The sequence below is a fragment of the Chiloscyllium plagiosum genome, unplaced genomic scaffold (genome assembly GCF_037043375.1).
Source record: "Chiloscyllium plagiosum isolate Xiang-an unplaced genomic scaffold, Cpla_swu_hap1 HiC_scaffold_35, whole genome shotgun sequence".
Taxonomy (NCBI): domain Eukaryota; kingdom Metazoa; phylum Chordata; class Chondrichthyes; order Orectolobiformes; family Hemiscylliidae; genus Chiloscyllium; species Chiloscyllium plagiosum.
Genome location: NW_028270173.1, coordinates 5888916 through 5960643, shown reverse-complemented (window position 1 = coordinate 5960643; position 71728 = coordinate 5888916). Strand labels below are relative to the sequence as shown.

The 71728-nt window shown below is 44.2% G+C and overlaps 5 protein-coding genes and 1 pseudogene across 5 annotated transcripts; 3 read left to right on the top strand and 3 right to left on the bottom strand.

Annotated features, from left to right (window-relative positions):
- Positions 1 to 4129: 4129 nt before the first annotated feature.
- LOC122541185 (histone H4-like) lies at positions 4130 to 4441 on the bottom strand. The gene has a single exon (XM_043677811.2). It carries the CDS (start codon positions 4439 to 4441, stop codon positions 4130 to 4132), a length of 312 nt encoding a protein of 103 aa, XP_043533746.1.
- Positions 4442 to 17674: 13233 nt separating this feature from the next.
- Positions 17675 to 18055, top strand: LOC122541512 (histone H2B 1/2/3/4/6-like). Its single transcript, XM_043678332.2, has one exon. The coding sequence runs from the start codon at positions 17675 to 17677 to the stop codon at positions 18053 to 18055; it is 381 nt and encodes a 126-aa protein (XP_043534267.1).
- Positions 18056 to 19527: 1472 nt separating this feature from the next.
- On the top strand, positions 19528 to 19938 carry LOC122541509 (histone H3-like). Its single transcript, XM_087978823.1, has one exon. It carries the CDS (start codon positions 19528 to 19530, stop codon positions 19936 to 19938), a length of 411 nt encoding a protein of 136 aa, XP_087834949.1.
- Positions 19939 to 21502: 1564 nt separating this feature from the next.
- On the bottom strand, positions 21503 to 21892 carry LOC122541511 (histone H2A-like). The gene has a single exon (XM_043678331.2). The coding sequence runs from the start codon at positions 21890 to 21892 to the stop codon at positions 21503 to 21505; it is 390 nt and encodes a 129-aa protein (XP_043534266.1).
- Positions 21893 to 27167: 5275 nt separating this feature from the next.
- On the bottom strand, positions 27168 to 27554 carry LOC122541186 (histone H2B pseudogene; annotated as a pseudogene).
- Positions 27555 to 51221: 23667 nt separating this feature from the next.
- Positions 51222 to 52861, top strand: LOC122541187 (uncharacterized). Its single transcript, XM_043677813.2, has one exon. The coding sequence runs from the start codon at positions 51271 to 51273 to the stop codon at positions 52105 to 52107; it is 837 nt and encodes a 278-aa protein (XP_043533748.1). The 5' UTR covers positions 51222 to 51270; the 3' UTR covers positions 52108 to 52861.
- Positions 52862 to 71728: the final 18867 nt, after the last annotated feature.

Sequence of the window (71728 nt, the reverse complement as noted above, 5' to 3'; positions counted from 1 at the left end):
GGCCAATTCACCTAACAATGGGGGAGGAAACCCACGCAGACATGGGGTGAATGTGCAAACTCCACACAGACAGTTGCCTGAGGCGGGAATTGAACCCGGGGCTCTGGTGCTGTGAGGCAACAGTGCTAACCACTGTGCCACCATGCCACCCCTATTCTTTGGGCCTACACACCAGTGGACTGACCCATTGCAGGGAAAGCAGTAACGTTAACTGTCTCAAAGTGCACCATTTCCTACCTAAGGACAAAAAAAACCAGAAATTGCTGGAGAAACTCATCAGGTCTGAAGGCATCTGTGCTGAGAGAAACTGAGTCAACATTTGAATCTAGTGATTCTTTATCAAAAATCTGGCTAGGTGCCATAATTTTCAATATTTTTACAGGCAAAGAGAATCTGTCGGATTTGGAAGGCTGAGTTGGCAAATGTAATTGAAATATGACAAAGGGAAAACGGGATCTCTAAGGTGGAGTTTTACATTGAGTTACATGTGCCCTGCCTTCATCTTTACGTTTAGAGAAATTCCTGCAATATGGCAATGGAACAAAATCACAGTGCCATAGGAATAATGTGTAAATGAAAGGGTAGCTAAATTTTAACCTCTTTCGTCGCACATGTCTATGAAATTTGACCATATTTGGGATGTTAAATGTAACTAAGGCTTGGTTTCAATACTCAATTACCTAACAGGAGGCATTTTAAAGATCTGAAAAAGTATAAATAAAACATTTTATTGATAACAATCTGAAATGCTAATTTTCACACAAAATATCTTTAAAACGCTTTATTTTACGATGTGTCTTAATACATTTAGTATTTGTATAATGTCCTGTTCAGGGCCCCTTTTTGTGAAGTCAAAGGCTCTGAGAAGAGCCGTTTTTATCACACGTCGACTCTCCGCTATTGGCTAAGGGACGGGGATTAGGTTCAAGCTGTGGGTGGGTACCGGACTCTTCACCATAACGTTGGGAGCTCGAGTGGATATCAAGTGATTTCTTCATTCGCGCACCCCTTTTCAAAGCACTCAGTCGTTTCCTACTCTGTGCGGTCCACTTTCTAACTTTTCGGGGCCTGGACGGTCGCTTCACCGTTGCCACCCTCCGCCGGGCCACTACCCGTCTCCTCCGCCTACGGTTCTGAGGAAATGTTTTCTTAGAGTCTCTCTGAGAACAGGTTTCTAGCTTGCTACTAACTCCTCCACCCATACGGGCCAACCTCGATGCACCAATACTGCCCGATGTCTTAACCAGGGGACTTCGTTTAACCGTGTTCCGCATGGCCCGGTTATGCGGCGAGCTGTTGTGCCCAATGTTACTACCACTGGCCGACAACAGCTTCTTCATAGCAGCCACCGACAAACCCCGGCGCTCTTTATTGGCCGCCACTACTTTCATGATCTGTTCAGCTACCGTGCAGCCAAACTTCTTGTGACGATACGGTCGGCGCTTCTTCTTCACCGCAACAGCAATATCAAGTACTTCGCCCTCGTCTGGAGGAGGCGGTGGCGGAGGGGGTGGAGAAGGAGGAGCTGGTGGCGGGGAATCCACTAAAGCGGAAAAATCCAACCCATCCGACTCGGTATTTGCCATATAATTAATCGATTATAGCTCTTTACGTATAACAACTCCCACACACCCTCCAGTCACAACCGCGGCGGGTATGTGGAGCCGGCAGCCCCACCTCCGCGCTTTTTAAAGCCGCGGTGCGGACCTGGGAGACGCACGCCCTGCTTACGGACAGTGGTGCGATGCCACCCGCCACACCCCCAACAGTCCCGCGCTTGCCCAGTTTGTGCTTGCCCTCCGCCGCTCTGGTGGGATATGGTCATTCACGTCACCCGCGGCGCCGAACGCTGCTCGGGGAGGCTCCTTCCAGGAGGGGATATCAATCCGTCTTAGCGACCACTTTCTGTTCGGTACACTCCCGTTTGCAACTGTGCCCAGACCCAAGGCCAGGACCGATGCTAAGGCCGGAGATCGCAGGGGAGGTCTCGGTCTCGCTGATCCGTGGGGAGGCCCGGTCGCAGTGGATCGTGGAACTTGAAAGACTCTTTACAGCAGGAATGATTTTATCGTAGGCATTTGGCACGTCGGGGGTCAACTTTTCGGTTGAATGCACAAGCTTCCTCAAGAAACACATCAATGACTTAAATCATTGTAGAACACAATTTAACAACTGAAAGACAATGAGGATGATGCCAATCCATGGTCCGATGCAACGAGCAGATCACCGGGAGGCTGATAATTAAACAAGGATAAGCTTTATAAAATCACACAACACCAGGTTATAGTCCAACAGGTTTAATTGGAAGCACATTAGCTTTCGGAGCGCCGCTCCTTCATCAGGTGGACCACAACCACCCGAAAGCTAGTGCTTCCAATTAAACCTGTTGGACTATAACCTGGTGTTGTGTGATTTTTAACTTTGTACACCCCAGTCCAACACCGGCATCTCCAAATAAAGAAAATGCACATACTTTTTTGGCAGAAGAAATAGGAGTTGCAATTTATACATAATGGCACCCATTAATCACTTAAAGAATTCTAAATAGGTTTAATGGGACTCTAGGCTTCATGCATTGACGTATTGAGCACAAAAACGAGGAGAAAGCTGAACCTTTATAGAACTCTGGTGAAGCCCTGACCAGAGTTGTGTTGTCCATTTCTTGTCACCACTCTTCAGAAAGGATGTGAGAAGAGTCCAGAGGATATTTCCCAAAATGATTACCGGAGTGAATGATTTTAGCGGCAGGGTTAGACTGGAGAAGCCGGGGCTCCATTCCAGGGAGAACAGGAAATGAAGAGGTAATTTGAAAGAGTTGTACAAGACAATGGCAGATCTGGATCGGGTAAACAAAGCTTTTCCTTTTAGCTAACGTTGCAAGGCCACGGATTGAAGTTTTTGTTTGGCTAATGATATGGGCAGCGATATAAGAAGAACTTTTTTTGACACGATTAGTGGTGGTGACCACTCACGGCCTTGTTGGGCTTAAGGGTATAGTGAAAAAGTGGGGCTGACTGCAGAGCTGTCATGGATTGATTTGTCCAAATTGTGTCTTTTTTTGCAAAGGAAATGGAGTACAAACTTAGGGCCACTTTCCTGCAGTTGTATGGAGTGTTGGTGTGGCCACATTTGGCTGACCGTGTACAGCTGGAAAAAAGCATAGCACGTCAGGCAGCTTCTGATGAGTAAGACAGTCGATGTTTCGGACTTAATCACTCATCTAGAGTTGAGTCTGTGGAGCCGTTCCCTAGAAAGTAGGAGAGGCTGCATCTTTAACTTACTTAAAGTCTGTGTTAGACAGATCAATATTCAAGGGAATCAATGGCTATGGAGAGGCAGCCAATTCAGTCTAAATGAATGGTTATTAAGTGTCCTGGACTCGAAACGTTTAGTGTTTTTCTCTCCACTGATGCTTTTAGACCTGGAGTTTCTCCAGCACTATTTGTTATTGAATGTCGGAGCAGACTCCAAATATTTAACACAATGTTCAGCACTGTCTCTTGTTCTCTTGGATACGACAGAAGCTGCTTGTGTCTGACCATTTCACTTGTGGTCTCATAGTGTGCTTTACAAGTACACGTTTCTCTCAATTATTTTTGGTAGTAGGACATACACTAACCTGAGGATGAATCTTGGTTCCTCACCTCCTCGCAAATGCATGTCGTAAGGATTTATGTAGCTTTGGTAACCTGAGACTTATAGCAAGGATAAATCTCAACCTTTTGGCTGCACCTCAATGGTTTCGGGAGAAATATGGGTAAGCATTCATTAGTATTGCTGCAATATTTGAATAACCTATATCTCTTGCAGTATCCAGTGCTTTCAGCTGCTTGTTATTAACGGAGATCTGTGGAGACACAGATGGACCATCCGCTCCTGACAATTGTTGCGAATGCACGGAGCTGGGTTTTCATTTGTAAAGCTTCCTTGACGTTTAATACTGCCACATATTAACGTTCTAAACATCAATCGACCAGAGTTGAATAACCAGGTTTTTCAGGTGGCAAGCGCAAGTTAAAATTGTGACTACCATGTTGATAATAGCCGTTTTGGAAAGGGTCCGCAGCTTTCTTGAGAACAACTTGTGGCTCTTAAAAGAGCCTTTCCACCGATGTTTTACTAACAGCTTTCAACCGCCAAATCCGTAGAGAGTTCGTCCTTGGCGTTTGAGAGCGTAAACCACATCCATGGCGGTAACAGTCTTACGCTTAGCATGTTCGGTGTAAGTCACGGAATCCCTTATAATATTTTCCAAAAAAACCTTCAGGACACCACGAGTCTCCTCATAAATAAGGCCAGAGATGCGCTTAACACCCCCACGGCGAGCTAGGCGACGAATAGCTGGTTTTGTAATACCCTGAATATTATCTCGTAGGACCTTGCGGTGCCGCTTGGCACCACCTTTACCAAGGCCTTTGCCACCTTTGCCTCTGCCAGACATCACCAGCGAAAGAATAAGACACGCTCGCAAGAACAGGTGAACGCACAATCCAACATCTTTTTATACCGTGAGCGCGGACCTGGGTGAGGAGGGAAAAGGGGCGGAGTCAAAGAACACCGCGATGCTCTCGCTGCCCGTCCTTGTTCAACGTAATGTATCAAAGTGCTGAATGAGCAAAATAATCATTCATTGTTAACCAACCCATAAACTGCTGAAGTGCAGTGAGATGCAATACAGCCAGATTAAAACTGATTATTCTTGTGAAATGATTTTATTCCGATGTATTAACAAAGAGACTGTACATTTTACGGTTAAGCTCAGGTCCACATCCTGGAAGGAGGGGTAGTTGAGATCGAGGGGCACCAAAAATGTGTTTCTATTTTCTATTCGTCTTTTACACGTTTTCTTCAAGCCTCACAATTTCACCGCCCATCCCCACCCCCGCAAACACCTTATTGCCATTTTTGTATTGTATTTTCGAAAATAAAATAATTAACTCAAATTGCCGGCTAAAGTGAAAGGAATTGGGCAAATGTTACTTTTAAAACTTAGTACTATTACATATCATTTGCTGTGATCGGTGTGCATGTTTCGGCGAACAGCTCTGAATATTTTAACGACTCGACGTTCTTTATCGGCCGTATCATATTCCTTCTTCATGTCATAATCTCACAATTTCGAAAACGAAAAAGCTGCCCTCCAGAAGATTGGTCTCCTCTTGTGAATCTTTGCGTATTTTCAATAATCGTTTTCTCAACTCCATCCAAACTGATTCCATCCAAATTCTGATTATTTCTCCAACTCTCGAGAGATCTCCAGTCACGACCATTATATAGAGTCAGTGATGAATGTAAGGGAAGCAACTGTTTCGCATCATGTAGAAACTCCGTCTTCTCAGAGCTCCGTGAATCTATGGATTTCTTTACCACAGAGGGCTGCCTACGTCGGGCCGTTAAGTATATTCAAAGCTGAAATAGACAGATTTTTAAACAAAAAAAATTAGAATCAAGGATTATAGGGGGGAAAGGCAGGAAAATTGAGTTAAAGATGATCAGATCATCCATAAGCACATTGAATCGCGATGCAGGCTCGATGGACTGAATGACCTCTTGCTGCTCTACACCTGATTATCGATGTTGTCTCCATCCTTCGTTAAATACTTTCTGATCATTCCTGCCTTGTTCCGATTGAGAGTGAAGTAGACCATTGTCATAATTTTCTCTTCTATGTCTTCAGTAATCCACTCACACTTAATCACACTGTCTCCTTTTTTCTCTAACTCTTAACAACGATCTGGATTTTTTTTTTGGTCTTCATGTCCTACAGCTTATTCCACCCACTACATGTTTTAAGTGCTGAAGTCTTAAACTTGCTTGCTTCTTGATTCATAGTGGGAGTCCAGTCCGGGCCTTGATACTTTATTTAGTTGACGCGAGGATTGAACACCCAGGAACATGTCGATGTTGCTATATGAGACTGTTGCACCAATAAAGTACCACTCGAACAAAGTATTAACTGTACAACCGAAATTCTGTGAACAGCTTTGGACAGCTTGTCTAAGGAAACTGGGATTTGATGCAGTTCAGAGCAGGTTCATTAGGGAATATAGAAGAATGAAAGGTGATCTTATTGAAGCGTACAAGATTTTAAGAGGGCTTGACGGATTAGACATGGAGAAATTGTTTCCCCTTGTGGGAGAGTCTAGGAGCAGAGGGCATAATTTCAGAGTAAGGGGTCGCACATTTGTGATAGCGGTGAGGAGGAATTTCTTCTTACAAAGAGTGGGTCATTAAGGCTGAAATACTCAGATTTTTAATCATTAAGGGAATGAAGTGTTATGGGAAAAGTCAGAAAATGGAACTGAAGTTTATCAGATCAGCCATGATCTCATTGAATGGTGGAACAGACTCGATGGGCTGAAAGGCCTGCTCCTGCTACTATGTGTTATGTTCAATGTTTGACTGTTGCATCATGGAATGTTTTGATATTTAATTTCCTCTGGCCTCCATGCTAACTCTGGTCTTCTCTTTGGTTCTTCCTGTCTCCCTCGCACTCTTAAAATGCTTTAATTTTCCATTTGTCTTCAATTCTGATAAAAGATCTTTCAATAGGAACCACCTTGTTATCTCTCCTTTGTTGCTGAGTTTTTCCCTTTTTTCCCAGGTTTTTACTTCATGTTTCCAACATTCACAACATTTGGCTTTTGTACACATGGGCAGCAGGCCGGATAGAAGCATCAAAGAATTGGGAGAAAAGCTCTGAATATGTGCAACCCTTGCCTTAAAAGGATGGATATTCCTGATTTGACAACCTAAGTTTTAATTATTTAATATCAGTGTTAAGGATAGCTGTTGGAAACTTGTATAGATGAAGTGCATCTAGTTAAGACTATTGAGTAAGATTCAGGTTCGATTACTGAGTATGATTAGAAACGGCGTAAATCAGAACGCGGAAACAGAAACCAGGTCGCTGAGAATGAAGGCTTTTTTTATGAACAAGGGTCAGACTGCACTCGAAACATTAGCTCTGCTTCTGGGTCCACAGATGAGACAGACCTGCTCCATTTCTCCAACACTTTCTATGTTAGCTTCAGATTTCCAATATCTGTATCATATTTGTTTTGAGTGCTAAACATTTGATCTTAATACTGCTCCTCAGTTTCGCTTCGTTAAATTTAATTAAATTTGTCACGAAATAAAGATGCACTGCTGCATAAAATACCAACCGTGGTGCAAATCGTCACGACCTTTTACAATGTTCACTGAATTCCCGGGGAGTTAAGAACAACTTATTCATGTTCCGGCGAAATTGGATGAACGTGTCCGTGAACCCGCACATTTGATGTAGTCAAACAAGAATTATTCGCATTTGGTAACATGCCGATGTTTAGAAAAGTTCAACACATCAATTTTAAGCCTTGTAGTGAAAATCTTTTCTAGACCGACTCTGTGAATCCGTTAAGTTTTGTAATGTCGTATAACCTTTGCCCTGAGATCTAAATTTAGACGTGAATATATTCGTGATCAGAAAATAAAACAGACGGGTATTTTTCAAGCCGTGAAGATGTCACAACTCAGTTGGGACTGCGAGCACTGTCACTCCTGCTAATTTCATTTTTACATGAACTCTGTGCAAGAGACACAATGCACCGTTTGCCGGCGGGAAGACTTAGACTGGGATGTTGACATTGAATTATTCTCGATATTACTTTTAAACATTTAAGAAAATCCTTTTTAACAGTTAGGAATTCCGCTTATCAATTGATTAAAATGCAATAAGAATAATTTGTAAGAAACAAAGTCGTTGTTTTTGATGTGGTGTCCTGTGTGTGGGGGCTGATCAATTAAAACGAGCAGTTTATTTTTATCTTTGGGTCATCCTGAACGAGAAAAAAAGGACACACCGTGGTGACGTAGTTTAACGCCATTGGTTAAAATAACGCAGACCTCTGATTGGCTGTAGCGGTGTACTATGTTTTCAATCCGATTATGCAAATGAGAATACGTGACCGTCACAAACCGTCCTCCGTTGGCGTTATTAAAATTTTCAAACCCGTGCACCCGCACCAAGTTAAATTACCAAATAGGGGAAAAACAACATCAAAACAGCCTGAGCTCATAATGGAATTGAAAATGTTTCCCCAAATCTCCTAATTAAGGGCAAACCGCCAGGAGGAAATTGCCAGCAACATACACCTTGACATTGTTCGACTTTAGGGGGAAACTGAAAACTATGACCTCTTTTAGCTTTTGCCCAAACCCGAGGTTGTTTGCACCAATGGACATTTTTAGAAAAAGCAGGGAGCTATCCTCTCCCATCTTAACATCCCCAGGAGACTACTGAGACTTTTCTTTACATTTTCCCAAGACTTCCAAGTATTTTTTCACTACCCAAAGCCCAGGCCCATTTGTTAATAGAACATTCAGCCCACCCATCCCCTTCCTCCCCAAACCCAGATTTGAGTTGTCCTTGGCTAAACTAATCAACAATATTTTCTATAATTTAAACTGTGGCGTATAATCTGTCCTTGACACATTTCAAAGCATTGCATGGTTATTTTCTCTGTCCTTGTCTGCTATCTTCCATCGTACACCATGACCTGGTTGGGATCTGCTCCCATCTGACCTGCCCCAGATGTGTTCAGGGCAGCCCAGCTAATTTAAGCTAGGTGACCACAAGTTTCTTGTCATTGGCATCATTCCTTGAAATATCAGCCATCTTCCATGTGGATGTTGGTGACAAAAGCTTGCACCTCTTTTTTTTAACCCCTAATCTCAATTACAGCCTTACACTTAAATCAGTTCTATTTGGATCTCAGATAAACTCCTGCTTTTCTCTAATCCCTTTCCTAGCCTGGCTGTTTATTCACCCTGAATCTTATATTTATTCCTGTTCTGGGCTCCATCATATATTTTGCCTTGAGGGTTTCACTTCCCTCCTTTATACTGCTGGCTGTTGAAAGGAATTTTTCCTCACATTGCACACATTTAAATTATTAGTCGCAGTGTGTGACTAACAAGGGAATCATTCACAAGGGAATCCAATGGTTACTGGGTACAGGAGGTAAGATGGAGTTGAGGCCACAATCGGATCATAATCAGACTAAATTACAGAGCAGGATGGAGGGGCTGAATGGCAGCATCTCTGAATCACAGTGTTAAAGATCTGTTCCTCAAATTTAAGCATATAAATAGTCTAAACTGAGACCTCTCTACAGTATTAAGGGAGTGCCACAGAGTTCCTTGTGCTGAGTCTATAGCAACACTCCTGACATGATTAAAAATCAGACAACACCAGGTTATAGTCCAACAGGTTTAATTGGAAGCACTGGCATTTGGAGCGCCGCTCCTTCATCAGGTAGTTGTCAAAAGCAGTGCTCCAAAAGCTAGTACTTCCAATTAAATCTGTTGGAATATAACCTAGTGTTGTGTGATTTTTAACTTTGTACACCCCAGTCCAACACAGGCATCTCCAACTCCTGACATGAACCTTGAATATTCATGACAAAGAGTCTTGAAGGAGTAATGTGGTAAGCTACTTGTCACAAAGTATGCAGTTTCTCTCCTCTTGCAAACATAACATTGATAAGACTATGTGAAGTTCACATTCTGCTCCACAGTAGCCCTCCAATCTCTGAAAACATTGATTGAATGGGAAAGGCAATAAATGGACCTTTGTAAGAAGAGAGAGAGATTATCTACACAGAGGTTTTATATTGTCAAGTATACAGAATGAAAGGTTTCATTTTTTGGTGGTGAGTTATTGTCAGTGAGGTACTAAACTAAGTTGTAGTTTGCTTGTCACGTGAATGGAGATAGTCTTACTTAAAAATAAAAGTGTGGACATTGTCCTAGTTCCCTAACATCAATACTTTATTTAAGCTCATGGGACCTTCTTAGTGCACCAATTGACTTACCTATTCCTCAATGAAAATTATAGTGGTTTCAACTTATTTCATTGGAGCACTATAATGACATGAGAGCAGCTGTACAAATGCAAGTATTTCATAGATTTCTTATTTTTTGATTGTTCATAGAGTGTAGACACTTCCCCACTGCTGTCCTATTTCATCATTTACCTCTCCTTTGAAAATGTTTCTTCTTCAAAACCAACAGCCCTTGTGATACTGGCATTCCCTCAGTACTGTTCAAGGGTTTTGAAACAGCTTAGATGAAGTATCCTTGGTATGAGGGACAGATTGGATAAGTTACCGGGATCACACGGTGGCTGAGTGGTTAGCACTGCTGCCTCACGGCGCCAGGGATCTGGGTTTGACTCCAGCTTTGGGTGACTATCTGTATGGAGTGTGCACATTCTCCCTTTGCCTGTGCAGGTTTCTTCTAGGTGCTCCAGTTTCCTTCACCTGTGCAGATCAGGTGAATTGGCTATGCTAAATTGTCCATTGTGTTTGGTACATTAGTCAGGGGTAAATATAGGAGAGGGGACTGTGTCTGAGTGAGTTACTCTTTGGAGGATCGGTGTGGACTTGTAGGGCCAAAGGGCCTGTTTCCATACTGTAGTGAATCTGATCTATTAAGACTGTCTGTCTTGGGGAAATGAATACTGTCAGGAGATTTGATGGAGGTTTTCAAAATCATAAGGGATCTGTACAGAATAGATGAGGGAGAAATTGTTCCCACTTGTGAAAGGATCATGAGTGAGAAGACACAGTCAATTAGTTAATGAAGTAAAAGTGAGAAAAAAAGGAAAGGCCTTTTCACACAGTGAGCTTTTATGGTCTGGAATGCAGTGCCAGAGAGTGTGGTGAAGGCAGGTTTGATTGAGGCATTCAAAAGGGAGTTAGCTGGTTATTTGACAGGAAAAACATTCAGAGTTACAAGGAGAATATAGAACATAGAAAAGTACAGCACAGAACAGGCCCTTTGGCCCATGATGTCGAGAAGGTCGTGGAATGGCTCAAACTGAATGACTCATTTGAAGAGTCAGAGCAGACATGAAGGGCCAAATGGCCTCTTTCTTTACTGCAAGAATTCTGTGGTCTCTATAAATCAAATCAGTATGGCGTGTAACTCTGACGGGAATAGAGAATCACTGATGTTCCCATGTTATTACGGCTTTATCCTCTGGGAGGTCACAGAAATGGAAAGGAGATGCTGTCAAAAGAAGCTTGATGGTTTGAGGCTGTAATTGTGTATATGGTATAGATTTCAGTCATAACATAGATATTGAATCAATATCTGGGATGGGTTCTGATCAATTTTTACTGACAACTACCACATTATTTGCAATTCCTTGTGCTAAATCCATCCTGCCTAATGGCAAACAGCCCCAACATGAACTTTGAAGATTCATAATGAAACGTTTTGGAGGAATAAAGTGACAAGCTACTTGCCACAAAGTATGCAGCATTTCCTCTGCTCTTGCAACCGCAAAACTGATAAGACTATACACAGTTCACTTTTGGCTCCAGAGCAGCTCTCCCATCCCAAAAATATTGAATGAATAGGAAATACAATAAATGCACATTTGATAGGAAAGAAGAATGACCTACTCAGAGGGGTTGTATTTTTAAGCAAACAGAATTAGCAGTTTCATTATTGAGACTCTCCACAGAACTCATTGCATGTAATTTCACCATTTGACCAAATAGTAAGCCATTAGATTAAAAGTGTAGTTAGGAATAATGTGGAGGAATGTCAGGAATAATAATGAAACAGGGCACTTTCATCCAAGTGTGAGGAAAATGTTAGTGTTGATCTAAACACTTGTAATGGTTGATAAGGACCTCTATTTATGTAGAAAGCAGGTAGACAGTTTCTATAGCACACTAACTTCTAAGAACTAAAACCTGCACCAATATTTTACCTTGCAATTTCTTTTGGTACAACTTATTAATTCACGAGTGTTGCTGGTTAGGCCAGTATTTATTGCACATCTCTAATTGGCCTTGCAAAGGCTTCTTGAGTTAGCTTCTTGACAATTGCAGTCTATGAGGTGAAGGATACCCAGAATGTTGTTAGGAAGGAAATTCCATGGTTTGATCCAGTAACAGTGAAAAAATAGAAATATATTTCAAAGTCAGGATGTTTACGATTTGGAGAGGTATTTGCAGATAGTGATATTCCCGAGTATTTGCTGCCCTTGTATTTCTAGGAGGTAGTGGCCACAGGTTTTGAAGGTTCTGTCAAAGGGTTTAAGTAACTTACTGCAGTGCATCTTGTAGGTAGTATATTCTGCTGCCACTGTCCATTATTGCTGAAGGGAGTAAATGTTAAAGGTGAAGGACGTAGTGCCAATATAGCAGAATATTTAACCTGGAAACTGTCAAGCTTCTTCAGTCTTGTTGGAGCTGCACTCATCTAGGCAAGTGGGGATGGTCAGAACCTGAGTTCATTTGTGCAGAATAGAGTCATAGACTCTGACCTGTTGCTGTATCCACAGTATTTGTATGACTGGTCCAGTTCAGTTTCTGGTCAATGTCAACCCCAAGACATTGTTAGTGGGTGATTCAGCCATTGACTCTTAACAGGTGATAAATATTTAGAAGGTCTTTTGTTAGAGATGTTTTTTTACTTGACATTTGTGAGGCATTGAATATTACTTGCCACTTCTCAGCCCAAGCCTGGATATTATCCAGATCTTGTTACATTTGAACATGGACTGCTTAAGTATCTGAGGAGACCAAAAAAACTGCAGATGCTGGAATCCAAAGTAGACAAGCTGGAAAAACACAGCAAGCCAGGCAGCATCAGGAGTTGGAGAAGTTGATGTTTCGAGTACACCCAAAACGGTGACTTTTCCACCGCCTGATGATGTCTGGCTTGCTGCATTGTTCCAGCCTCCTGCCTATCTACTCAGTATCTGAGGAGTCATGAAAGGTGCTGAACATTGTGCAATCATCGGCAAACATCTCCACTTCTGACCTTATGAGGAAGGGAAGGACATTGATGAAGCAGCTGAAAATAGTTGGGACTAGGACACTGACCTGAGGAAATTCTGCAGACATGTCCAGGTAATTCCAGTGAGGATCTTATATTAACGAAGACATCAATAATTTAGGCATTGGAGAAACTGTGAATGTCCATCATCTGTCAGCTTAGGGGGAGAAATTATCACACTCCTCAGTCAGGCTATATAAATGCTAAACCACTGACTCACATATATTTTTAGATAAAATATACAAATGCAGAGACCTATACATAAATCATATTATAACAATTAATCATCTGAAAATAAGGCAGGTTCAGTCTTGAAAGTACCTGCAGGAAATATAAGGTCTACCCGCTTCTTCTGTGTTTAACTTACAAGCTAGGATAAGAAACATTGGCAGGCTGTTCAATGAAAATGGAAAAAATGAGCGTCTGATGACAGAGCTCCATCCTTTTAATTATTATCTTCACACTGGCATTGTCCAGTAAAATAGTTGAATGGTGATGACAGAAGTTTTCCTGCTCCCAGCACCTATTACTGATCCCAAACCTCAGCTACAAGCCAGCTGAGTTTAGTAAACATACAGCTGAGATCAAACTTTGTTTTTATTTGTCAAAATGATTCTGATTTTCACTGGAGAGAGTTGCTGAGCATTTAGAGTAGGAATTACATTGCCAATTTGGAGGAATCTTCTGAGCATATACTGACAGTGAGGAATACTCAGCCATTGCTCATGCATTTTGTTTGTAATTTTGCAGCATTGTTGATGTCCCTCAAACCTAGCAAGTAGAAAGTGTAGCTCCTTGCCTTTTTTCTTAATTCACTTGCAGGATATGGATAGGCCATCATTAATTGCTCAGAGAGCAGTTAAGAGTCAACTTCATGCTGTGAATCTGGAGTCACATCTAGGCCAGACCAGAGAAGGATGGCAGTTTCCTTCCCTAGAGGATATTACTAAACCAATGGGCTTTTCCTGACAATAGATTCATAATTATGATAAGGCTCTTAATTCCAAATTTTTATAGAACTCAAATTCCACTATTTGCTGGGAAGGGATTTGAACTCAGTTCCCCAGGACATTACTCTCAGTCTTTGGATTAACAGTCCAGTGATAACACCATGAGGCCTTAATTCCAGATTTTTTAATTGAGATTTTCAGACAATTGGCAATGGATTCATAGTCATCATGAGACTCTTACTTCCAGTCTTTTAAATTTAGTTCACGTTCCACCATCTGCTGTGGCAGGATTTGAATCCAAGTCTGGGTCTCTGGATTAATAGTCCAGCAAAAATGCCACTAGGCCATTGCCTCCCAATTTTGCTGCCGAAAAGCTGCCTTCCTGACATTTTGCTGTGCATGTTGTGTTTTAGGATAGATAATCACCTTGATGACATATAAAGAGAGATTTCATTTAAGCCCGTGTTCCTGATTTCTCTAAGCCATTGAATGTAAGGGTGGATGGGCAGACCAGAGGACCTCCTCATTGCTTGGCCTAAAGTGGCTGTAAATTGCTTTGGATAGTCAAGGGGATTGTTTGGCTAGACTGCCCGTCTCCCCTGCGGTTCTTCATTTCACCCAAGTGTCCCTGCAGCAGGGATATGTTTGATATCTTTCACAGCTGAGGGGGTACGAATGATGGTGGAATTTGTTTATTATCCCTGGAAATCATGTTTTAATTTGACAAATTTCCTTCAAAGATTTTGTTTTTTTGCAAAAAATAAAAAGGTACCTCTTTCAAAGGGTCTAATCATTTATTTGAATCTAACATTTTTCTCAGAAGAATTACATAAAAATATTTTTGGGGACACTAGTATTTCGAGATTAGGCAGACATCTGCACTGTTACATGCTGCAATACATTTAGCATTATGCATAACATTGGCATTCAATTTGCGACTTCAGCTAATGTTGGAATAGACTAAGAGTGAACAATGTGAAGGAGATGGAAGTAAATGATTTTGGGTGACAGAAAATGTCTTGGTTTCACATTCAGCTAGTGTTGTGAATACCCTGGTTTACTTCAGCTAGTAACTGTATGGGGAGAGGTACTTGGGTATGCAATATTCAACGTAGTGTATTTTGAAACCAGAGTCCTGACCAGCTTTATTGTATTTAAAAATTGCAAAGCTGATTAATTCAGATCATGTTCTCAACACCCAACCAACTCCAACAGACATTAAGAACACCATTCTTAGTAGCTGTGACCATGTTCTCTTCTCATTCCTCCTAAAGTTCCTCAAACTCCCTGCAAACGTTAATGTTGCATCTTCCTGCAGCTTGTATATGATGTCCAGCTCAGTGGAGGACTGCTCTCCATTGTTCCCAAGTCAGTACAGAGTGCAATTTAAAGCAAGACAGTATGATATTGGTATTTGACTATTAACCATGTGACCCAGACTAATGCTCTGGGGACATGGGCTCATAATTCACCATGACACATAGTGACGTTTGATTCAACTTTTTAAACATTCAGATTTGTTGTAAAAACCCATCTGGTTCACTGAGACAGTGAGTGAAAGCAATCTGCTATCATTACCTAGTCAGGACAACATGTGACTCCAAATTCATAGCCATGTGGTTGACTTGTGACTGTTGTCAGGGCCATCTGGGTTCAGCAATAAAGGCACAAGTGCTGGCCTGGATAGTGATATTCATATCCCATGAATGAATAAAGAGCCTTTCTGCCAAATTGTATCTTTCTATTCTTGAATTATGACCTCAGAAATTCCTCATGGATCCAAATCCCTATCTACATACTGCACAGTAGTCGACATTGCCTCTCGACTACTAACCACGTTCTCTCAATTGCCCATGCTGTCTGATTGTTTGCCCAGCATTAGGCTTGGATGAGTTACAATTTCTTTCAGTTAAACAAGCCCTCGAGGATGAATCTGACCTGACCAGGAAGACAAAAGTAGTTGAGTTGCATTTGGCAATCATCAATCAACCCAATTATAAATTTAATTCTATTAAAATCAATGTCACTGCATGTTGTACTTCTTGTGTAAGTTAGGACAAATATAATATAGTGTTTTGTGTCTTGCCCATGTCCAATTTCATTAAGAAGGTAAAAATAGGATGCTTGTGGAGCAGTGGTAACTTCATTACACCTGAGCCAGAAGTCCTACTTGCTCCGAGGTGAGTCACAACATTTCTGAAAAGGTTGATTTTAAAAATATGTAAAATAACTGTGGTTCTTAACTGCCATTCATTACTGACCCCATTTACAAACCAGAAAATAATATCTTCTTTAAATAAAGCATTCATTTTCTTGGTTATACGATTAACAACCAAATCAGAGAGGTGCTGAGGAGGCTTGCTATTATGCAGTGAATTGAGGTGTTGCTTGAAAGCGTGATGAAAACACATGCACTAGAAAGTTTGAAAAGGTATTGGATAAGTACTGGAGGAGAATATTTCAGGGCTGTGAAAAATAACTGGGGAGTGAAACTAATTTGAGAAATGGTGCAAAATGCTATCATGTGCATACAGGGTTTAAGAGCCTTTCTCTTTGTAGGAATAAACCTACTGCAGATGCTGGAGATCTGAAATATGAACAAGAGTGCTGGAGAAGCTCAGCTGGTCTATCAGCATTTCAGAACTGAAGAATTGTTACATTGGAATTGAAATGTTAATCCTCTCCTGTATCCATAGCTGCTGCCAGTTTCTCCATGACTTTCCATTTTCCATTTTCATTCCTCTAAGTAGTCTGAAATCTATGGAAAATGGAAAGTTATGGAGAAACTCAGCCAATCTGGCAGCAGCTATGGATACAGGAGAGGATTAACATTTCATAAGCTAAATTGCATATTTTGCTCGTCTGGGTGATCACAGTATTACCTTTGCACCAGGGTTTCCTTGCTTATGTCTGATTCCTGATTGGTTCAGCTTGAATATCTCTTTGAATTCTGCAAAGATCACCACACTCAAGACTGAATTTACTGCAGCATGTGACAAGATTTAACGGGGCTATCACTCATCACATCAAAGCTAAGTATCTGGACTAGAAATAGCAAATGCTGTCAACAATTAGCATCTGCAGAGAAGCTGACACTTTAGTCCTGAGGAAACAGATTATTTAAGTGGGGTTATTTTCGGAAGTACAACAAAGGCTGAGGGGGGATCTGATTGTGGTGTATAAAGTTTAGTGGTGCACAGATAGTGTGATAGATTCCCTTCAGTAATGGAATCAATAAGCAGGGACATAAGCAAGGATAGGTGATTTTGAGATAGCAATTTTGACCAGAGGGTTGGTTTGGTAATGGAACTCACTGCCTAAAAGGGTGCTAGAGGTGGGAAAACTCAAAGCTTTTATGATAATGAGCAATTGATACGCCTTAACGGAGGGCGACAGACCAAATGCTGGAGAATGCAATCAGAATAATTGGATGCTGGATGACTTGGAGAGACGATGGGCAGAAGGGCTTCTTTCAGTGTCGTAAAAACTCAAAGGCACTATAAAACCTAATTGGACATAGTCATTTAATTCTGATTCCCTCTCCATAGTTTCTGGATTTGTGAAGCCTTTCTTTTCTCCTTCCTTTTTTGGTACCCATGAATTATGTTGGATTTCATGTGCTGTCGTTCCCCCCACCCTCACCCTGGCCCACCCATTTCCCTCAGACCATGTCAAAAAGACTGGGAGTATGGCGGGAAATCTGAAATGCTTCTGATTGGTCCATTGGCATCCATTGTTCTGAGCACACAATTGATACATTCAAATATCATGTTCTTGACCAATAGGAATCCCCCGCTTTCTGATCCCTCATTTACATACACGGAGCTATTAAAGCGGGCACTCAAAGTGACTTTGTTCACCATAAACTACCTTCATTTAACAAGATGCCTGAAGCAGCGGCCAAAGGCATGGCGCCCAAGAAGGGTCCCAAGAAAGCGGCAACCAAGAAACGCGTCAAAGGCGAGAAAAAGCGCAAGAAGAGCCGGAAGGAGAGCTATAGCATCTATATCTACAAGGTACTGAAGCAGGTCCACCCTGACACCGGCATTTCGTCTTCCGCTATGAGTGTCGTCAATTCGTTTGTCAACGACATTTTCGAGCGAATCGCCTGCGAGGCCTCCCGCCTCATCCGCTACAGTAAGCGGCAGACTATCTCCTCCCGGGAGATACAGACCACAGTCCGCCTGCTGCTCCCCGGTGAGCTGGCCAAACACGCTGTCTCCGAGGGTACCAAGGCGGTCACCAAGTATACCAGTTGCAAATGAGGTGTCTTGCTAGAGGATGTTAAGAGTAAAACTGTTAGCCCAAAGGCTCTTTTCAGAGCCACTCAACAGTATCCAAAAGGAACTATTGCTCATTTCGGGAAGAAATTTAAAAACCTCTACCCGGACAGTTTGAATTTTGATCGTCCACTGCTTACAGTCAATTTTATCAGCGTTTAGTTTTTACATTGTTTTTACGTTTAATGGTTTTGTAATTGTACTATTAATTTAAATTGGATTGTTTCTAATGGCTGGCTGTCACTGTCCTGGCTACCGCAAGATAAATAAACACTTTTTAAAAATATTGTTATTGCACTTTGTATTTCACTTTTTCAGCAGACAATTCATGGCGTGCAGTCCAGTTTCGTTTAGTCGTAATTTTACCTGCGTTTTATATTATATGTTTAAATTGATTGGATTTGTAATCGATGTACCTTTCATTAACTTAAAGAAGATTGTGGTTCCTGATGTTTCGCCGTCATCGTCCTGGTTGTCACACGTTTATTATAGGAGCAGGAGAATCGACGTTTCGGGCATAAGCCCTTCAGGAAACACATTTTTCAGCCCTGATCTCCAGCATCTGCAGTCCTCACTTTCTCCTACACGTTTATTATATACTAGTAGCTGCATTTTTATGCTTCACGTTTCCAGGAATATATTTGCCATTTTGAGTGGAGTGTAGTCCTTCATATAGTCCCAATTTTACCGCGTTTTATTTTTTACTTATGTTTAAACTTTGGTTTTTGTAATCGATTTCCATTTCACGTAAACTAAAGTTGTGGTTACCGAAGGCTCACTGTCAATGCCAAAGTTGTCGCAAGTGAAATACATTGCACATGATTTAGAAATGCCACTGTTGGGCTGGGGTGTATAAAGTTAAAAATCACACAACACCAGGTTTAATTGGAAGCACTAGCTTTCGGAGCGCCGCTCCTTCATCAATCAGTTGGTTGTTCATCAGGCCCTTCATCAACCACCTGATGAAGGAGCGTCGCTCCGAAAGCAAGTGCTTCCAATTAAACCTGTTGGACTATAACCTGGTGTTGTGTGATTTTTAACTTTGTAGATTGCACGAGTTTGTTGTATACTGTTAGCATATCTTTGTGCTCCACATTTCCAGCGATATATTCGCCCGTTTGAGTGGTGCGGTCGGTCAGGCCGTGTTTCGGTTGCCAGCGTGTCATGGTTTGGACTTAAAGTTAACAATCTCTTATTGTTGAGCCCGCTCCTGTTTTAGAAACCGTACCATTTTAATTTGTGGGCGCTTTTTTTCCCGCTCTTTTTCGGTTTTGTGCCGGGACCGGGGGAGGGGGGGGGAGGGGAAGGATTGAAAAACTTACCAATGGGGTATGGAGCTTTATCGAGTTCCCAGCCAATGAGAAGGTGGCGACGGCACCCTCGTTCCTATAAAAGGAGCCTCCAGGCTGTAGCTCTCGCAATTGGAGTTAGTTGCAAGTATTCGGAGTTGGACGGAAATGGCTAGGACTAAGCAAACAGCGCGCAAATCCACTGGGGGTAAAGCTCCTCGAAAGCAGCTAGCCACAAAAGCTGCTCGTAAGAGCGCTCCGGCGACTGGTGGGGTGAAGAAGCCGCACCGCTACCGACCTGGCACTGTTGCTCTGCGCGAGATCCGCCGCTATCAGAAGTCCACCGAGTTGCTCATCCGTAAGTTGCCCTTTCAACGCCTGGTGCGAGAAATCGCCCAGGATTTCAAGACGGATCTGCGTTTCCAGAGCTCGGCCGTCATGGCGCTGCAGGAGGCGAGCGAGGCTTATCTAGTGGGCCTGTTCGAAGACACTAACTTGTGCGCTATCCACGCCAAGCGGGTCACCATAATGCCCAAAGATATCCATCTGGCTCGCCGTATTCGTGGGGAGCGTGCATGAATTCCCTGTTAGTTACGTGCATCAGACAAACGAAACCAACGGCTCTTTTAAGAGCCACGAATTCTTTTGGTGAAAGATTGTAGTGCCGAAATATTACTGATGTGTATGACTGTGAAAGGTTTTAAATCAGCCTGATCCGGGCTAAAGGTCTGGTAAGGCTAGTGAGGAGAAGTTTTGATGTAATTGTGCGCTTTGTAAAATGAAAGCACAACGTTGGACAAAATAGTGGTTAATTAGGACAACAGCTAAAGAAAAATTCAGATGGAAGCACCTTATTTTTTATTTTTGTACATGAATAAAATGTGCTGAGGTTAAAAGCAAATCTCAGCAAGAGCTGGGCTGAATGCTCGAATTCAGTAAAATATTTGTCCCCAGTATTACCTTTAACTTTTCAATGGCACTGGCAAATCGTCACAAAAGGTGTTTCCATTGCTCCAAGGGCCTTCACCGGTTCAAATTTAAACCAATAGCAGTCAAAAGTTCCTCAGAACCTTAACGGCATGTGGAATCCACTCATGTGACCATAAGTTTCCAAAGTTCAACTCCAGATTATTTACAATAGTTTTATAGTTTATACTATTAGACATCAGGAAGCCTCTAAATCGTCGCTCCTGCACCACCTAGTTTCTGCCCCTCTCCCTTTAAATTTAGAGATTTGAAAGTAACCGAAGACAAAAACTTACGAAACCGAGTGCCCGAATAGAATTATAAACTTCCGTGTAAATGAATTTGGGCCATTGCAAATGCGTGGAATTAGACTTCAACGGTCAGAACATTTCGCTTACATTTTGTTAGTCAAGAGTGCAGACCAATGCCTTTTTTTTAAGATCAAAATGATCCCAGAATTTAACAGTCCATGCATGTTAAATAGAAAAGGGTCCTGGGACGAGGGGAAGTGATTGCTTCACAAGAGGGCAAGATATTAAAAAGGTGAACTAAAAACTAAAATCTCATTACCGCTTTGCTTTCCGCGGCCTCTCTTTGGTCACTGCCGCCTCCAAATGTTCCCTGACTCTTAACATCAGCCTGAACCAAGCGTCAGTCGGGCAAAAGACGGACAGTGAACACATTCCCCCTCAAATTCCACTCACAGAAGATGCTCAGTAACGCTTCCAATCTTGAACTTCTAAGCCCCATCACACAACATACCCCATTTCCTCAAAGCATTCATTTAAGTTTAATTTGTATAACAACACAGCAAAAATAAAAAAATATAGAATATTCAGAACGGAGACTATGAATCGAAGTGACATACGATCGTTGGTATTTGATCTCAAAAGCCGTGCTCCTGTTCTTCACATTACTTGCTAAGTATCCAGTCAGACGTTTAATTTATTGCCGTTATTTTCAACCTATTCCTAGAAATCATATCGACACTAAATTAATAAAATTATTTCCCAGAGGGAAAATGGAAGAGCGATCACGCATCAATTTATTCAATATTACATTTCGAATCGACAGTCTGGTTAAACTCTTTAGGAGGAATTGAGCGGCTCTGAAAAGAGCCTTTGATTTTTATTTCGTTGTTGCGTTGAACTGATGTTCGTTCCTCAGATCTCACCCTTCAGGCGTAGACCTTGCTGGGGTGCCCGGTTTTCTTGGGCAGCAGCACGGCCTGGATGTTGGGCAGGACGCCGCCCTGGGCGATGGTGACCCCTCCCAGCAGCTTGTTGAGCTCCTCGTCGTTGCGGATAGCGAGCTGCAGGTGGCGGGGAATGATGCGGCTCTTCTTATTGTCCCGGGCCGCGTTGCCCGCCAACTCGAGGATCTCTGCAGTCAGGTACTCGAGAACTGCAGCTAAATAAACGGGGGCACCAGCCCCAACTCGCTCGGCATAATGCCCCTTACGCAGCAGGCGGTGGATTCGACCCACCGGGAACTGTAGGCCGGCTCGGGATGAACGGGTCTTAGCCTTAGCCCGACCTTTTCCTCCGGTTTTACCACGACCGGACATTCTTCAACTTATTGAAACTTGCTAATGTTATTTCAGCACCTTCGATGGAATACCAGCGCGGCCCACTCCCCTTTTATACCATTCGGTGGAATGCAAAAGCGGACCTTTCTCATTGGTTAATCTAGCCAGCGTTGTTTCGGATTGGTCGAGGAAAGCTGAAACCTTTCCAAATGTTTAGCGAATGGGAAACAGCTCTCTTTTCATCCTCAATTTGCATATTCATCACCAACGGTTGTGGGACAGATATAGGATTTGGAATTAGTGACGCTGGAAGAGCAGAGCAGTTCAGGCAGCATCTGAGGAGCAGTAAAATCGACGTTTCGGGCAAAAGCCCTTCATCAGGAGCAGTCATTGTTTTTACCTACAAATAGGACTTGGCCAATTCTGAAGATGGGTCACCGGACCCGAAACATTAACTCAGTTCTCCTCTCTAGATCATGCCAGACCTGCTGAGAGTATCCAGCATTTTCTGTTTCTCTTTCAGATTTCCAGCATTTGTAATTATTTGATTTATTAGAGGGTCTTCTCCCCCGATCAGAAACAAAAATAATACGTTGCAAATTCAAACCCCATAATCCTTCGACCCCGTTATCAACCAAGTGCCTACCTATTTCTATGATACATACACTCTGACCAGATTCCCAACCCAATCTTGTCCCACCTGCCAGCACCCAGCCCATATCCCTCCAAACCCTTCCTAATTATATATATACACATCCAAATGCCTCTTAAATGTTGCAGTTGTACCAGCCTCCACCACTTCCTCTGGCAGCTCATTCCATACACATACCACCCCCGTGTGAAAAAGTTGCCCCTTCGATCTCTTTTATATATTTCCCCTCTCACCCTAAACCTATGCCCTCTAATTCTGGACTCCCTGACCCCAGGGAAAAGACTTTGCTTATTTACCCTATCCATGCCCCTCATAATTTTGTAAATCTCTATAAGGTCATCCCTCAGCCTCCGACACTCCAGAGAAAATAGCCCCAGACTGTTCAGCCTCTCCCTGTAGCTCAAATCCTCCAACCCTGGCAACATCCTTGTAAATATTTTCTGAACCCTTTCAAGTTTCACAACATCTTTTGGATAGGAAGGAGACTAGAATTGCTCATAATATTCCAACAATGACCCAACCAATGTCCTGTACAGCTGCAACATAACCTCCCAAATGCCATTACATCAGATTCCAGCTTCTCTTTCTTAAATTGCAGGGAGAATTCCATCATATTATAGTCACTGTCCCCTCGGGTTCCTTCATTTTCAGCTCCCTAATGAAGTCATTACACAATACTAAATCCAGAATTGCCTGTTCTGCAGTGGGGTTTTTCACAAACTGCTCTAAAAGCAAATCTCACATTCTGCAAATTCCTTTTATTGAGATTAATGGTGGATTTTCCAGTCCACCTGCAGATTGAAGTCCTCCACTTTTATTGTAATAGTATGTTTTCTATCCCTTTTTTATTTCCTGATTTATTTTCTTTCGCACATCCTGACTGCTGCTAGGAGGCCTGTACACAACACCCATCGGAATCATTTCTCCTTTTTTGGTTCTTCAACTCTACTCCACAGATTCTGCAACTTCCAACTTTCTATCACTTCTTGTAATGGATTTAATTCTGTTTCTTACTAACAAGGCGACCTGGCCCTTTCTGCCCATCCACCTATTCTTCTTATAGGATGTGTATCCCATCGCATTATACCTGCATTATAACCCTTCTAACAGTTGTGCCCTTATTTGTTGTCTCTGAAGTTAGATTCCTAACCCTTTCCATATTCTTTGTCTAAGTACTTGTTCAGGAAACTTTAATAACCTCAGCCCTCCCCCTTAAACATTTCCCATAATTTTCCACTGAACCCACCCACAGCCTCACTATTTAATTTAAAGCTCTATCCTAAATGATGATTCTGGGCCAGAAGATTTTGGTCACTTGTATAGTTTGGAGAAGCTATGATTCTTAGTGAACAGAATTCTGAGAAGAGATTTCATAGAGCTATTCAAAATCAATTCAATGCAAGACAGAGAAAACAAAGTCATCTCTGAGTACTAATGCACAACTAAGTAAAGGCCATTCGTTATCAAGACCATTAAATAATGCAAATCAAACACCCAGCATTCTTTGAAAAAAGATTAAGTACAGACTTGAAAAATAGGCAAGTTATTTTTCAACTATATCAAATTGAACTATACTGCAGCACTTGATGATGAAAAATTCTGGTTGCCATATTACCGATAAAGCAAATAGTCATTGGAGAGGGTGCAGAACTTGCAAGGATGGGAACAAAATGCTTTTGTATGTATACATGTAAGCAAATTGGTGACAAATTCGATTTTCTTTCTTCTCAAAAAAGGCAGCTGAGGAGTGGCCTTAAAAATTCTGAAAGGCAGATAAAAAGAGCATGTCTCCTCTCATGTGGTAGAGGTCAACTAGTATAAGATAGTCATCAAGATATACATTAGGGAATTCAGAAGAAACTTATTTATCTAGAGAATGGGAATAAGGTGGAGTTGTGGGCCTCAAGAAGCTGAGAAGATGGAAGGAGGTGTGACTGAAACATAAGTAGATATGACTGGGTTAAGTCAAACTTATAACTTTTTATTTAAAAAATGTTTATTACAACACCAAACCAGTCACTAACAAATGCAACCAAATAGTTCTACAAATACTTATTTTTACCCTCACTATATTTGATCGTATCTCTTTGATATTTCTTATCTTAAATGACATTATTTCCAAGAGTCAAGGGCACCAAATAAAGTTAATCTGTTTCTTATTGCCACACAAACATACCACCAGAGCTTTATCGTTGCCTTCTTGAAAGCAGAATGACCAATTGAAAAGTTTATTTCAGTGACAATCCCTTAATAACATCATTGGCAAGGGCAGAGGAGTCTTGGCCCTTTTCAGATAACAATTACAGAATCCAGCATTCGCTCATCATTCTATTTGCTCGATGTTTGAGGTGAGTAAACATATCTCAATCAAATTAAACATCCTGCGATATCTCGGTGAAGCCATGCACCAGAGTTTCCAGAGATTAACAAATTTTATGCAGGTTTAATTGATAGTAAAGCTTCCAGCAAACACTTGACTATCAAATTTACCACTTTGAAAGTGTGTAGGGTTTGGCCTGGGGCAGGTTTGGCATTTTTGAACTGAGTTAGAATCCATGAGATATGGTTCCATACATGATAGCTGGAGGCTGTATTCCATACATGACATGATTCTGTCCATATCAAAACATAATGGTGCCCCTTGTAAAAATAACTGTCCAGACTTCAGTAAGGCATTTGACCAGGTTCCCATGGGAGACTGATCAGCAAGGTTAGATCTCATGGAAGAAACAGCCATTTGGATACAGAACTGGCTCAAAGGTAGAAGACAGAGGGTGGTGGTGGAGGGTTGTTTTTCAGACTGGAGGCCTGTGACCAGTGGAGTGTCACAAGGACAGTGCTGGGTCCATTACTTTTTGTCATTTACAGAAAAGGATTTGGATGTGAACATAAGAGGTATAATTAGTAAGTTTGCTGACGACACCAAAATTGGAGATGTAGTGGACAGCGAAGAAGGTTACCTCAGATTACGACAGGATCTTGACCAGATGGGCCAATGGGCTGAGAAGTAGCAGATGGAGTTTAATTTAGATAAATGTGAGGTGCTGCATTTTGGGAAAGCAAATCTTAGCAGGACTTATACACTTAATGGTAGGGTCCTAGGGAGAGTTGCTGAACAAAGAAACCTTGAAGTGCAGGTTCATAGCTCCTTGAAAGTGGAGTCACAGATAGATAGGTAGATTATTGGTCAGAGTATTGAGTACAGGAGTTGGGAGGTCATGTTGTGGCTGTACAGGACATTGGTTAGGCCACTATTGGAATATTGAAAGCAGAATGACCAATTGAAAAGTTTATTTTTTACAAAAATACTTCAGTTTGTTTTCAGATTTCTTTATTATTTTGTTCTCCTTCCTACTGAAAAGATGTTGTGAAACTTGAAAGGGTTCAGAAAAGATTTACAAGGATGTTGCCAGGGTTGGAGGATTTGAGCTTTGTGGAGAGGTTGAATATGCTAGGGCTGTTTTCCCTGGAGCATCGGAGGCTGAGGGGTGACCTTATAGAGGTTTATAAAATCATGAGAGGCACAGGATAAATAGACAAAGTCTTTTCCCTGGGGTGAGGAGTCCAGAACTAGAGGGCATAGTTTTAGGGTGAGAGTGGAAGGATATAAAAGAGACCCAAGAGGCAATGTTTTCACACAGAGGGTGGTACGTGTATGGAATGAGCTGCCAGTGGATGTGATGGAGGCTGGTACAATTGCAACATTTAAGAGGCATTTGGATGGGTATATGAATAGGAAGGGTTTGGAGGGATGTGGGCCGGGTGCTGGCAGGTGGGACTAGATTGGGTTGGGATATCTGGTTGGCATGGACGGGTTGGATGGAAAGGTCTGCTTCCATGCTGTACATCTCTATGACTCTATAATTATCAAAACTGCAATTTCAAAATGCGTACATTTGAACTGAACAACTGATCATCCATGGGATAATTTTAAGATGACATGTCTGGTGTAACCTTTTGGAAACAGTGAATTTAAAAATGACTTTTTAGAAAATTGGCAAAGAGGCCTGAAATGTTTTTAATGTCCGAGAACAAAACTATGTGAAAGGACAATTAAACTAAGTTTGATCGATCCTTCCAAAAAGATGATTGGTTATCGACTTGAAAAGTAGACAAAAAAAACCTGTGACTGAAGAAAAGGGCTGTCTGTAGGCCTAATTGGACACTTCCTTTGGAAGGCCCGGTAGTGGCGTCTTTCCATATTTTATCATTCTACACAAGAACAATAGTTGCTGTGAAGAAAAATTCAAAGGTAAAATTGCACACGTTTTCAGAATTTATTTTTAAAAGCAGACATTTGAAGCATCTACTCGTTTCAATCTTGACATCTGTAATACAATAGAAACTGTTAAGGCAAATGACACCATGGATTTAGAGGAGATGAATCAGGGTGTATATAGAAAATGCTCGGAGGCGGCAACGGTGCAGAGCTGAGCTATCTCGGTATTGCGCTGAACGTTTTACAATTTGTGATTAAGGATTTGACTTATAAATTCATGTAATTTTCCAAAGTGTCTCAGTCATCTTGCTGTAAAGCGGTACAAGTTGATCGAACATTTTGATCTTAGCCCTCCGTTGGTGGTAGTGTGCGGCTCTTAAAAGAGCCTTTTATGTCCGTTTTTTGCAAGTGAGATACCATTCGTTTTCACTAGGGTAGCCGATCTAAGCGGAACTGGTGTATTTGGTGACCGCTTTTGTGCCTTCAGACACAGCGTGCTTGGCTAGCTCGCCCGGTAACATAAGGCGGACGGCGCTTTGAATTTCTCTGGCCGATATGGTCTGGCGCTTGTTGTAGTGAATCAGGTGCGAAGCCTCGGAGGCGATGCGCTCAAAGATGTCGATGACGAACGAGTTCATGACATTCATGGCCTTAGACGAAATTCTTGTAGAAGGATGGACCTGGGTCAGCACCCTGTACACATAGGTCGAATAGGTCTGTTTGCGAGTCTTCTTTCGCTTCTTGGGCGGCTTCTTGCTGACTTTGTTAAGCGACTGCTTCGATGCCTTTCGGGACGCAGCGCTCTTTGCTGCAGCCGCCGACTCAGGCATGACTTCCAATCACAACAAATTTAGCATAACTGACGCTGTCCGCCTGCCACATTTATATAGGAGCCTTATGCTAATGAGGAATCTGAGAGAGACGTTTTTCTATTGGTCAATTGCTCCCTTCCAAATATTCACTGTTCTGATGATTTTCGCTCCCTCGGTGGTCTGGGCCAATCAGAAATGGCGCATGACGGAACGTTTGACGTTAACGATTCAAAATCGCGCCAACCGAGGCTTCGCTCTCATCCATCTTCTGATGGCGCTCTTGACGGGACACAGTGGGAGAGCAGATCTCGGCAGCCGAATCTCGCCATTGTCCTTGGGGTGAATTTCGGCTAACTTTAATTGATGGAACATAATGCTTGACGCATCTTCCGCTGAAGTCTACGCTCAGCGATGTTGTAAATATTGGACATGATTTGGAGATGCCGGTGTTGGACTAAGTTTTAAAAGAAACACACACATAATGCCAGGTTATAGTCCAACAGGATTATTTGGAAGTACAAGGTTTCGGAGCGCTTCTCTGTCCACAGGTAACTATCTATTCACTTGACGAAGGAGCAGCGCTCCGGAATAATAAATAAACCTGTCGTTACTACAAACTGGTATTGTGTAAATATTAGGGAAACTCAAGTAGGTCTAGTAACATTCAACATTTTGTCCAGACGTTTTCCTGAGTTTCACACTTTTTTTTTCTAATTTCAAATTAGATGCTTTTGTACACCTCCTGTGCAGCAGTAACCTTGTATATCTCACAGTGGAGTCCTTGACTCTGATCCAACTCATTTAGAGCTAGCTCTCACAGTGAAGTAGGATGTCTGACGCTCCTGTTTAATTTTTTTTCTTTTTTTATTACCCCCACACTACCGCCTAACTGCGGTAGTGCTTATTTTACCCAAGCACCCATGTTGTGTGTGTGCAGGTGTGTGACACATTGAAAGACACTAAGTGCGCGAATCTTTATTCAATTTCCACCACCAGGAACAAAAGAAACATCCAAGTGTTCATCAAAACCACAGCTAGACCTTTATTACTTTCATCTCGGTTTTAGTCTTATTGAAATCAAGATGCTGGTGCAAGGAAGGATACTGCCAGCTTTGTCTATCACTAATCCTCATTTTTATTGCCTCGTAGCTGACGCACCGATGGGAGGAACTCATTCACTGGATTAGAAGAAAGTACAAGTCCCACGGCAAAGTTAAGGAACAGCAGTTTTATTTTATGGCCGTTTAGTTTTAACACGACAAAAAAGTTTTCTAGGTAAATGTTTAGTAAATTCCGCCGCCACGCACTAACAACAACACTTTTTTTTTTAAAATAACTAGATCCAATTAAGGTCCGTTAGCTTCTTTTGTGGAAATGTTTTAAGAGGTTCTGAGAAGAGCCTTTCGCCGTCCGTCCTTGGGCCACTGGCTCTGCCTTCTCTGCTTCCGTCCGGCGGACCTGCTTGTGGCTGGCCGGCGAGCGGCGTTTTTCTTCGACTTGGTCGTCAGCCTTCTAAGAGTTTTCGACGCCTTGGGGTTACGGCGCAACATTTTGGCCGACGCCGTAACTCTTTTCGGAGATCGCCTCCTGACTCCGGACTTTTTCCGGGCTGAACTCTCCTCCACCTCCCGCTCCTTAACCATTTGGAGGGAACCGGGGGCCCCGGCATGCGCTGACGGGTTTTTACTGGGCGGCGACCTCACGGTGGACTGGCTGGACCGGGGGCCGCACCCTTCCACGTCGTAGTTGGCAGCCGAGATGGTCTTCCTCATCATAGTAGCCAAAGTCGCGGGACCCTGGCGGTCTTTGGTAACAGCCACCGCCTCCAGGATGCGCTCAGCCACCGTGGCAATGGTGGCCGCTTTCTGCGGACGGTAAGCGCTTTTCCGCTTGGTGGCCACGGCGGGGTGAGGAGGCGGCGCCATGTCGGTGGTCGCGGAAAGGGGCACGCCAACCGGGGTAGCAGTCATTGTCGGTGACGAGTGATTCACCTGCACAGGGGCAACAGCTTCAGCCATAAGCGACACCAATTGCAGCTGCGGCACCAGCGTCGCAACAATGAGCCGGAGCGGCGCTAGCGGCCATTTTATGTAGGCGAAAAGCGGACGCCGTAGAGCCATTCCTCGCGCAGCCGCAGTTGCCGCTGTCCTTTTCACACGCCCACTCCTTGCCCCGCCCCTCAGACAAAGGCGCCCCTTGTCCTTCGAGTGAAGCGCCCATTCTCCCGGGAAGCTGCGAGCTCACTCCAATTCTGCACCTCTTCCTGTTTCCGATGTAGCTTCCAAAATCACCTCACGCCGTATTGATACCATCGTGACAATCAGAGGTTTCGACCGCATGATTTGCTTTCAGCCACTCTTCAACATTCTTTGCTGATTATTAAACAGGATTTTTGTGTCCTAAGATTTTCTACTTGATTAAGTTAAATAGATCCGAAGATTAAACTTTGCACTTGAGTTTTTTGTAGGGTTGAACTACTTGAAATATCTAACGACTCGGGATTTGAATAGCTTGAAATTCACTTTTCAACGTACGTCATCCAGTTAAGATCAGTCAATATAGCACTTTTTTAAACAACAGGTTGAAACAAAGAACTGCGGGTGCCGAAGACCTGAAACAAGAAAGACATTGCTGGAGAAACTCAGCGGGTCTGGCAACAGCTTGGAGAAAACGCAGAGTTAACACTTCGAATCCGTGACCCTTCTCCAGGACTGATAGTAGCTAGGTTTGGAGAAAGTGAGGACTGCAGATGCTGGAGATCAGAGCTGAAAAATGTGTTGCTGGAAAAGCGCAGCAGGTCAGACAGCATCAAAGGAGCAGGATTCCTGAAGAAGGGCTTATGCCCGAAACGTAGATTCTCCTGCTCCTTGGATGCTGCCTGACCTGCTGCGCTTTTCCAGCAACACATTTTTCAGCAGTAGCTAGGTGTGATAGTGTATATGATAATAGCAGTGGTAGGGGGTAGGAGTGAAAGGACGAGGTGAGAACATCTGTTTCTAAGTTGAGACATCACAGTTGTTTGCAGTCAACTCTGCACACAGTCAGTGGTTTTGAACAAATGTTAATAGCGCTTTATCCAGTTTCCAAACCTGATGTTTTTTTTATTCCATAAATAAATATGAAATGGAATTCTTGTATCTCTTGATATTTCACTTGACTTTTGACTACACTGGGAAATGTTCAGAAGTTGCTTTTTGCTTGTAAAGCCCAGGGTGTCAGTTCGGATTTGAGTCAGCTTGTAAGGACATCATACTGACATTCTTCTTGTAAGAGTGAACTAATGCTGCTCTGTCAAATGTGTTGGCATCTAACTTTCAGATTAATCCATAAACAGAGTCCCCTTCTACCCTCTTTGGTTGTAGGCAGGCCATCCCAAACCACTATTTCTAAAATAGTGGAATCCTTTGCAGATCAATTATCCCTCTACTCGCATCATTGAAATAGATTATCTGGACATGCATTACTTTGCTGTTGGTAGAGCTTTCTTGGAAGGGTGAATGAATTTGGATGCCAGGTTTTTCTACATTTAAAAAAAATATTGATGTCATGGTTCTTTGGGCATCTTGCAATATGAAAATTGTGCTTGTTGATATATGTCATTGTCTTTTTATAAAGCATAATGATGCCTTAGCACCATTACATGTGTTTGCAAAATAATACAATTTGAAGAGTTCAAAGTTTGTGCGAAGATTTGTAGCTCGGGTGCTCGTTGTTGTGGTTCTGTTCGCCGAGCTGGAAGTTTTTGTTGCAAACGTTTCGTCCCCTGGCTAGGCGACATCATCAGTGCTTGGGAGCCTCCTGTGAAGCGCTTCTTTGATGTTTCCTCCGGTGTTTATAGTGGTCTGTCCCTGCCGCTTCCGGTTGTCAGTTTCAGCTGTCCGCTGTAGTGGTTGGTATATTGGGTCCAGGTCGATGTGTTTGTTGATGGAGTTTGTGGATGAATGCCATGCCTCTAGGAATTCCCTGGCTGTTCTCTGGCTGTTCTCTGTCTGGCTTGCCCTATGATAGTAGTGTTGTCCCAGTCGAATTCATGTTGCTTGTTGTCTGCGTGTGTGGCTACTAAGGATAGCTGGTCGTGTCGTTTCGTGGCTAGTTGATGTTCATGTATGCAGATTGTTAGCTGTCTTCCTGACATAGCTGACATAGAATTATGCATAGATTAATTTACTTGCTGTAATAATTTTAAACAGATGATTTTGGGATTGGAGTTTGAATAATGACAAATACTTCATTTGTCATCAACCATTGTGATGCTTTTGATTGCTTGTTTCCAGGAGGAGGAGTATTTCCATAATTTCTGATTACATTTGGAGATGGTTGTGTGCAGGGATAATTTAACTGGGCTGAAACCCATGGGGTAGACTGAAATACTGACTTTTGAAATTTGGATCTAACACATGGGATTTCCTGGTAATCAGTTCACATTCTGTTTGTAGTGCAGAGTTTTCAGTGCTAACATAGGCAATGGCATGGTATTATGGCTGGACTATTAATTCGATACTCAGCTAATGTTCTGGGGGCATCCAGATTTGAAATTCACCACTGCAGGTGGTGGAATTTGAACTCAACAAAAATATCTGGATTTAAGACTCGAATGCTGACCGTGAATCCATTGTCAATTGTTGGAAAAACCCTTTCTTGATTATATGTTTTATTGAAGAATGTGTCTTGATTAAACTTAAAAATATGAGCCTGAAGTAGTGTTTTGTAGTGGAAAAAGACAGTGCTACTTTCTGGGTCTGTAGATTGGAAGAAGCAAAACTGGCCGTTAGTAGTGGGAGTTTAGGTAGAGTTTACAGGTTACTGGGGATGATATGGGCGGCACGGTGGCACAGTGGTTAGCACTGCTGCCTCACAGTGCCAGAGATCCGGATTCAATTCCCACCTCAGGCAACTGCCTGTGTGGAGTTTGCACATTCTCCCCGTGTCTGCGTGGGTTTCCTCCCACAATCCAAAAATGTGCAGGTTAGGTGAATTGGCCATGGTAAATTGCCCGCAATGTTAAGTGAAGAGGTAAATGTAAGGGAATGGGTCTGGGTGTGTTGCGCTTCTGCAGGTCGGGGTGGACTTGTTGGGCTGAAGGGCCTGATTCCACACTGTAAGTAATCTTATAAAAAAAATCTGCAATAAATGCCATTAGTTGCAAATTTTGCCAATCCTATCACAACGAGTGGAATGGTTGGATGAGGAATTTACAAGAACAAGGGGGTGTGATGGTTGGCAGTTACAGGAAGGGAGAAAAGTCACAGATACAGTCACATAGATGGTTTACCGCCAGGAAAGGTAAGAGAGGTAGGCAGGTGGTGCAGGAGTCTTCTTGTGGCTATCCCCATTTCAAACAAGTATGCTGTTTTGGCAAATGTAGGGGGTATGAATTCTCAAGGGAATATAGCATGAACAGCCAAGGTTTCTGGTATTGAAATTGGCTCTAATGCAATTAAGGGTATGTCGGGTTCCAAGATCTGGATTGTGTTAGGGGACTCTCTAGTCCGAGGTTCAGACAGATGTTTCTGTGGCCAGCAGCGAAAAATCAGAATGGTGTGTTGCTGGTGCCAGGATCAAGGGTGTCTCAGAGAGGGTGCAGAATGTTCTCAAGGGGGAGAGGGGCTAGCAAGAGGTCATTGTACATATTGGAACCAACGACATAGGAAAGGAAAAGGTTGAGATTCTGAATGGAGAATATAGAGAGTTAGGCAGAAGTTTAAAAAAGAGGGCTTTGACAGTAGTATTATCTGGATTACTCCCAGTCCTGTGTGCGAGTGAGGGCAGGAATAGAAGGATAGAGCAGATGAATGCATGGCTGAAGAGCTGGTGTATGGGAGAAGGATTCACATTTTTGGATCGTTGGAAGCTGTTCTGGGGTAGGAGTGTACAAGAAGGACGGATTGCACTTAAATTGGAAGGGGACTAATATACTGGCAGGGAGATTTGCTGGAGCTGCTTGGGAGGATTTAAACTAATAAGGTGGGGGAATGGGACCCAGGGAGATAGTGAGGAAAGAAATCGATCTGAGATGGGTACAGCTGAGAACAGAAGCGAGTCAAACAGTCAGGGCAGGCAGGGACAAAGCAGAGAATAAGGTTGGACTGATAAATTAAACTGCCTTTATTTCAATGCAAGGGGCCTAACCGGGGAAGGCAAATGAACTCAGGGCATGATTTGGAACATGGGACTGGGATATCATAGCAATTACAGAAACATGGCTCAGGGATGGGCAGGACTGGCAGCTTAATGTTCCAGGATACAGGAAGAATAGAAAGGGAGGCAAGAGAGGAGGGGGAGTGGTGTTTTTCATAAGGGATAGCATTACAGCTGTACTGAGGGAGGATATTCCCAGAAATACATCCAGGGAAGTTATTTGGGTGGAACTGAGAAATAAGAAAGGGATGATCACCTTATTGGGATTGTATTAAAGACCCCCTAATAGTCAGAGGGAAATTGAGAAACAAATTTGTAAGGAGATCTCAGTTATCTGTAAGAATAACAGGGTGGTTGTGGTAGAGGATTTTAACTTTCCAAACATAGACTGGGACTGCCATAGGTTAAGGGTATGGATGGAGAGGAATTTCTAAAGTGTGCACAAGACAATTTTCTGATTCAGTTTGTGGATGTACCTACTAGAGAAGGTGCAAAACCTGACCTACTCTTGGGAAATAAGACCATAAGACATAGGAGCGGAAGTAAGGCCATTCGGCCCATTGAGTCCACTCCACCATTCAATCATGGCTGATGGGCATTTCAACTCCATTTACCCGCATTCTCCCCGTAGTCCTTAATTCCTTGTGACATCAAGAATTTATCAATCTCTGCCTTGAAGACATTTAGCGTCCCAGCCTCCACTGCACTCTGTGGCAATGAATTCCACAGGCCCACCACTCTCTGGCTGAAGAAATGTCTCCACATTTCTGTTCTGAACTTACCCCCTGTAATTCTAAGGCTGTTTCCACGGGTCCTAGTCTCCTCGCCCAACGGAAACAATTTCCTAGCATCCACCCTCTCCAAGCCATGTATTATCTTGTAAGTTTCTATTAGATCTCCCCTTAATCTTCTAAACTCCAATGAATACAATCCCAGGATCCTCAGCCATTCCTTATATGTTAGACCTACCATTCCAGGGATCATCCGTGTGAATCTCCACTGGACACGCTCCAGTGCCAGTATGTCCTTCCTGAGGTGTGGGGACCAAAACTGGACACAGTACTCCAAATGGGGCCTAACCAGAGCTTTATAAAGTCTCAGTAGCACAACGGTGCTTTTATATTCCAACCCTCTTGAGATAAATGACAACATTGCATTCGCTTTCTTAATCACGGACTCAACCTGCATGTTTACCTTTAGAGAACCCTCAACTAGCACTCCCAGATCCCTTTGTACTTTGGCTTTACGAATTTTCTCACCGTTTAGAAAATAGTCCATGCTTGTATTCTTTTTTCCGGTGACTGAGGTGTCAGTGACAAGGCCGGTGACTGAGGTGTCAGTGGGGGAGCACTTTGGAGCCAGTGACCATAATTCTATTAGATTTAAAATAATGATGGAAAAAGATAGACCAGATCTAAAAGTTGAAGTTGTAAATTGGAGAAAGACTAAGTTTGATGGTATTAGGCAAGAACTTTCAAAAGCTGATTGCGGGCAGATGTTCGCAGGTAAAGGGACAGCTGGAAAATGGGAAGCATTCAGAAATGAGATAACAAGAATCCAGAGAAAGTATATTCCTGTCAGGGTGAAAGGAAAGGCTGGTAGGTATAGGGAATGCTGGATGACTAAAGAAATTGAGGGTTTGGTTAAGAAAAAGAAGGAAGCATATGTCATGTATAGACAAGATAAATTGAGTGAATGCTTAGAGTATAAAGGCAGTAGGCGTATACTTTAGAGGGAAATCAGGGATGTAAGATAGCTTTGGCAAATAGAGTTAAGGAGAATCCAAAGGGTTTTTACAAACACATTAAGGACAAAGGGATAACTAGGGAGAGAATAGGGCCCCTCAAAGATCAGTAAGGCGGCCTTTGTGTGAAGCCGCAGAAAATGGGGGAGATATTAAACGAGTATTTTTGCATCAGTATTTACTGTGGAAAAGGACTTAGAAGATATAGACTGTAGGGAAATAGACGGTGACATCTTGTAAAATGTCCATATTACAGAGGAGGAAGTGCTGGATGTCTTGAAATGCATAAAGGTGGATAAATCCCCAGGACCTGATCAGGTGTACCTGAGAACTCTGTGGGAAGCTAGGGAAGTGATTGCTGGGCCCCTTGCTGAGATATTTATATTATCGATAGTGACAGATGATGTGCCGGAAGGCTGGAGGTTGGCTAACATGGTGCCACTGTTTATGAAGGGTGGTAAGGACAAGCAAGGGAACTATAGACCAGTGAGTCTGACGTCAATGATGGGCAAGTTGTTGGAGGGAATCCTGAGGGACAGGATGTACAGGTATGTAGAAAGGCAAGGACTGATTAGGGATAGTCACCATGGTTTTGTGCGTGGGAAATCATGCCTCACAAACTTGATTGAGGTTTTTGAAGAAGTAACAAGGAGGATTGACAAGGGAAAAGCCGTGGACGGGATCTATATGGACTTCAGTAAGGTGTCCGACAAGCTTCCCCATGGGAGACTGATTAGCAAAGTTAGATCGCATGGAAAACAGGGAGAACTAGCCATTTGGATACAGAACTGGCTCAAAGGTAGAAGACAGAAGGTGGTGGTGGAGGGTTGTTTTTCAGGCTGGAGGCCTGTGACCAGTGGAGTGCCACAAGGATCAGTGCTGGGTCCACTACGTTAGTAAGTTTGCAGATGACACCTAAATTGGAGATGTAGTTGACAGCGAAAAAGGTTATCTCAGATTACAATGGGATCTTGACCAGATGGGCCAATGGGCTGAGAAGTGGCAGATGGAGTTTAATTTAAATAAATGTGAAGTGCTCCATTTTGTGAAAATTGATAAATCCCCTGAGCTAGATGGGATTTATCCTAGGATTCTCTGGGAAGCCAGGGAGGAGATTGCTGAGCCTTTGTCTTTATGTCGTCATTGTCTACAGGAATAGTACCAAAAGACTGGAGGATGGCAAATGTTGTTCCCTTGTTTTTTCCTGTCCAGGAGCAGTGGGAGACAGAGCGGAGGTGACATGGAGACCAGGAGGGTGCCAGGAAGGTAAGGACTTAAAATATATTTGGGCGGTGGCTAAACCCAAGATACCATTATATCTCCATCCCGCGATCCCCCCAACCAGAAGAAAAATACTCTGTAAGGTAAGGATTTTATTATGTTTCTTTCATATGTTTACGTGCGTTGTTTGGTTTTAGTTAGGTGATATAAAGCTAAGGCTTAAAATGGCAGGGGACTTCAGACACATGGCATGTACCACCTGCTTGATGTGGGAACTCAGGGACATGGCTGACGTTTCTGACTCTTACACTTGCAAGACGTGTGTCCTGCTGCAGCTGTTGTTTGACCGCATGACAGCTCTGGAGCTGCGGATGGACTCACTGTGGAGCATCTGCGATGCTGAGGAAATCGTGGAAAGCACATTTAGTGAATTGGTCACACCGTAGGTTAGAATTGCTGAGGGAGACAATGAATGGGTGACCAAAAGGCAGAGAAAGAGTAGGAAGGCAGTGCAGGTGTTCCTTGTGGTCATGTCCCTCCAAACAGGTATACCGTTTTGGATACTGTTGGGGGAGATGGCTCGCCCAGGGAAGGCAGCAATTGCCAGGATCATGGCCCCGTGGCGGGCACTGCTGTTCAGAAGGGCGGGAAAAAGTCTCTCAGGGCCATAGTTATAGGGGATTCTATTGTGAGGGGAGTAGATAGGCAGTTCTAGAGTTGTGAAACGGGACTCCCAGATGGTATATTGCCTCCCAGGTGCTCGGGTCAGGAATGTCACTAATCGGCTGCAGAGAATTCGAAAAAGGGAGGGTGAACAGCCAGTTGTCTTGGTGCATATAACAACCAGCGATATAAGTAAAAACAAGATGAGGTCCTGAAAGCCTGAATTCAGAGAGCTCTGAGAGAAGTTAAAGAGGAGGACCTCAAAGGTAATGATCTCTGGATTACTACAGTGCCACATATTAGCCAGCATACATAGAACATAGAACATAGAACATAGAAAAGTACAGCACAGAACAGGCTCTTGGGCCCACAATGTTGTGCCAAGACTTAATCCTAATGTAAAATAGAGTAACTTAACTGCTCTGGTTCTGTTCGCCGAGCTGGAAGTTTTTGTTGCAAACGTTTCGTCCCCTGTCTAGGTGACATCCTCAGTGCTTGGGAGCCTCCTGTGAAGCGCTTCTGTGGTGTTTCCTCCGGCATTTATAGTGGCCTGTCCCTGCTGCTTCCGGTTGTCAGTTTCAGCTGTCCGCTGTAGTGGTCGGTATATTGGGTCCAGGTCGATGTGTTTGTTGATGGAGTTTGTGGATGAGTGCCATGCTTCTAGGAATTCCCTGGCTGTTCTCTGTTTGGCTTGCCCCACAGCAACCAGCACCCGAGCTACAAATCTTCTCACAAACTTAGAGTAACTTAACCTACGCACCCCTCAACTCACTGCTATCCATGTGCATGTCCAGCAGTCACTTAAATGTCCCCAATGACTTTGCTTCCACCACCTCAGCTGGCAACGCATTCCATACATTCACAACTCTCTATGTAAAAAAAACCTACCTTTGATGACTCCTTTATACCTTCCTCCTAATATCTTCAAGCTATGACTTCTCGTACTAGTCAATCCTGCCCTGGGGAAAAGTCTCTGGCTATTGACTCTATCTATTCCACTCATTATTTTGTACACCTCGATCAGGTCTCCTCTCTTCCTCCTTCTCTCAAGAGAGAAAAGTCCGAGCTTATTCAACCTCTCTTCATAAGGCAAGCCCTCCAGTCCAGGCAGCATCCTGGTAAACTTTCTTTGCACCCTCTCCAAAGCCTCTGTATCTTTCCTATAGTAGGGCGACCAGAACTGGACACAATACTCCAAGTGTGGTCTCACCAGGGACTTGTAGAGCTGCAGCAACACCTCGCAGCTCTTAAACTCGATCCCTCTGTTAATGAAAGCCAAAACACCATATGCTTTCTTAACAACCCTTTCCACTTGGGTGGCAACTTTGAGGGATCTATATACTTGCACACCCAGATCCCTCTGTTCCTCCACACTGCAAAGAATCCTGTCTTTAATCCTATATTCAGCATTCGAGTTTGACCTTCCAAAATGCATCACTTCGCATTTATCCAGGTTAAACTCCACCTGCCATTTTTCAGCCCAGCTCTGCATCCTGTCTATGTTGTGCTGCAGCCTGCAGCAGCCCTCTACACTATCGACGACAACTCCAACCTTTGTGTCATCTGCAAATTTACTAACCCACCCCTCAACCTCCTCATCCAAGTCATTTATAAAAACTACAAACAGCAGAGGCCTGCGGGAACCCACTCAACACTGACCTCCAGGCAGAATACTTTCTATCTACAACCACTGTCAGCCTTCTCTCAGCCAGCCAATCCTGAATCCAGACAGCCAAATCTCCCTGTATCCCATACTTCCTGACTTTGTGAATGAGTCTACCATGGGAAACCCATCAAATGCCTCGATGAAATCCATATTAACCACATCCACTGCTCAACTGTCGTCGACCTGATTGACACCTCCTCAAAGAATTCAATAAGATTGTGAGGCATGACCTGCCCCTCACAAAGCCATGCTGACTGCCTTTAATTTCACTATGCTTTCCCAAACAGTCATAAATCCTATCCCTCAAAATTATTTCCATAACTTTGCTGACCACAGATGTGAGACTGACCGGTCTGTAGTTGCCAGGGATTTCCCTATTACCCTTCTTGAAAAGTGGAACAACATTCGCCTCCTTCCAATCCTCCGGCACGGCTCCTGTGGAGAGTGAGGAGGCAAATATCCGCGCCAGCGGCTTAGCAACCTCCTTTCTCGTAGAAATGAAAGAATAAGTAGGATGAATACGTGGCTTGAGAGATGATGTAGGAGGGAGGGGTTCAGATTTGTGGGACGTTGGGACGGTTTCTGGGGAAGGTGGGACTATTATAAATTGGACAGTCTACACTTGAACCAGACTGGGACTAATGTCCTTGGGGGAGGTTTAGCTACTGCTGTTGGGGAGGTTTTAAACTAATGTGGCAGGGGGCTGGGAATCAGAAGAGAAGACAAGTAGACAGCAAGGTGGAAATTGGAGACTGTAAGAATCATGAAGTTAGCATTAATAAGGGGAAGAGTAGGCAGAGAGAAGATGAACGCAAAAGAAGTGGTGGCCTGAAGTGCAAGGAGTATAGTGGGTAAGGCAGATGGAACTTAGCGCGTGGATTAGTGCCTGGGAATATGACTTTATTGTGATCACAGAGACTTGGTTGAAGGAAGGGCATGATTGGCAACTAAATGTTCCAGGATATAGACGCTTCAGACAGGACAGGGAGGGAAGTAAAGTGGGGGTGGAGTTGCATTGCTGGTCAGGGATGCTATTACGGCTGTGCTAAAGGAGGAACCTATGTAGGCGTGAGTAGTGAGGCATTATGGGTGGAGCTGAGAAATAGGAAGGGTGCAGTTACATTGTTGGGGCTATATTACAGGCCTCCCAACAGTGAGTATGAGATAGAAGAACAAATAGGTAAACAGATTATGGAAAGCTGTAGAGGCAACAGGGTCGTAGTGATGGGAGATTTTAATTTTCCCAATATTGACTGGGACACACTTAGTGTCAGAGGTCTGGATCGGGCAAAATTTTTAAGAAACGTCCAAGAGAGTTTTCTAGAGCAGTATGTCAATAGTCTGATGAGGGAAGGGGCCATACTGGATCTGGTGTTGAGGAATGAGCCAGGCCAGGTGGTAGAAGTTGCGGTGAGGATTTCTTTGGGAACAGTGACCACGGTTCTGTAAGTTTTAAAATACTCGTAGACAAAGATGAGAATGGTCCTAAGGGAAGAGTACTAAACTGGGCCAAGACCAATTATATCAACATTAGGCAGGAGCTGGGAAATGTGGATTGGACACAGCTATTTGAAGGAAGTCCACATTTGAGATGGCCTAGTGTAGGATAGGCATTTCCCATTGAAAACAAAGGATAGGAAAGGCAAGATTCATGAATGACAGGAGAAATCGTATGACTAGCCAAGAGGAAAAGGGAAGTGTACATAAGGCCCAGGCAGCTAAGGGTAGAACAGGCCATGGAGGAATATCAGGAGATTAGGACCAGTCTTAAATGAGGAATCAAGCAGGCTAAAAGGGGTCATGAAATAGCTTTAGCGAGTAGAATTAAGGAGAATCCCAAAGCCTTTTATTCTTATATAAGAAGTAAGTGGGTAACTAGAGAAAGGATTGGTCCACTAAAGGATAAGGAAGGAACGCTGTGTATCAAACCTGAGAGAATGGGTGAGATTCTGAATGATTACTTTGCATCAGTGTTCACTGAGGAGAGGGACATGATGAATGTTGACATTAGTGATAGAAGTTTGATTACTCTGGATCACGCTGACATAAGGAGGGAAGATGTGTTGGGTAGGCTAGAGGTTATTAAGGTGGACTAATCCCCAGGACTGGATGGGACTTATCCCAGGTTGCTAAGTGAGTTGAGAGAGGAAATAGCTGAGGCCCTGACAGATATCTTTGTAGCATCCTTAAACACAGGTGAGGTGCAAGAGGACTCGAGGGTTGCTCATGTTGTGCCTGTGTACAAAAAGGGTGGTAGGGATATTCCAGTGAACCTGACATCAGTGGTGGGAAGGTTGCTGGAGCAGGTACTGAGGGATTAAAATCTATTTGTATTTGGAAAAGAATGGGCTTATCAGTGATAGGCAACATGGTTTTGTGCAGGGGAGATCGTGCCTTACCAAATTAATAGAGTTCTTTAAGGAAGTGACCAAGCTGATAGATGAAGGAAGGGCTGTAGATGTCATATACGTGGACTTTAGTAAGGCGTTTGATAAGGTTCCCCATGGTAGACTAATGGGGAAAATGAAGTCACGTCGTGTGCAGGGTGGTCTAGCTAGGTGGATAAAGAACTGGTTGAGCAACAGGAGACAGAGAGTAGTAGTTGAAGGGAGTTTTTCGAAATGGAGAAAGGTGACCAGTGGTGTTCCACAGGGATCGGTGCTGGGGCCACTGTTGTTTGTAATATACATAAATGATCTGGAAGAGGGCACTGTTGGTATGATCAGCAAATTTACAGATGACACAAAGATTGGTGGAGTAGCAGAAAGCATAGGGGACTGTCAAAATATACAGGAGAATATAGATCGTCTGGAGATTTGGGGAGAGAAGTGGCAGATGGAGTTTAATCCAGACATTTTGTGAAGTCTATTTCTACAGCGAATGATACAATAAACCGAAGAGCCTTGGGAAAAGTTGATGGGCAGAGAGATCTGGGAGCGCAGGTCCATTGTACCCTGAAGGTTGCTGCACAGGTGGATAGAGTGGTCAAGAAGGCACATGGTATGGTTGCCTTTCATCGGACGGGGTATTGAGTATAAGGTCTGGCAGGCCATGTTAAAATTGACAATACATTGGTTCAACTGCATTTAGAATAGTGTGTACAGTTCTGGTCGCCACATTACCAAAAGGATGTGGATGCTTTGGAGGGGGTGCAGAGAAGGTTTACAAGGATGTTGCCTGGTATGGAAGCTGCTAGCTATGCAGAGAGGTTAAGTAGTTTAGGATTGTTTTCATTAGAAAAAAGGAGATTGAGGGGGTCCTGATTGAGATCTACAAAATCATGAAGTGTATTCACAGGGTAGATAGAGATAAGCTTTTTCCCAGGGTGAAGGATTCAGTAACGAGAAGTCACGCTTTCCAAGCGAGAGGTGAAAAGTTTAAGTACTTTACACAGAGGGTGGTGGGCATTTGGAACGCGTTGCCAGCAGAGGTGGTAGAGGCAGGCACGGTAGATTCATTTAAGATGCGTCTGGACAGATGCATGAGGAGGTGGGGAGCGGAGGGATACAGATGCTTAGGAAGTGGGCGACAGGTTTAGACAGCAGATATGGATTGGCTCAAGCCTGGAGGGCAAATAGGGCCTGTTCCTGGGCTGTAAATTTTCTTTGTTCCTTGTTCTTTAAGGGGAGTAGAGACCGACCTGGTAATTATAGACCAGGTGAGCCTTACTTCGGTTGTAGGTAATGGTTGGAAAAGATTATAAGAGATAGAATTTATAATCATCTCAAAAGGAATAAGTTGATTAAGGATAGTCAACGTGGTTTTGTGAAGGATAGGTCGTGCCTCACAAACCTTATTGAGTTCTTTGAGAAGGTGACCAAACAGGTGGATGGGGGTAAAGCAGTTGATGTGATGTATATGGATTTCAGTTAGGTATTTGACAAGGTTCCCCACGGTAGGCTTTTGCACAAAATATGGAGGCATGGGATTGAGGGTGATTTAGTGGTCTGAATAATAAATTAGATAGCTGAAAGAAGACAGAAGGTGGTGGTTGATAGGAAATGTTCATCCTGGAGTTTAGTTACTATTGTTGTACCGCAAGGATCTGTTTTGGGTTCACTGCTGTTTGTCATTGTTATAATGGGTTATAACAATGGGTTAGTAAATTTGCGGATGACACTAAGGTCAGTGGAATTATTGATAGCGTCAAAGGATGTAGTAGGTTACTGAGGGACATAGATGAGCTGCAGAGCTGGGCTGAGAGGTGGCAAATGGAGTTTAATGCGGAAAAGTGTGAGGTGATTCAATTTGGAAGGAGTAACAGGAATGCAGAGTACTGGGCTAATGGTAAGATTCTTGGTAGTGTAGATGAGCAGAGAGATCTCGGTGTCCATGTATATAGACCCCTGAAAGTTGCCACCCAGGTTGATAGGGCTGTTAAGAAGGCATACGGTGTGTGAGCTTTTATTAACAGAGGGATCAAGTTTTGGAATCATGAGGTCATGCTGCAGCTGTACAAAACTCTAGTCCTGCCGCACTTGGAGTACTGAGTCCAGTTCTGGTCACCACATTATAGTAAGCTTGTGAAAACTTTGGAAAGGGTTCAGAGGAGATTTACTAGGTTATTGTCTGGAGGGAAGGTCTTATGAGGAAAGGTTGAGGGACATGAGGCTGTTTCTGTTAGAGAAAAGAAGGCTTAATTAAGTCACCTTTGAGAGGTGACTTAATTGAGACATATAAGATAATTAGAGGGTCAGACTAGGTGGACAGTGAGAGCCTTTTTCCATAGATAGTGATGGCTAGCATGAGGGGACATAGCTTTAAAGTGAGGGGTAATAGACATAGGACAAATGTCAGAGGTAGTTTCTTTACTCAGAGAGTAGTAGGGGCGTGGAACGCACTGCTTTCAACAGTTTTAGACTTGCCAACTTTATGGGTATTTAAATAGTCAATGGATAGGCATATGGACGAGAATGGAATAGTGTGGTTTAGATAGGCTTCAGATTCATTTCACAGGGCGGCACAATATCGAGGGCTGAAGGGCCTGTACTGTGCTGTCATGCTCTGTGTTCTATGAAATGAAACAGAAGAAGGTCGGCTTGGTGAGGGGATACTGTTGGATTGGGGGGTTTGTGGAAGTAGGGATAGGGACTTTCGCTGTAAGCACAATGTTGTGTACTGTACAAGGGCATTTTGGGACCTGTATTGGGTATTTTATTTTACTGTGTCTTTCAAAATCTTTAGGTTTAGTTTATAAATATATATTATTTTCTTCTAGTTTATCTTCATTTAGTTAGCTTAATAAACATCTGTTTTAAAATGTTAAAACAAACCTAAGTATAGTGTTATGGTTTCGCTTGGAGATCACTTTGATAAAACAAAACAAAACATGATCTATCAAAGTTAAAAATCACACACCACCAGGTTATAGTCCAACAGGTTTAATTAGAAGCACTAGCTTTCGGAGCGACGCTCCTTCATCAGGTGGTTGTGTGCTTCCAATTACACCTGTTGGACTATAACCTGGTGTTGTGGGATTTTTAACTTTGTACACCCCAGTCCAACACCGGTATCTCCAAATCATGGTCTATCAAGTTAGATTTCAGACTGGGAACTGACCTATGCAGTAATAAAATCAGCTGGGATCAGAATAGAAGTTCTTTGCTGACATAATGCCATGGAGGTAATGGAATGTGGGTGTCACTAGATGGGCCAGTATTTATTGCTCATCCTGAATTGCTCTTGAACTGAATGGTTTGCTCAGCCATTTTAGAGGGGAAGGTAAGAGTCAGCGTCATTGTTGTGAATCACTCATAAGGCAGACAGGTAAGAATGGCAGCTTTTCTTCTCTACAGTTGAGTATTTTAAAATAAAACAATTAACAATGATGTCATGGTCATCATTTGACTTTTAATTCCAAATTTATATTTAATTGCAAATTCCACCATCTCACATTTGGATCCAGATTGCTGCAACATTACCTCTAGTGTCATAACACTGCGATGGTATCACTTCCCCTCAGCTCAATGCAAAGAAGAAATCTTTTAAAAGTCAGCATGGTGTGCACTCCTCCTGAATGTAAATTTCAGTGTATTTGCTGCATTTGCAAAGGTGAATATGGATGTTGAGCAGTATTGTACCAACTGCCTGTTGAACAATAATTAGTTCAGTGGTGTATTATGGATGTGGAGGTAGAGTGGGACCTCAAACAGGTGAACCACGTGATACCACAAACTTTAATTCCTTGCAATATCCTAGTCCCTGGAATATGGGTATCTGCCTCACACTCTCCAGCTTTTGAATTGTTACCTTTTTGCTTTTAACTTACATTTCAAAATTTGATTTTTCTTTCTGCTGTTTGTCAATTGGATGTTTTTTTTCTTGGCTTCAGAGAGATGCAGTAGTTTGCTTTCCCAGGTTATTCATTTATTGCCCACTGACTGATTTTTCTCTTGGCTTTTAACAGGACTCTGCAGCCACTAACCTACAGAGCCTCTGCAGTCTGTAACAGAGGCAGGAAAGTGAACATGGTGATGTGAAGCCGATACTGTCCCTGCCAACGCCTGATCATGTCTTCTTGTTTCAAGTCACTGCTGCCATTCCAATAATCTCTCTCTTCTAGTCTGAGCTTGGTAATGGGTAGAGTGGGGCTGAACACCCTGCTTGGTTGTGCTCCACCTAAGTTGCATATGGGGGATCATTCCATCTACCTCGCTGTTCCTCCAACTTTTTGCTCAACCAAAAGGTGATACAAAGTGGCAAGTAACCTTGAACTATCTTTTTCCGCTAGAACCAACACTTTGAGAGATTTCTCATAACTAATCACTGTCTTACCGTAAAATATCAGGGTAGAAATTAAATGTGGCCAGACACATTGGTTAGGCTGCTTTAGGAATGCTGTGTACAAACTTGGTCTCCCTGCTATAGGAAGGATATTATGAAATTTGAAAGGGTTCAGAAAAGATTTACAAGCATGTTGCCAGGGTTGGAGCATTTGAGCTGTAGGGTGAGGTTGAATTGGCTGGGACTGTTTTCCCAGGAGCGCGGAGGCTGAGGGGTAACCTTATAGAGGTTTATAAAATCACGAGGGGCATGGATAGGGTAAATAAACAAAGTCTTTTTCCCCAGGTTGGGGGAGTCAAGAACTAAAGGGCATAGGTTTAGGTTGAGTGGACCCAAGGGGCAAGTTTTTCACACAAAGGGTGGTGCGTGTATGGAATGAGCTGCCAGAGGAAGTGGAGAAGGCTGGTACAATTTCAACATTTAAGAGACATCTGGATGGGTAAATGAATAGGAAGGGCTTAGAGGAATATGGGCCAAAGCCTGGCAAATGGGACTAGGTTAACTCAGGATATCCGTCAGCACGGACATGTTTGTTTCCATGCTATACCTCTCTCTGACTCCATGTTCCCTCTTTCTTATACGCATATACACAAAGAGATCACTTTCACCCCTGCTAATGCGCCACACTGCTTGAATCACTAAATGTTAAGAAAATCCGATCACACTTTGTCTAGCCTATATGTGACTCCAGAGTTGGTTGACTCGAAAATAGTTGAGGAAGCACTCAGAAAGGGTAATTAGGGACGGGCAACAAACGCTTGCCTGACGTCAAGGAAAACCAAGAACAAATAAAGAATTTTGTCTGACTGGAACCTCATGATTTGTTGTTGTGTTTCCTTTGCTCCTCACGGAATTTAAGACTGTTAGCATCTTGCCATATTAAACTTACTGCTTTAGAAATACAGGGGCTGTAGACAATGGCCTGAACGTTCCAAACAGGTTAAAACCTGACACCAGTGAACGTGAATTCCAGCAAGTTAATCATTGTTAAGCAAGTATAGTTACAGCAAGCAAGTTCGAACGGTACAGCAGAGGATGTTCGGGGAAGACCTAACTGACTTGTGTAAAATTAGGAGAAATATAGATAACGTGCTGATGAGTTTTAGAAGGCGATGGCAGGGAAAGTATTTTCACCTCGGATGCTGGGGATCTGGGACTAAGAGTCTGAAAGGGCTGTCTGAGAAGCACATCGTTATGCTATTGTAATCCAAGGTTGAAGCCAGGGAGCAGAGAAATAACATTGGAACATTGGGCTAGACCTTTTGGTTTACCTCGGTTCGAAACGCTGTACATGTCAATGTTCCGGGCATAAATTACTCGTTACATCCTTGTACTCAACCAAACGTTTTACAAGCAAGCAACTTATTCACATGGCGCAGGAGACCACACATCCTATCTCATCTAGTTCACCTGAACAGCTACAAATTAGCGACACTTTCCTGCTCTTTCATCATGAGCTATGCAAGGTGTGCCTTAAAAAAAAAACAGAGCTCCGATTCCTCTATTGAATTTAATTTTCTTTCTTCATCTTCTGAGGCAGCCCCTTTTCACATCCTGAGTCTGTCTGATCTGCTGTTCACCGGTTGCTGGGAGTTTTCAGTAAATTAAATACAATCCCATGTGGTTCATTCAATACTTTGTATCATCTGGGGCTAAAGTTTGCCTCTATAGAGGTTGAATCATTCCGCGCGGTTTTCCGGGAGAGAAGAGCTGGCTTTTCGGGGACTCGGTTAGACGGAGAGACATGGAGAGCTGCAGGAAATCCCCTTTCACGAGAGTCTGGGGAGGGAAAAATTAATTGTACATCTTGCATTTAAATAAATATTGCTCAGAACCCTTGTCCCTAACTCCCGGTGCATCCTGCTTGATATTGAATTCCTGCAATTCTGCAAACGGACGACACACTAACACTAATTTCACCTCACAGCCCAAATGAATTATGTCAACCCTCATTCCACATCTCCCTCTCAGTCCTCTTTCACTCATAACAAAAGCCTTGGGGAAACAGATTGATTAACAAGGGACTCAATAATTTGAAACAAATAAAAATATGGGCAGAGGTTTATTCCTGCTCCTGGAAGTTGCCTGCTTTTCCTATGTTGCTTAAAGAGGAAAATCCACTTAAATCTTCAAACAGAGCAAATTATTTGACTGGATAGGAAACTTTCTGCTGAATTTTAGATTACTTACATTGTGGAAACAGGCCCTTCGGCCCAACAAGTCCACACCGACCCTCTGAAAAGCAACCCACCCAGACCCATTCCCCTACATTTACCTCTTCACCTAACACTATGGGCAATTCAGCATGGCCAATTCACCTAACCTGCACATTTTTAGAGTGTGGGAGGAAACCCGCGCAGACACAGGGAGAATGTGCAAACTCCACACAGTCACTCGAGGCTGGAATTGAACCCGGGTTTCTGGCGCTGAATTCCTTTAAATCATCCGGGGTCGAACTTTTAATTACATTTTTAAAAAATAAAATGCATATATTTTGTTGTTAAAATCTATTAATAAACATCAAACGCAGAAAATCTAGTTTAATACATTTTTAATCAGCATGTTATGACAACTCTGCAGCAGGTGGGACCTAATCCCCGGGCCTGCTGGCTAGCATCCACTTTGATCATAACTTGTCGAATTCCTGGCGGGTGGACCTTGAGGTTGGATTTCAGAGTGTGTGAAAAATTGTCGGAGAGATTAGATTATTTACAGATTAGATTTATTTACAGTGTGGGAACAGGCCCTTCGGCCCAACAAGTCCACACCGACCCTCCGAAGAGCAACCCACCCAGACTCATTCCCCTACATTTACTCTTCACCTAACACTACAGGAAATTTAGCATGGCCAATTCACCTAACCTGCACATTTTTGGACTGTGGGAGGAAACCGGAGCACCCGGAAGAAACAGACACAGGGAGAATGTGCAAACTCCACACAGTCACCTGAGGCGAGAATTGAACCCGGGTCTCTGACGCTGTGAGGCAGTTAGGGATTCCCTACGAGTGTTGTGCCCTGAGTTGAGAGAAATGTGGGAACAAATCGATCCTGCTCAGTTTGGAAATAACTTGTCGAGGATTTGATAGCGAATTTGGTTGGAAGACGCATATGTGATGCGAAACTGCGATTGGAACGGACCGAAAACAAAATCCCCCCTAAATTATAGCAACCTTGAGACACCCAAAACGCTTAACAACGGGAGATTTAAAAAATTTTTTTGTTTCCTGTTGTCATATCGGAAATTTGTTTATAAACGTTGACCTATCAAGCATTGAATGGGAACATTTGATGTCACTCTAGTGCTCCTGTGACCTTATTTCCCCCATTTATTCCTAATTTGGCGCATCTGCCTGAAATTATTGCCATGCAATTTTAAGTGTTTTGTAAATGATAATTTGGAGATGCCGGTGTTGGACTGGAGTGTACAAAGTTAAAAATCACACCACACCAGGTTATAGTCCAACAGGTTTAATTGGAAGCACTAGCTTTGGGAGGGCTGCTCCTTCATCAGGTGGTTGTCAGACTATAACCTGGCGTTGTGTGATTTTTAACTTTGTAAATGATGAGTCGTAAAACTAATTCTAAAAGTTTATTTTACACCTGCACTTTAAATACCATTTTAATACATATCTCGTAGCAAGAACACTGGTAATGTTATAACTAATTAGCATCGAGATAGGCTCTGCACTCCCAAGTACTAGCAAGGGTGAGAAATGTCAGGTAATTGCAGGTTTAATGCTCGCTGAAAGCGGAAGGATGGCGCAAACCCGGGTAACAATTAGCGATATAAAGACATGGAAATGCGATATATTATAAATAAAGCTTCTTGAGAAAACAAGGATACATTTGAAATTGGACTGGTCGGCTATCCATTGGCAAAGGGACAGACCCTCATCAGTGGTCACTGAGTTCTTGAAACTTGTTCCTGCTCGCAACACGTTTAAGAGCAGAACTGGGAGAAGTTAGCTGGAAGATTTAAGTTTGGCAAATTGACTAAAAGCTCACGATCACCGTCTTCGATGTTCTCATCTGCATTTCAGAGAATAATAGACAACGTGACCGTTTTGATTAGTACAAGATGAGAGAAGACGGGGGGGGGGGGCGGGGGGCGGTTGAAGAAACCTGCGGTCTGGCGGAGAGATAAGAATGACAGTGAAATAAAATTAAACTCGCAGGTATCCTGGCTTGCGCTGGAGGGCGTTTTAAAAGAGAACAATAAACCAGATCCTGGAGTTTCGTGACGATCCAGTCCCCCACCCAATTCCCCCTGGAAATGGCTGCAATCGCCTTCTTTGGATTGATACCAGATGGAAATCTCCGGACGGGACATGGGTCCACTCAAATCGGTTTAGCGGAGTCCAGTGGTGTCGGGCCCGGCCGTCTCACCCGCGCCGCTCTCCCTGTGGCCTTCTTCTCCAGAGTCCAACCAGTGCCTTGCCAGCCCTGTCACCACCCTCCTTCCCCCACATACATACAGTGTGTGTGTGTGTGTGTGTGGGGGGGGGGGGGGGGGAATGGCCACCTATCTTCCCCTCACCTTTCACCCCAGGGGAGAGTGAGGGGCGGACGGGCGGGGTAGGTGGTGTGGGACCGGTGAGAGGGGGAAAGAAGCAGAAGGAGAAAACGAAAGATCCCCACCCGGGGAGAATCATGGAGCGGGTCAGAGTTTTTACAGCCGGGAAAAGACCCGTCAGGTCTGCGTTGGTCATCAGACATCGCCCATTTTCCAGCACTTGGCCGTGTATGCTGTGGCGCATCAAGCGCGCACCTAAAACCTTCTGAAATGTTCCTTCCTTCTACCAGCCCGCCAGGCAGTGAACTCCAGACACCCACCTTTCTCTCTGGGTGTTCTGCCTTGTTTCCCTCACTAAATCCATTCTACGCAACCGGCTCCTTACTTTAAATCTATATCCCCTGCTTACTGACCGCTCACATAAGAGCAAGGTGTTTTTATCCTTATCAATCCACCTCAGAACTTTGTACATCCCAATCTGATCCTCTCCCCGCCTAGGGAAAAAAACATCCCACGCTATGTACTCTGCCGTCGTAGCTGAATCGCTGCAGCGCAGGCAACATCCTGGCGAATCTTCGCTGAATCCTTCCTATAGTCTGGCGACCAGAACTGCACGCAGCAGTCCAACCATGCTGTAACTAACGTTACATCCAGCTCCGCGATAACCTCCTTGCTGCTGCACTCAGTGCCTGGAACAATCCACGATATCCCTCCCCATGCGGTTCTCAGGGCATGGGATAGGAGGGCGGTAAGTGGCTGCAGGGAGAGGGAGGGGCGGATGTTGGCACCTCTCCGTCCGCCTTTGCCCTATAAAAGAGGCTGCTGTGGGTGGCCGCCTCTTCAGTTTCAGCCGCGACTGGTGGCGGAGGCTGAAACAGAGCGAGCGAGAGAGAGAGAGACCAAAGGACCGACCCGGAGCGAGAGCTGGAACCACCCCCCCCACCCCCTTCCGGGCCCTTTTCTTTCCCCCTCGAGATTTCCCCCCTTCTTTCTCGAATTGCGAGCATGACCGACATCAGCCACAAGGTGGAAGACGTGGCGGACCTGAGCGTCGACAAGGCGATCGCCCGCAAGAAGAAGCAGTACCCGCCGCCCCGCTCCCAGCAGCGCCGTAAGAAGACGGGCCCCACCGTCACCCAGCGCATCCTGCAGGTCGCCGCCGCCACCAAAGAGCGGCGGGGCATCTCGCTGGCCGCCCTCAAGAAGGCTCTCTCGGCCAAGGGCTACGACGTGAGCCGCAACAACACGCGGGTCAACCAGACGGTGAAGAACCTGGTCCGCAAGGGCTCCTTGGTGCAGACGGCGGGCATCGGCGCCTCGGGCTCGTTCCGCTTCAACCGCTCCCGCACCCGCGCCGACACTCCCGCGCTGGCCTTGGGGGGCCCGGGGGCACAGGGAGGCGGCAGCGTCCCCGCCGCCTTGGCCAAGGAGGAGTCCGGCGGCAGCGCCGCCTCCGTCCCCAAGAAGATCTCGGCGACCAAAGCTACGGCGGCCTCGTCCAAGAGATCGACCCAGGCCAAGGCTTCGGCCACCAAGAAGGGGCGGGGGGCGGCCGCCACCAGGAGGCGGAAGGCGGCGCCTGCCAAACCCAGGAAGGCAGCGCCGTCGGCCCGCCGCAAGCTCAAGGCCACCGCCCGGCGAGCCAACCGCGGCAGAGCCGGCGGGGCGGCCCGTCTTTACAAGAGCAAGCCGTTCCGCCTCGGTGCCGGCCGAAAGGTCAAGCCGTCCGGGGCGAACGTGCGGCGCCGGCAGCCGCCCGGAGGCAAGCCCAAGCGGCCGGTAGGTCGCCCCAGAAAATACCCGCCCTTCGTGGGCAAGAGAAGCTTCTACGCCCGGCGGTAAGGTTGGCGAGCCCGTGAAGGACACTATAAAACACAACGGCTCTTTTCAGAGCCACCACATTTTAACAAAACGGAGCTGACTGCGTGAAAGTTGGCGGATATTTTCTTTGGTACCCGGTGGGTCGCGCCGTGGTGGTTAAAATATTAACGCAGATTTCATTGTGAAAAAAAAATAAAACAATCCACGTAGCAAATCACCTTTCGGGATTTTAAAATAAATTTTACAAGTTTTAATGTTTGGAGTCGGGATTAATTCGCATTGGTCTGATTTAGTCGCGTCTCACGTGTATACGGGATGTTTTGTTTGATGTCGCCTTCACCGCTCCATTTGAAAAGAGCGCGTTATTTTTCTTTGAAATTCGGATGAGAACATCGCGAATGTCTGATGGTAGGACGGCGATCGTGAGCTTTTTAACCACGGGATCAAACTCAAATCTTCCCAAATTCTCCCACCTCTGTCTTGTGATATCTTTTCCCTCCAGATGCTGCCGGCCTCGAGTCTTTCTGGTACAGCCTTTACTAATTTCAGAATTTCTACGTAATTGTTAATTCACTCGTGGGGTTTGGGCGTCACTGGTTTTATTGTTGTCTATATTTGTCATTGAGAAGGTAGTGATGGGCTGTCGTCCTGAACCGCTGAACCTGAGCGCAGGCGTTTTGTCTGAAAAAGAGATTTGAACAAACCCGTCTCTCAAATAAACTTCTTTTCCTTCGGATTAGTTTTTGAATGTTGTTTCTTAAAATAAAAGCTGGTTAACACATCAGTCTCAAATAAACGTCTTTTCTTTTGGATTATCGTTTTTGAGTGTTGTTTCACAAAATAAAAATTGGTTAATACACGAGTCAAGGGACAAACGAAAAGAATTGATGAGTAGAAGCCTTCAACTTTCCAAATAAAGAGGGTGGGGAGGGGGACAGGAAGTCGAATTCTTTTGTAAGATGAAGACTTGTCGTTCCTGTGCGAACAATTGACCGAGAATTGAACAATTTAACCGGAAAAGCCTCTTGAAGCGATTCGAAATCTTAAGCCACAAAAGTAATCGTATAAAGAATTGCACGGGACAAAATTACTTTGAAGCAATATTGATTTGAATATAGAGACGGTTTTAAACTGCTTTCGTAGCATTCCTACAGTGCAGAAGTGGCCATTCGGTCCATCGAGTCCGCACCGGCCCTCCAAAGAACCTCCCACCCTATCCCTGTAATCCTGCATTTCCCATAGTTAACCCACCCTAACCTACATATTCCTGGTCTCTAGACAATTTCCCATGGCCAATCCATCCTAACCTGCACATCTTCTGAATGTGGGAGGAAACCCAAGCAGACACGAGGAGAATGTAATAACTGTTCGGAAGAAATATTTGGACTCCAGTTGCTGACGCTGTTTATCTCTCAGGGTTGCTGATTTTCTCTAGCTCTGCTTTATTTTTGCTTCAGATCTTCAGCAGCCGCAGTGTTTTGCTTTTGGTCTAAACATTAAACAGCAAAATGAATATTTTAATTGTAGGAAGATTTCTTACGGACAGACTTAAAACTCGCTGTGCATTCCCAGCGAATGCGATCGTTTCACAACGGAGGATGACCAGGAGTATTTCAATTCATTCCACCAAAGAGCAATAATTCGTAAAGTAAACGTGAGATTGAGTCTGGCAGGAATTTACAGGTTTTGGCGGGAATCGATACATGTTACGGCACCATTGGAATACAGACGAAGCATACGGCTGGCCAGCAACGAGAGGTCATAACCTGAGACTTCTTCGACAGAGTCAGCCTTGAACTGATGCATTTTTTTGTTATTGCTGGCTTTGCAGAGGAGACTGGGCAAAGTGCAAGACGGGTTGAACCTTTAGACCGTCATATATGACTCCATGCTGTGCGTGGTGTCCCTCATTCGAAAGAAAGACTACTCATACCTTCTCCACAACAAGCACCGGAACTGACATTAGCGACATACCGGTAAGAAAGGCATAGGCGTAAACCGACTCAAATCGCAGTATGAAGGTTTCGATTTCCCCAGCTTCGGAAAGAGGCAGAAGCAACAGCAGATGGAACCCCTGGACGAGATCTAACCAAGATCGAAATCAAGAAGATGTCATGGGGTTGAGAGAGGCGTTAATATTTCATCTGCCTTTCTCACAAGAAAACAAAACTTGCAGTGTCCGATCTTCACCATGGATATCCAATCCCTCTACACCTCCATCCGCCATGTCCAGGGCTCCAAGCCCTCCCTTTCTTCCTCGCCTGACATCCCCAACAGTACCCTTCCACCGACACACTCATTCGTTTGGTCGAACTTGTCCTCACACTTAACAATTTCTCCTTCGAATCCTCCAACTTCCTCCAGACCAAAGGGGTAGCCATGGGCCCCAGCTATGCCTGTCTCTTTGTTAGCTACCTAGAACAGGCCATCTTCCAGAGTTACACCAGCACCACTCCCCACCTCTTCCTCCACTACATTGATGACTGCATTGGTGCCAACTTGTTCTCCCACGAGGAGGTTGAACAGTTCATCAACTTCACCAATACATTCCACCCCGATCTTAAATTCACCTGGACCCATCTCTGACACCTCCCTCCCCTTCCTGGACCTCTTCATCTCCATTAATAATGACCAACTTGACACTGACATTTTTTACAAACCCACCGACTCCCACATCTACCTGGATTACACCTCTTCCCACCCTACCTCTTGCAAAAATGCCATCCCATATTCCCAATTCCTTCGCCTCCGCCGTATCTGCTCCCAGGAGGACCAGTTCCACCACAGAACACAACAGATGGCCTCCTTCATTAGAGACTGCAATTTCCCTTCCCACGTGGTTAAAGATGCCCTCCAACACATCTCATCCACATCCCGCACCTCCACCCTCAGACCCCACCCCTCCCGTAACAAGGACAGAACCCCCCTGGTGTTCACCTTCCACCCTACAAACCTTCGCATAAACCAAATCATCCACTGACATTTCGCCACCTCCAAACGGACCCCACCACCAGGGATATGTTTCCCTCCCCACCCCTTTTCGCTTTCCGCAAAGACCATTCCCTCCGTGACTACCTGGTCAGGTCCATGCCCCCCTACAACCCACCCTCCCATCCTGGCTCCTTCCCCTGCCACTGCAGGATTTGCAAAACCTGTGCTCACACCTCCTCCCTCACCTCCATCCAAGGCCCTAAAGGAGCCTTCCACATCCATCAAAGTTTCACCTGCACATCCACCAATATCATTTATTGTATCCGTTGCTCCCGATGCGGTCTCCTCTACATTGGGGAGACTGGGCGCCTCCTAGCAGAGAGCTTTAGGGAACATCTCTGGGACACCTGCACCAATCAACCACACCACCCTGTGGCCCAACATTTCAAATACCCCTCCCACTCTGCCGAGGACATGGAGGTCCTGGGCCTCCTTCACCGCCGCTCCCTCACCACCAGATGCCTGGAGGAAGAATGCCTCATCTTCCGCCTCGGAACACTTCAACCCCAAGGCATCAATGTGGACTTCACCAGTTTCCTCATTTCCCCTTCCCCCACCTCACCCCAGCACCAGCCTTCCAGCTCAGCACCATCCTCATGACATGTCCTACCTGCCTATTTTCCTTCCCACTATCCACTCCACCCTCCTCTCTGACCTATCACCTCCATCCCCACCCCCATTCACCCATTGTACTCTTTGCTACCTCCCCCATCTCCCCTCTGACCTATCACCTCCACCCCCACCCCCATTCACCCATTGTACTCTATGCTACTTTCTCCCCACCCCCACCTCCCTCTCATTTATCTCCCTACCCTGCAAGCACTCTGCCTCTATTCCTGATGAAGGGCTTTTGCCCGAAACGTCAATTTTCTTGCTCCTCGGATGCTGCCTGACCTGCTGCGCTTTTCCAGCACTACTCTAATCTACACCCTGTGAAGTCCACAACAAGATAACATGTTACTCTTCTAAACTCAAACAGATATATGTCCAAGCTACCGTAAGATAACCCCCTCCACTCAAGCATTAGTTGAATAAACCTTCTTGGAAGTGTATCCAATGCAATTAAAGATTTTCTTAAATAGGCAGACCAGAACTGCACACAGTTCTCTGACCCTGACAACTTTGGCAATATATTTCTACATTCAGAGTCCATTCCGCTTGTGCTAAATCACTGAATTCTTTTTGCTTCCTAATCCTTGCTGTACTTGCACACAGGTTCCTGAAGAAAGGCTTATGCCCGAAACGTCGATTCTCCTGCTCCTCGGATGCTGCCTGGCCTGCTGTGTTTTTCCAGCACGACATTTTTCAACTTTGGTACTCCAGCATCTGCAGTCCTCACTTTCTCCCATTTGTACCTGCATGCAGACATTTTCAATTAATCTAGCAGGATACCCAGATCCCACTATATCTCAACTCTACAAACTTTTTCCAATTAAATATATATGCAGCTGCTCTATTCTGCCTGTCGAAATGCACAATATTCACATTTCCCAACAATTTACACCATCTGTCTTTTTTGCCCAATGATTTAATCTGACTATATCCCTCTGTAGGAGAAAATGAGGAGTGCAGGTGCTGGAGATCACAGTCATAGAGATGTACAGCACGGAAACAGACACTTCGGTCCAACCCGTCCATGCCCATCAGATATCCAACCTAATATAGTCCCACCTGCCAGCACCCATATCCCTCCAAACCCTTCCTATTCATATATCCATCCAAATGCCTCGTAAATGTTGCAATTGTACCAGCCTCCACCACTCCCTCTGGCAGCTCATTCCATACACGTACCACCCTCAGTGTGAAAAAGTTGCCCATAAGTCTCTTTTATATCTTTCCCCTCTCACCCTAAACCTATGCCCTCTAGACTGGACTCCCTGACCCCAGGGAAAAGACTTTGTCTATTTATCCTATCCATGTCCCTCATAATTTTGTAAATCTCTATAAGGTCACCCCTCAGCCTCCGATGCTCCAGGGAAAACAGCCCCAGTCTGTTCAGCCTCTCCCTGTAGCTCAAATCCTCCAACCCTGGCAACATCCTTGTAAATCTTTTCTGAACCCTTTCCGACATCTTTCCGACAGGAAGGAGACCAGAATTGCATGCAGTATTCCAACAGTGGCCTAACCAATGTCCTGTACAGCTGCAACATGACCTCCCAACTCCTGTACTCAATACTCTGACCAATAAAGGAAAGCATACCAAACGCCTTCTTCATTATCCTATCCACCTGCGACTCCACTTTCAAGAATCTATGAGCCTGCACTCCAAGGTCTTTTTGTTCAGCAACACTCCCTCGGACCTTATCATTAAGTGTGTAAGTCCAGCTAAGATTTGCTTTCCCAAAATGCAGCACCTTGCATTTATCTGAATTAAACTCCATCTGCCACTTCTCAGTCCATTGGCCCTTCTGGTCAAGATCCTGTTGTAATCTGAGGTAACCCTCTTCGCTATCCACTACACCTCCAATTTTGGTGCCATCTACAAATTTACCAACTGTACCTCTTATGCTCACATCATTTATGTAAATGACAAAAAGTAGAGGACCCAGCACCGATCCTTGTGGCACTCCACTGGTCACAGGCCTCCAGTCTGAAAAATAACCCTCCACCACCACCCTCTGTCTTCTACCTTTGAGCCAGTTCTATATCCAAATGGCTAGTTCTCCCTGTATTCCGTGAGATCTAACCTTGCTATCCAATTTCCCATGGGGAACCTTGTTGAACGCCTTACTGACGTCCATGTAGTCTCCTACTGCTCTGCCATCATCAATCCTCTTTGCTACTTCCTCAAAAATCTCAATCAAGTGTTGCTGGAAAAGCACAGCAGGTCAGGCAGCATCCGAGGAGCAGGAGAATCAATGTTTCGGGCATTAGCCCTTCATCAGGAATCATCATCGCTTTGTATATTTTCTGCTTTCATGACATTTTCTAATTAACTAATTGAAAGTCCATAGCATAACATCCTGCCATTGACATGTTGATTCAGTTGTTGTATCCTTTTAGTTACGATTCTGTCATTCCTTCATAATCAAAATGACCATAGTGAAACCAAAGAGTGCAGTTGAAAAGGTCAAATACATTTCACACTTCGACATGTAATGAGCGTAAACACATCATTGGCCTAATTTCTACACCCACTGTACAGCAATCTGCTAGTAATAATTCACACACATGCACACAAAGGCCCACATGCACACATACACATATAAATTTGTACTTGCAGAGTTACATTGTACTTTGCTCAAAAACTGCATGAATCCATGTAAGACTCTGTTAATTCATTTTTTTTAGATTAGAATCAGTCTAAACATTATGGCACAGACAACAGAACACAGGGGGCTAACACCTTCAACATCTGATCTGGGCTGACACCAATGTAACTTTTAAAAAAGTTTTGTGATTTACATATGAAAGAAGTGAAACTAACATGGTCATTCTAACAGATGAGAGACTTAAACAATCAAGGTATTTTTCAATGTATAATTTCAGTTCCATCACACTGTAAACTTTTGCTATAAATTCTGTGTTACAATCGTGTGCTCCACAATCACTTGATGAAGGAGCAGCGCTCCGGAAGCTAATGCTTCCAAATAAGCATGTTGAACTATAACCTGGTGTTTGTGTGATGTTTAACTTTGTACACCCCAGGCCAACACCGGCATCTCCAAATCATCACTGACAGGGTCAGTGACTTGGCTCCGAAGAGGTCGTGGTCCTGGCAGGGGGCGGGAGAAACGTCGTGGGCGGGGCAGCGTCGTGGGCGTGGCCCCCATTGGCGTGGGGCTCCAGGCCGTGGACTGTACCAAGATTGTGGGGATAGGGTTGAACCGTCGTCACGCGGTCGACGATGAAACAGTGGCCTCAACTACGGGGCGTGGCCTGGCTCCAGTGGGTGGGGCGACCGCGGATAGAGGGGCGGGACCTAATCGGCAGGTTGCCCCCACTCCGTCCGCTCCCTCTCCTTATTTGGAACGGCGGCGCCGCCGCTCCGGCAGTAGTTGGGGAGCGACGGGCGTGGAGTCGCGGTGGATGGCCGAGAACGTGCCTGTTCGGGGTGATGCACCGGTGGCCGCCGCTCCGGAATCCGCCACAGTCCCGGCCGCCGCTGTCTCCAGGATGAAGGCCGCCCACCGGCCGCAGAAAGGCGGCGGCAGCGCTACCACTGTAGCGGCCGAGCAGATCCTGGAGGCGGTGGCCGCTGTCAAGGAGCGGCAGGCGGCGGCCAAGCTCGGCGGTGCCCTGAAGAAGACTATCTCGGCCGCGGGCTACGAACCGATGGAGAAGGGTGGCCCGGGCAAGGGGGGTTCGGCGGCGGACACCGGGGCCGGTACCTCGGCCACCATGCAGCCGGAACAGAAGCAGCAGGAGGCGGAGGAAGGAGAAGCTCAGCTCCGCCCCAAGGGAAGAGCAACCAAAAAGAAAGCGGCTCCCAAGAGAGCGGCGGCGGCTAAATGCACCAAGAAAGCGGCGGCCAAGAGCCCTCGGAAGAGGACGGCGGCCAAGCCCAGAAAAGCCCCCAAACGGGCGGCGGGGGGCAAGCGGGCAACGGCGGGGAGAAAGAAGTAGAGGCGGTCAGCACCACAGACAGCTTAACATAAAAAAGGCTCTTTTCAGAGCCACTCAAATAACATCTGAAAAAGTTATAACCAGAGAGTAACACGAAAAGCTGGAAGTCTGACAAAACGCACAAAAGTCACACTGAATTCCAAATGTTAGTTGCTTTCTCTCCAGAAGTTGCCAGACTTGATTTTGTCCAGTAAAACCAGAGGATGTTACCCATTCATTACCCTATCCCCACCTGAACTATCTCATTCCCGACAGCGATCCGCTTTACTAAGATTAAGCAATTGCACAATAATTGCATTTATCGCCACCAAAAGCATTCACTTATTTTTTAATGTGCATTTTTTTTCCCCAGAGAATTAACAGCACAAATCTGGCGTAAAATCTTGCCTAAAAAAACCCACTTATGATTCCAGGCTGGTTTCCAACTTTGTGCAATCGGCACCTTGTTTATATCTCTCCAACGAGGGGAAGTATTCGTTCAGAATCTATCCTGCTGAGACGCCCATAATTGGAGACGATACCACAAGTGATAAACCTGTCATAGAGATGTACAGCACGGAAACAGACCCTTCGGCCCAACTCGTCCATGCCGACCAGATATCCCAACCCAATCTAGTCCCACCTGCCAGCACCCGGCCCATATCCCTCCAAAACCTTCCTATTCATATACCCATCCAAATGCCTTTTAAATGTTGCAATTGTACCAGCGCCCACCACTTTCTCATTTCTACCTTGGAAGCTTTGCTTCTGGTTTTAGTTCCCAGTGTGTACATTTATCTATAACCAAAGGTTAAATAAATTCTACGCAGAGAGTGGGTACCTAAGGATAGCTGACGCAAATAAATGGATGCAATTAAGGGATACCTCGAGTATAAAAGGGTAAAAAAGAACAGGAGTAGGCTGATGGCCTGAGACTGGTATATAGGTGGGAGAGTGATGTGGAGCACTAGTACTGGGTTACTGACAGGACTGAAGGGTCTCTTTCTGGGCTATATAACAATGCTTTACTATACCTATTTAAGTTTTTATATATTAGCAGTAAAATCACCAAGCTCCATGAAGGCCTATCGGACAAAGTATTGGAAGTTAAGTTAAATCCAGCGTATTTCAAATTGCATTAAAGTCACCTTTTCATTCCTGAAATTGGTCAGTTTGTAAAATCTCAAATTACAAATCATGAGTCTGGAGAAACTAGGTGGGAAAAAAATTGTTGTCAATGAAAAATATAATTTTCTGTTCACCAATAGACAGTAGGTGCATGAGTAGGCCATTCTGCCCTACGAGCCTGCACCACCATTCATTATGATCATGGCTGATCATCCTCAATCAGTATCCTGTTCCTGCCTTATCTCCATAACCCTTGACTCCACTATCCTTGAGAGCTCTATCCAACTCTTTCTTAAATGAATCCAGAGACTGGGCCTCCACTGCCCTCTGGGGCAGAGCATTCCACACAGCCACCACTCTCTGTGTGAAGAAGTTTTTCCTCATCTCTGTCCTAAATGGTCTACCCTGGAATTTTTAAGCTGTGTCCTCTGGTTTATCTTCAGCTGTTATTTGAAATTTCTTGGTTTTTTTAGACTTGAGAAACAGGAGATACGTCCCTCATACATCATCTTCCATTGAATAATATTTTGGTTGATTTTATGACTGATGGGGGAATGCACTGGTAATTACTCAGAGAGTAGTAAGGGTGTGGAATGCTTTGCCTGCAATGGTAGTAGATTTGCCAAGTTTAAGCACATTTATGTCGTCATTGGACAGGCATATGGATGTACATGGAATAGTGTAGGTGGGATGGGCTTCAGATTGGAATGACAGGGCGGCGCAACATCGAGGGTCAAAGGGCCTGTACTGCCCTGTAATGTTCTATGTTCCACGCTATTCATCACAACATTTATATAAATTATTGATTTAATCACTAAAATGGCCAAATTGCTTCATTTATGCATTACAACGTGGAATAAAGGAGATTTTCACCAGCCCTCTTCAATCAATTTAAAAGGCAATCTATTTATTTAACACACTTATTTTTAAAACAAGTGGCGACCACTGGTTATTATTTCTGCAATAATCTGGAATAAAGATCTGTATCCCTTTGATCCCAGTCTCAGACACATTCACACAACACAAAAGATGGCTGTCTGTGCAGAGATGATGTGTTTAAAGAAAGAAATGAGCAAAAGAGTAAAAACAATACACCTCTGATGGAGAATGGTTGCAACAAGTGTTAGAAATAATCATTGGGTAACAGAGCTTGAGTATTACTGAAAGAAGATGTATTGTTGTTGGTTTTTTTTGCCATATGACCATTCAGGAGAGATGTTAGGAAGAACATTTACACACAAAGGGTGAGAGAGGTTTAGAACTCTCCCACAAATGTCAGTGGATGCCGAATTAGTTTCTAATTCTGTTGAGGTGACTGATTCCCCTGAACTGTATTAAAAACCTCCATGTTCACCAACACTTAAGGGAAGCACTGTGGGTTACAAGGGCACAAAATATACTCTGGGTGAGGGGGTTTCAGTGTCCACCACCAAGAGTGGCTCAGCAGCAATACTACTGATGGAGCTAGTCGGGTCCTAAAGGACATAACTGTTAGACTGGGTCTGCGGCTGGTGGTCAGGGAACTAACAAGTGGAAAAAGATCTGTTTGACCTCATCCTTAGCAGTCTGCCAGCTGAAGATGCACCTGTCCATGACAGTATCGGTAAGAGTGACCACCACACAGTCCTTGTGGAGATGAAGTCCCACCTTCACTTTGAGAATACCCTCCATCTTGTGTGGCACTCTCGCCATGCTAAATGGGACAGAATTCAAACCGATCTAGTGACTCAAGATTGGGCATCCATGAGGTGCTGTGGGCCACCAACAGCATCAGAATTGTATTCCAGCATAATCTGCAACCTCATGGCCTGGCATATCCCTCACTCAGCCATTACCATCAAGCCAGGAGATCAATGGAGAGTGTAGGAGGGCATGCCAGGAGCAGCACCGGGCATATCTGAAGGTGAGGGGTGAACCTGGTGAAGCTACCAAACAGGACCACTTACATATCAAACAGTATAAACAGCAAGTGATAGACAGAGCTAAGCAATGCCATAGCCAATGGATCAGATCTGCAGTCCTGCCCACATCCAGTCACAAATGGTGGTGGACAATTAATCAACTCACTGGAGGAGGAGGCTCCACAAATATCCCCATCCTCAATCATGGAAGATCTCAACACATCAGTGCAAAAGATAAAGCTGAATCTTTCGCACCAGTCTTCAGTCAGAAATGCAGAGTGAATGGTCTATCTTGGCCCCCTCCAGTGGTCCCCAGCATCACAGATACCAGTCTCCAGCCAATTTGATTCACTTCACGTGATATCAAGAAACGCTGGAGACACTGGATACTACAAAGGCGATGGGCCCTGAGAACATTCCATCAATAATACTGAAGACATGTGCTCCCGAACTTGCTGCTCCCCTCACTAAGTTTTTCCAGTACAATTCTACCGATCTACCCGACATTGTGGAAAATTGCCCATGTATGTCCTGCACATCAAAGGCAGGACAAATCCAACTGCCCTATCAGTTTCCTCTCCATCATCAGTAAAGTGATGGAAGGGGTCATCAACAGCGCTGCAGGTGCTGGAGGTCAGAGCTGAAAATGTGTTGCTGGAAAAGCGCAGCAGGTCAGGCAGCATCCAAGGAGCAGGAGAATCGATGTTTCGGGCATGAGCCCTTCTTCAGGAATCCTGAAGTAGGGCTCATGCCCAAAACGTCGATTCTCCTGCTCCTTGGATGCTGCCTGACCTGCTGCGCTTTTCCAGCAACACATTTTCAGCTCATCAACAGCACTATCAAGCAGCAACTGCTCAGTGATGCCCAGTTTGGGTTTCACCAGGGTCACTCAGCTCCTGATCATATTACAGCCTTGGTTCAAACATGGACAGAGGAGCTGAATTCCAGAGGGGAGGTGAGAGTGACAGCCCTTGACATCAAAGCTACTTTCAACCGAGTGTGGCATCAAGGAGCCCAAGCAAAACTGGAATCAATGGGTATCTGGGGGAAAATTCTCCACTGGTTAGAGTCATACCTGACCCATAGGAAGATGATTGTGGTTGCTGGAGGTCAGTCATCTCAGCTTCAGGACATCTCTGCAAGAGTTCCTCAGAGTGGTGTTATAGGCTCAACTATCTTCAACTGCTTCATAAAACATAGAACATAGAACATTACAGCGCAGTACAGGCCCTTCAGCCCTCGATGTTGCGCCGACCTGTCATACCAATCTGAAGCCCATCTAACCTACACTATTCCATGTACATCCATATGCTTGTCCAATGATGACTTGAATGCACTTAAAGTTGGCGAATCTACTTCCATTGCAGGCAAAGCATTCCATACCCTTACTACTCTCTGAGTAAATAACCTACCTCTGACATCTTCCTTAAACTATCACCCCTCAATTTAAAGCTATGCCCCGTCGTGCTCGCCGTCACCGTACTTAAAAAAGGCTCTCCCTGTCCACCATATCTAACCCTCTGATTATCTTATATGTCTCTATTAAGTCACCTCTCAACCTTCTTCTCTCCAACAAAAACAGCCTCAAGTCCCTCAGCCTTTCGTCGTAAGACCTCCTCTCCATACTGGGCAACATCCTAGTAAATCTCCACTGCACCTTTTCCAAAGCTTCCACATCCTTCTTATAATGTGGTAACTAGAACTGTACACAGTACTCCAAGTGCGGCCGCACCAGAGTTTTGTACAGCTGCAGCATAACCTCATGGTTCCAGAACTCGATCCCTCTATTAATAAAAGCTAAAACACTGTATGCCTTCTTAACAACGCTGTCAACCTGGGTGGCAACTTTCAAGGATCTGTGTACATGGACACCAAGATCTCTCTGCTCATCTACACTACCAAGAATCTTACCATTAGCCCAGTTACTCTGCATTCCTGTTACTCCTTCCAAATTGAATCACCTCACACTTTTCCACATTAAACTCCATTTGCCACCTTTCAGCCCAGCTCTGCAGCTCATCTATGTCCCTCAGTAACCTATAACATCCTTTGACGCTGTCAATAACTCCACTGAACTTAGTGTCATCCGCAAATTTACTAACCCATCCTTCTATCCCCTCATCCAGGTCATTTATAACAATGACAAACAGCAGAGAACCCAAAACAGATCCTTGCGGTACACCAAGAGAAACTGAACTCCAGGATGAACATTGCCTAGCAACCACCACCTTCTGTCTTCTTTCAGCTATCTAATTTATTATTCAGACCACTAAATCACCCTCAATCCCATGCCTCCATATTTTGTTACTCCGACCAAAGTGAATCACCTCACACTTGTCCGCATTAAACTCCATTTGCCACCTCTCAGCCCAGCTCTGCAGCTTATCTATGTCTCTCCGTAACCTACAACTCCTTCATCACTATCCACAACTCCACTGACCTTAGTGTCATCTGTAAATTTACGAACCCACCCTTCTACACCCTCATCCAAGTCGTTTAGAAGAATGATGAACAGCAGTGGACCTAACACTGACCCTTGTGGTACACCACTAGTAACTGGACTCCAGGATGAACATTTCCCATAACCACCACCCTCTGTCTTCTTTCAGCAAGCCAATTACTGATCCAAAGTGCTATATCTCCCACAATCCCATTCCTCCGCATTTTGTACAATAGCCTGCTGTAGGGAACCTTATCAAACACCTTGCTGAAATCCATATACATCACATCAACCGGTTTACTCTCATCTACCTGTTTGGTCACCTTCTCAAAGAACTCAATAAGGTTTGTGAGGCACAACCTACCTTTCACAAAACCGTGCTGACTATCCCTAATCAAATTATTCCTTTCTAGATGATTATAAACCCTATCTCTTATAACTTTTTCCAACACTTTACCAACAACTGAAGTAAGGCTCACAGGTCTATAATTACCAGGGTTGTCTCTACTCCCCTTCTTGAACAGGGGAACCACATTTGCTATCCTCCAGTCTTCTGGCACTATTCCTGTAGACAATGATAATTTAAAAATCAATGTCAAAGGCTCAGCAATCTTTTCCCTGGCTTCCCAGAGGATCCTAGGATAAATCCCATCCAGCCCAGGGGACTTATCTATTTTCACACTCTGCAGTAATTCTAATACCTCTTTCTTGTGAACCTCAATCCCACCTAGTCTAAGGTATGAAGGTATAAGGTATGAAGTGGGGATGTTCGCCAATGATTGCACAATGTTCAGCACTATTCACAACTCCTCAGATACTGAAGCAGTTTGTTTCCAAATGCAACAAGACCTGGCCAATATCTAGTGACAAGTAACATTCACGCCACACAAATATCAGATTATGACAATCACTAATAAGAGACAATATAATCACTACCCCATAACATTCAATAATGTTACCATCACTGACCCCCACCCCACCACCACCACCACTATCAATATCCTGGGAATTATCATTGATCAGAAACTACAACTGGACTCACCACATAAATGCAATGGCTACAAGAGCAGGTCAGAGGCTGGGAATCCTGTAGCAAGCCATTCACCTCCTGACTTCCCAAAGCCTGTCCACCATCTACAAGGCACAAGTCAGGGTATGATGGAATACTGCACACTTACCCTGGTTGGGGGCAGATCCAACAACACTCAAGAAACTTGATACCATCCAGGACAAAGCAGCCCCTGCTTGATTGCTGCCACATCCACAAACATCCCGTCCTTCCACTCCACTGACGCTCAGTTGCAGCAGTGTGTACCGTCTACAAGATGCACTACAGAAATTCAACAAAGATCCTCAGGCAGCACCTTCCAAACCCAGGGCCACTTCCATCCAGAAGGACAAGGGGCAGCAGCTACACAGGAGCACCACCCCCTGCAAGTTCCCCTCCGAGCCCGTTACCATCCTGACTTGTAAATATATAGCCATTCCTTCACTGTCACTGGCTCAAACTCCTGAAATTCCCTCCCTAAGGAATTGCAGGTGGATTGCAGTGGTTCAAGAATCCAGCTTACCACCAAGTTCTCAAGGGATGGCAACCAGGGACGAACAATAAATACTGGCCAGCCAGTGATGCCCACATCCCACAAAATGAATAGAAAAATTGAAAAGTGGAATAGGAAATGAATCAAACTTTCTAACTGCATTGACTTTGTGGTAATCAACTCATAATTTTTGGGCAAAAGTGAGGGCTGCAGGTGCTGGAAACCAGAGTTTAGATTAGAGTGGTGCTGGGAAAGCACAGCAGGTCAGGCAGCATCCGAGGAGCAGGAAAATCAACATTTCGGGCAAAAGCCCTTAGCTTTTGCCTGAAACATCGATTTTCCTGCTCCTTTGATGCTGCTCATAATTGTTGGGTACCATCTGATTTCGGTGTACTCCAATCACTGCAACTCACTTTGGTCATGTTATCTTTGAGCAAGCATTCAATTTCTTTTTGAACCTGTGCCAATTTTAAAGGTTTAAGCCTATAAGGATGTTGCTTAATTAGAACAACATTTACTTTATCTGCACCACACATAATTAGATTAATGTTTCCCAGCTTATTCCCATTTTTCTCTCCATGTGTTTGTAAAGTCTATTTCAGGTCACTTGAATTTTCGTCTGAAAATTAACTCAATAATTTATCCCAATTTTTGTCCTCATTGTCTGATTTAATGTGAGGAATATCAAACTCAAATTTATCTGAACCTGATTCTTAACTCTGCGTTGTAACCAGTTTGCTTTCCTTCCCTGTCAAAACGCCTTATGAGCATATTCACATGACATACTCTGTTTTCCTTCTATCTGGGATTCTTATCAAATGCATCCTTTGACGTGTCCTTGAGGTAAAAGTCCTTCATATCTCTATCTACCCTCTGCCCTTCTCCTGTACTCACACCAGTGTTTACCACTGGGTTTTGAAGTTAAAGCTACAAGCTGAGCTGTCGCCCTTTCCTTCTGAGTTTCATTGTCAGACACATTCTTACAAGTGTCAATAAGTCCCATCAGTTTCCCTCATTCTGAAGGAACGTGTCCCACGCTGTTACAGTGGAAACACCTCGGCTTGCAATTTTGACCTCCACCTTTAGTACTTTTTCTTCTGGTCTGAGGAGGGCAGCTTGGGCATTCCCAGCTTCCCATAAGACATTGAGTTTGATTTATTGTCACATGTACTGAGATAGAGTGAAAAGTGTTGTTATGCATGAGATTCAGGCAGATTATACCATACAAAGTACATCAGGGAGGCAGAATAGAGTGCAAGATATAGTGTTACAGCTACAGGGATGGTGCAGAGAGAGAGAGAGAGAGAGAGAGAGAGATCTGAATTACCACTTGAGAGATCCGTTCAAAAGTCTTATAACAGCGGGGAAGAAGCTGCTCTTGAATCTGTTCATACATGTATTCAAACTGTTGCATCTTCTGCCTGATGGAAGGGGGTGGGTGAGAGTATACCTGGGCTGGGAGGAGTCTTTGATTATGTTGGCTGCCTTCCCGAGGCAGTGGGAAGATGGAGTCAATGGATGGAAGGCTGGTTTGTGTGGTGGACTGGGCTGTTTTTGCAGCTCTCTATTGTTTCTTATGGTCTTGGGCAGAGCAGTTACCGTACAATGCTGCACTACATCCGGATAGAATGCTTGCTATGATACATCTATAAGAATTGGTAAGAGTCTTTACGGACGTGCTGAATTTCCTGAGCCTCCTGAGGAAGTAGAGGTACTTGATGGTGCTTTCTTGATGGTGGCATCAACATGGGCGGACTTTTTAAAAATTCATTTGCAGGATGTGGGCATTGCTAGCTAGACCAGCATTTATTGCCCAGATTGTACCATACAAAGTGCATTAGGTTAGCAGAACAGAGTGCAGAATGCAGTGTTACAGCCACAGAGAAGGTACAGAGAGAGAGACCAACATTGTCTATTCAAGTGTCTGATAACAGCAGGGAAGAAGCTGTTCTTGAATCTGTAGGACAGAGGAGCAGAATGAGGCCATTCGGTCCATCGAGGTTGCTCTGCCATTCAATGATGTCTAATATGTTTCTCAACCCCATTTTCCTGCCTTCTCCACATACATCATCACCTGCACTTTATATCTTGCACTTTATTTTGGTTAATTACAAAGAAATCTCATGGATAATTAAGTACTGAAACAGTGATTTAGACTTTATTGCATGCAGCAACCAAAATAAGACCCTTCAAGTCAGCAAGTTAAGCCTTATAAAACTTGGCTATTACCTGATGAATGCTGGCACTTAGTCACAATTCCACCGACAGTGTCAGTGCCTGGAAGTGTCCAGGGTTTGATCTTTGTGCAGTGTTGTTCTCTGAAGTTCTGCTAAAGGTGGAGTTCCGGTGTCAAATTCTTATACAGGTTTTCATCCTTCAGGTCCAGCATGTGATGTTATTTATGATTCCTTAGGTTCTTCCATCCACAGTATTTCAGTCTGTAGCTTGCCTCCTTATCAGAAGGAGCTTCTTAGTTCCTTGTTACATTTGGCATTAACTGTCTGTTTAAAGACACAGCTTTCCTGCAGTTAACTCCTTAAATCCTTCTGCAGGGCAATCCTTGTTCCTGTGGCATGAGGCAGCCAGTTATTCAGCAGGTGTCAAAGCAATTCTGTTCCTGTAGCTGCAATTCCCTTTTTTCTCAGAAGTGGCTGATTGTTTTCAATTCCTGCATACGTATGTTCTTGTTCCTTAATAGGTCATTCCAGACAGAGTTACTGCTGCTTCTTTCTGTGTGTAGCAGCTTATCGCTTATTGATTTATTCAGTAAGTGAATAGTTATCAAAATTCTGAAGTCTATGCTTCACAGCAGTGGATAAAGTCGGTGAGATAGAAGTGGGATATTGATGGAGTTGTGTGGTGATGCTGCAGCTTTAAGAGGTTATTTTGTCCTGGTTTTATTTTGAAGAGAGGTTTTAAGGCAGAGGCACTGAACAGACTATGATTCTCTGAACAATGTATGAAGCTTTGGGTGCTTTTTATAAAAGCTGGAACAATAGATGCAGCCTGAATGGGTGTGGCTCAGCTCCTACCCAGGGAACCAGCGATCTTTAATTTAACTTTCAATAGTTGATGCTGGGATGTGAGAGGCATGGATAGGGTAAATAGACAAAATCTTTCTCTTGAGGTGGGGGAGTCCAGAACGAGAGGGCATAGGTTGAGGGTGAGGGGGGGGGGGGGTGGCAAAGAGACCTAAGGGGCAACTTTTTCACATAGAGGGTGGTGCATGTATGAAATAAGCTGCTAGAGGAAGTGGTGGAGGCTGGTAAAATTACAACATTTAAGAGGCATCTGGATGGGTATATGAATAGGAAGGGTTTGGAGGGATATGGGCCAGGTGCTGGCAGGTGGGACTAGATTGGATTGGGAAATCTAGTCGACATGGATGAGTTGGACTGAAGGGCCTGTTTCCGTGCTGTACATCTCTATGACTAAGTGAAAGCTATTTTCCCCCCCTCTCTTGGTTACAGCCACAAGCTCGGGGTTCATTGCCTGCTACATGAGCTGCATGAGACAATATCTGTTTTCTGAATTTGCATTTTGCTAAGACGTGTGTTTATGGGATGTTAGGATATTGGAAAAGTTAGTAAGTAATAGTTACTATATCTATTGTTCTGTTCAGTTTTTCAATTCCTTCTTTATTTTGTTATGTTCTGACTAAAGTGGATGAATAAAGTGTGTTTTGCTTTAAATCTGATAGTTTGACTAATCGAACTGCATCTGGAACGCAGCACCTTACATTTACCCTTAAACTAAAGGGTTTGGTTCGGTCTTAAGCAGGTACAGAAAAGCAACAAGGACTGTCCACTTAATATTCAAGGAGACCAAGTCAGAGAGTCAGAGCGATGTACAGCACGGAAACAGACCCTTTGGTTCAACTTGTCCATGCCCACCAGAAATAATAAATTAATCTATTCCCATTTGCCCCTCTAAACCCTTCCTATTCCTGTACCCATCTAGATGCCTTTTAAAAGAGCAATACGGTGGCTCAGTGGTTAGCACTGCTGCCTCGCAGCGCCTGGGTTTGATTCCAGCCTTGGGCGACTGTCTGTGTGGAGTTTGCACATTCTCCCCGTGTCTGCGTGGGTTTCCTCCGGGTGCTCCAGTTTCCTCCCACAGTCCAAAGATGTGCAGGTTAGGTGAATTGGCCATGCTAATTTGCCCGTAGTGTTAGGTGCATTAGTTAGGGGAATGTGTCTGGGTGGGTTGCTCTTTGGAGGGTCAGTGTGGACTTGTTGGGCCGAAGGGCCTGTTCCCACACTGTAGGGAATATAATCTTAAAAAAAATGTTGTAATTGTACCAGCCTCCACCACTTCCTCTGGCAGCTTATTCCATACATGCACCACCCTCTGTATGAAAAAGCTTCCCCTCAGGTCCCTTTTAAATCTTTCCTATCTCACTTTAAACTTCTGCCCTCTAGTTCTGGACTCACCTACCCTGGGGAAAAAAACCTTGTCTATTTACCCTATCCATGCCCCTCATGATCTTATAAACCTCTAGGAGATCATCCCTTAGCCTCCGATGCTACATGGAAAACAGCCCCAGTCTATTCAGCCTCTCCCTATACCTCAAACCCTTGGCAACTTTGGTGTAAATCTTTTCTGAACACCCTTCCTATAGCAGGGAGACCATAATTGCACACAGTATTCCAAAAGTGGCCTAATCAGGTGTTCAGAATAAGACAGGCATAAGAACATCAGAACTCGGAGCAGGAGTAGGCCATCCGGCCCTTCGAGCCTGTTCCACCATTCAATATGATCAGGGCTGATCTTTTTATGGCCTCAGCTCTACTACCATCATAACCCTTAATTCCTTCTCTGTTCAAAATATTATCTATCTTAGCTTCAAAAACATTTACTGAAATAACGTCAACCACTTCACTGGCAAGGAATTCCATAGATTCTCAACTCTCTGGGTGAAGAAGTTTCTTCTCAATTCAATCTGAAATGTGCTCCCCCTAACTTTAAGACTATACCCTTTTGTCCTAGTTTCACCCGCCAGTGGAAACATCCTCTGTATATCGATCTTATCCAATCCCTTTATAATTTTATATGTTTCTCTAAGATTCCCCCCTCATTACTCTAAATTCCAATGA

What these genes read in the sequence shown, in the direction of transcription:
- LOC122541511 (XM_043678331.2), bottom strand. Translation starts at nt 21,892, where the DNA reads ATGTCCGGTCGTGGTAAAACCGGAGGAAAAGGTCGGGCTAAGGCTAAG.
- LOC122541512 (XM_043678332.2), top strand. Translation starts at nt 17,675, where the DNA reads ATGCCTGAAGCAGCGGCCAAAGGCATGGCGCCCAAGAAGGGTCCCAAG.
- LOC122541185 (XM_043677811.2), bottom strand. Translation starts at nt 4,441, where the DNA reads ATGTCTGGCAGAGGCAAAGGTGGCAAAGGCCTTGGTAAAGGTGGTGCC.
- LOC122541187 (XM_043677813.2), top strand. Translation starts at nt 51,271, where the DNA reads ATGACCGACATCAGCCACAAGGTGGAAGACGTGGCGGACCTGAGCGTC.
- LOC122541509 (XM_087978823.1), top strand. Translation starts at nt 19,528, where the DNA reads ATGGCTAGGACTAAGCAAACAGCGCGCAAATCCACTGGGGGTAAAGCT.